This window comes from Delphinus delphis, chromosome 11 (assembly GCF_949987515.2).
Source record: "Delphinus delphis chromosome 11, mDelDel1.2, whole genome shotgun sequence".
Taxonomy (NCBI): Eukaryota; Metazoa; Chordata; class Mammalia; order Artiodactyla; family Delphinidae; genus Delphinus; species Delphinus delphis.
Window position 1 is genome coordinate 43,169,374 of NC_082693.1, and position 63,629 is coordinate 43,233,002.

The 63,629-nt window shown below is 56.0% G+C and overlaps 3 protein-coding genes across 6 annotated transcripts; all 3 read right to left on the reverse strand.

The window, feature by feature from the left end:
• Positions 1–763: 763 nt before the first annotated feature.
• GPR84 (G protein-coupled receptor 84) lies at positions 764–2,759 on the reverse strand. The gene is made up of 2 exons (XM_060026258.1): positions 2,621–2,759; positions 764–1,966 (listed from the first exon to the last, which is right to left on the reverse strand). The coding sequence occupies exon 2, from the start codon at positions 1,956–1,958 to the stop codon at positions 768–770; it is 1,191 nt and encodes a 396-aa protein (XP_059882241.1). The 5' UTR covers positions 1,959–1,966; positions 2,621–2,759; the 3' UTR covers positions 764–767.
• Positions 2,760–6,450: 3,691 nt separating this feature from the next.
• Positions 6,451–26,796, reverse strand: ZNF385A (zinc finger protein 385A). 4 transcript variants are annotated; one of them, XM_060026259.1, is made up of 8 exons: positions 26,707–26,796; positions 20,172–20,308; positions 12,745–12,855; positions 10,917–11,079; positions 8,768–9,016; positions 8,230–8,399; positions 7,926–8,021; positions 6,451–7,781 (listed from the first exon to the last, which is right to left on the reverse strand). In XM_060026259.1, the coding sequence occupies exons 1-8, from the start codon at positions 26,714–26,716 to the stop codon at positions 7,551–7,553; spliced, it is 1,167 nt and encodes a 388-aa protein (XP_059882242.1). In that variant the 5' UTR covers positions 26,717–26,796; the 3' UTR covers positions 6,451–7,550. The 4 variants fall into 4 exon arrangements, with proteins under 4 accessions (XP_059882242.1, XP_059882243.1, XP_059882245.1 ...); XM_060026260.1 differs by lacking the exon at positions 26,707–26,796 and adding an exon at positions 21,374–21,462; XM_060026262.1 differs by lacking the exon at positions 26,707–26,796 and having other exon boundaries at positions 12,745–12,868; positions 20,172–20,284.
• A 2,932-nt stretch (positions 26,797–29,728) lies between these two features.
• ITGA5 (integrin subunit alpha 5) lies at positions 29,729–51,343 on the reverse strand. Its single transcript, XM_060024914.1, has 30 exons — positions 51,034–51,343; positions 44,472–44,602; positions 42,992–43,107; positions 42,736–42,856; positions 42,467–42,528; positions 42,332–42,377; positions 41,941–42,066; positions 41,659–41,703; positions 41,473–41,516; positions 39,683–39,739; positions 39,437–39,489; positions 38,951–39,159; positions 38,478–38,669; positions 38,211–38,256; positions 37,938–38,039; positions 37,686–37,741; positions 37,396–37,550; positions 36,956–37,093; positions 36,757–36,824; positions 36,259–36,409; positions 36,084–36,176; positions 35,859–35,938; positions 35,640–35,720; positions 35,422–35,527; positions 34,738–34,890; positions 33,741–33,827; positions 33,517–33,630; positions 32,819–32,920; positions 32,143–32,265; positions 29,729–31,506 (listed from the first exon to the last, which is right to left on the reverse strand). Exons 1-30 carry the CDS (start codon positions 51,252–51,254, stop codon positions 31,423–31,425), a joined length of 3,162 nt encoding a protein of 1,053 aa, XP_059880897.1. The 5' UTR covers positions 51,255–51,343; the 3' UTR covers positions 29,729–31,422.
• Positions 51,344–63,629: the final 12,286 nt, after the last annotated feature.

The following is a 63,629-nucleotide window of genomic DNA, read 5'->3' on the forward strand; positions in this document are numbered from 1 at the left end:
CCTCTTAACTAGAGTCTCTGTTCGGCTTTCGTAATCCAGGATGACAAGAGCAAGTCTGGGGGAAGGGAGGGGCCAGGACCCAGGTGAATTAGCTCCAACAAGTGTGACCTTGCTAGGGCGGCTAGCACACCCTTCTGCCATCGCCTCAGCTAAGCTCAACTCCATTTCCACAGAGCGAGGAGTTCTTCCCCGTGACCATTCTCTTTGGATAGGGCAAGGGCCAGGAGGCTGGACTCACTGGAGGGCCTATCAAAGCTGGATTTCAAAACATTTTTGAGCTGAAAAAACCTGTTTGCAGTGATGGGGGAGCCTGGCAGCAGTAGTTGGAGGTGGGGGCCATTTCTGGGAAGTTAAGCAAAAGGCAGGCCAATCCTCTTAAACCAACTCACATGTTTTATACCTGAAAACCCTTCAGCTGAAGGCTGTGTCCCAGGTCTTCTGCATCCTGCCCCTCCCTTCTCTGACCTAGGTCCCCCCAAACGCTTAACTATTAAGTTCCAGCTGCAAACCAACCCTGGCCTATTTCCTTCTTCCCCAAAGATCACACCCGAATGTGAAAAGGACAGGTTTTGTTTATTAATAATTAATAATGCACCTTGAGCAGCCCAGGGCTGAAATGTTGAGCGAGGGGTGGAGAGGCCTGGTTTGGGGCTTGGGGAGAGGTTGTCTGTGCAAATTCCCAAAGGTCTTTCATCTCCTCTCATACCAGCTGACCACCTTAGCTCTGGAGGAGACATCTCCAGATTCTGGTGACTGGGGACATAGTTCTAATGGAACCTACGAAAATTCTGGGGCCCTCGTTTTAGGAGGGAGCCATAGGCTTGGCGGAACTGGCGGTTCATGGCTGCATAGAGCACAGGGTTGATACAACCGTTGAGCCAGGTGAGGTTGGCAGCAAGCATGTGGACAACCCGGGGAGCCCGGACCTTGGCATCCAGGATGTTGAGCAGCAGGAAAGGGATGTAGCTCAGGGAGAAGCAGAGGAACACAGCAAAACACATCCGAGTCACCTTCCCAAACTCTGATGGAGAGTCCTGAGCTCTCTGGGCTCTTTTAGTTGTCCTGGCTTTGGCAGGCTCTCCTGGAGGACTTTTCTCTGCCATTTGCTTAGCTGCCTTGTTGTTGCTCTTGTCCCCCACTGCTGATGAGTCCCCTTCCAGGGTCTGGGTGGTGGCAGCACTGACTGGCTCAGATGAAATCCCCTCGCTGTGCCCTCCTGATGCCAGCCCACTGTCCAGCTCCCGGAAACGACCAGGCGTGGCCTCACCTGTCCCAGCCACGTTGTTGGAGTGGATGCTCGCCTGGCGCAGCTTGTACTGATCCAGCGCCTGTGCTGCTCGCTTCACCTGGCGGTGGATGAGGCAATAGAAGACGCCGACACTGCTGAGCCCAACCACAAAGTAGATGCCCATGAGGATGGTGGTATAGGGCCGGCCTCGAATGCGATCAAAGCTGCAGGTGCAGACTACGGGCACCAAGACATAGATTGGCCAGAGGGGAGCAAAGCTGGCCACACCCACCACCCAGGTGCTCACCAGGGCGAGCACGATGCCCTTGGCACTGAAAACATGGGGAAAGAGCTTCGGGTGGGCAATGAGGAGGTAGCGTCCCAGGGCGATGAGGCAGAGGGTGAGGATGGAGACAGAGTTGGACGCAAAAAGGAGGAGCCCAAAGACCCTGCAGAAGGTGGCACCAGTGCGCCAGTGCAGGTGGAGGTAGGTGTCCACAGAGAAGGGCTGGAGAAGGGTGCAGTAGAGCAGATCGGCCACTGTGAGGTTGGCGATGAGCAGGTTGAAGCGGGTACGGAGACTGGGCTGGATGGCCAAGGCCAGCAGGGTGAGCACGTTGCCCACAGTGCCTGTCACGGCCACCACCACGCCCCAGCTAACTGCCACATAACGATAGCCCAGCACCGACTCATGGTAGCAGGAGAAGTTGGCATCAGAGGTGTTCCACATGATGGAGGCTGAAAGGGGTGGGGTGGGGGGAAGAGGGAGTCAGAACCTGACCTTGAACTTAGATCGTTCTCTTTTTTGAACGAAATTTTATTTATTTATTTATTTATTTGGCTGCTCTGGGTCTTAGCTGCAGCACGCAGGAAACTTTGTTGTGGCGTGTGGGATCTTTAGTTGCGGCCTGCGAAATCTTAGTCTCAGCATGTGGGATCTAGTTCCCTGACCAGGGATTGAACCCGGGCCCGCTGCATTGGGAGCGTGGAGTCTTAGCCACTGGACCACCAGGGAAGTCCCTAGATCCCTTGAATAACTCTGGGCTCCTGAACATCTGAACCACTCCAGGATCTCACCAGCCTCCTGAGCCATTCACAGGCCTCTTCATCCCAAGATCCCCAACCCCTTCCTTTCCCATTTTCAAAGATTTTCCCAAAGTTTTATCTAACTTTAATTTCTGTCCACTCCGAGCTCCCAACCTTTTCAATATCCATCCAGATACTCTCAGTAACCCCAGCACCCTCCGACCTTTCTAACTCTTCCCCTGTCCCTTAAGACCACCCAGGAGTCCCCTCTCCTCTGTATTCAGGAGAATAGTACCCTCTGTCTGTAGTCCCAGGCCTCAGGTTTTTTTTTGTTTTTTTTTTTTTTGCAGTACGCGGGCCTCTCACCATTGCGGCCTCTCTCGCCGCGGAGCACAGGATCCGGACGCGCAGCCCCAGCGGCCACGGCTCATGGGCCCAGCCGCTCCGCGGCATGCGGGATCCCTCTGGACCGGGGCACGAACCCGTGTCCCCCGCATCAGCAGGCGGACTCCCAACCACTGCGCCACCGGGGAAGCCCCCAGGCCTCAGTTTTTTTCTGTTTTTACCACCTGGGAGATGAGGAGACAGAGAACGTAAAAGTACACCCACCACCAAAGTACTCACCTGAGTCTCCCAGCCTTCAAATCGCTCTCCGGTGGAAGATGTCCAACTCATTCAAAGAGCAGTCCTTTCTGGTGGGCAGTCAGGCTTCAGACAGGAGGCGCTCTGCTCTCCTGTCTCCTATTATACTAGACGGAGAGAACAAGTAACTCCCCAGTTACACAACCTCAGCCACTTCCTCCCTTGCTTCCTTCCTTGCCTCTCTGGTCCTACTCACTTTGCCTTAGCTAGTGAAATCTGGGCTTTTCTGTTGAAATTTCCCTGTTACTCACCCCAAAGCCTTATCACTCCTTCAGTTCTCCTTCCTGAAACCCAAGCTCTGTTTCCTTCCTCTCTTTGCACGGCAGGACACCTATAAGATCATTGCTGAGAATTGCTGGGACAGGGAGACAGAGCATCAGAGTATCTGGGCCACTTCTCAAGGGGTCAAAGGACAAGACCAAGTTCTAGGAGCAACTCTAGGCACCCCAGAAGTCTTGAGTTTGTTTTGGGAGAACACTGCCTTCCCTCTCTCCAGAACTTGGAGATAGTTCACATCTGACAAAGGATTCAGATGAAGAAAGGTGGGAAATGGAGCATCTAGGATGCTGGCTTCCCGCCCCACAGGGCCTCAGGCTCCCAATCATTGGTTCATTCATCCATTCACTCACCAAAAACGTATCGAGTGTCTACTATGCATTGGACTCTGAGCTAGACCCTGGGATGGTGCATGGCCTTGTGAGTAGTCTAGGGGAGGAGACAGATATGTAAATATATAAAGGCCTAATTGGTCCTCTGAAGCAGCTGTCAGCAAAGTTTGGCCTTTGGGCTAAATCTGGCCCACTATCTATTTTCATATGGGCCATGGGCCAAGAATGTTTTCTTTCATTTTAAAATGGTTACCCGGGGCTTCCCTGGTGGCGCAGTGGTTGGGAGTCCGCCTGCCGATGCAGCGGACAAGGGTTCATGCCCTGGACCGGGAAGATCCCACATGCCGCGGAACAGCTGGGCCCGTGAGCCATGGCCGCTGAGCCTGCGTGTCTGGAGCCTGTGTTCCGCAACAGGAGAGGCCACAACAGTGAGAGGCCCGCGTACCGCAAAAAAAAAAAAAAAAAAAAGGTTACCTATGTAGGTACCTACATAATACCCTCAATTTTACCTCTTGGCCAATACAACCTGAAACATTTGCTATCTGGCCCTTTAAGAAAAAGTTTGCCGACCCTCTGTGAAGTACATCAGAGACTTGGAGAAAAGAAGCGAACTGCCAAGGAGGGGATCAGGAAAGGGTTCACAGAGAGACACCTGAACTGGATTGTGAGTGATGAACAGGAGTTTTTTGGGCGGATAAGTAGAAGGACATTCTAGATAAAGGGAACAGGATGCACAGAGTCACGGAGGTTTAGGTAGAGGTGAACAAAGGATGTGAAGGAGGGGCCAAGAGGGAAGATCCTGGAGAGGTGAGTGGGGTCAGAATCAAGGAAGGCCTTGTGCGCCATGCTGAGGAGCTGGGGTTATATCCTGGAGGAGATTTACGCTTGGAGAGCTGTGAGTAAGGAGTGAAAGCCTGCAGGCCAAAGGGAGAGAGACCAGTAAGGAGGCACCAGTTCAGACAAGGGGTGGGCAGGGCCTGAGTTAGGGCCAGGGCTGGTTTGGTGGGCATGCTACCTGCGCGTGTAATCGCACAGGGCCTTGTGCTGAGAAGGGTCCAGTGCTTGAGTTAATGCTCTGCAGTCAGCCTTGAGATCATTTTTGAACACTTTGCTTTTTCGTTTTGCACTGGGCCCCACAAATGATGTAGCCGGTCCTGGTTAGAGCGGCGGTTGTGGGAATAGAGAACAATGATCGGGATCCGTAGGTCCTTAAGAGGTCAAATAGGGTTTATTATTTATTTATTTATTTTTTTTGCGGTACGCGGGCCTCTCACTGTCGTGGCTTCTCCCGTTGCGGCGCACAGGCTCCAGACGCGCAGACTCAGCGGCCATGGCTCATGGGCCCAGCCGCTCCGCAGCATGTGGGATCTTCCCAGACCGGGGTACGAACCCCTGTCCCCTGCATCGGCAGGAGGACTCTCAACCACTGCGCCACCAGGGAAGCCCAAATAGGATTTATTTAATGACTCATTAGATAAAGGGTTAGGAAGAGGGAAGGCTAGGAAGACTCCCAGTTTTCCAGGTGGATGGTGGTTCTCTTAATCAATGAGATAGGGAATGTGGGAAGCATAGCAGGCTTACGGAAGGAGGTAAATAATGAATTCAGTTTTATACCAGATTTGAAGTACCTGTGGGACATGCTAATATCTCAGCCCCTCTAACCCCGATTTCTTCCAGCCCCCCCACCCCACATGTGATCGAGCCCCGGCTTTTCTCATTCCACTCTCCTATTCAGCCACTCCTGCCCCTCAGACTTCTAGATCTCCAGTGTCTTTTTTTGAGCTAGATCGACCTGAAACAAAACAAAACACACACACACAAAAACCCCCCAAACTCCTTGTTGGGTTCCATTTCTGAGCCTACAGCAAACTCCCCCCAACAACTTCATAATTGACTAGCTCAGGAGGCCCCTCTTCCCCCTCTCCTTCCTCTTTGACAGTCGTCATGTCATCCCATCTTCCCTCCCCCTTTCTTCAGCAAGACTGAGAAGTGGGTAGAGAGGTGGAAGTGAGCAAAGAGAATGCAACTCAGGATGGGCCCATGTAGAGACTGGTCTGGCCTTTCTTGTTGAACTTCTGCTGCCCAGCTGGACTAGAGCAAGGGGGGGGTCACAGAATCACTGGCTGCTCTTGTGAGTGTGTGGTCGAGTCGAATTCTGAAGACAGAGAAGAGACCCCTTCCCCCAGCATCACGTGGGAGGCAGTGAGCGATGTGTGCTCTCTTGTCCCATAGACCATTTAGGGAACCAGTTGAGAAGGCACTCTAGCATATCTGTAAATGGCACGGTCCCAACACTTTAGTCATGGATCCATCCATGAAGTCTCAATGAACTTTTAAGAGACCCAAACCTGCTTATTTTGCAGATGGGGAAGTTGAGGTCTCGAGAGGGTAAGGACTAACCCTAAGGTCACTGTTTACATGGGGGCCGAGCAGAGCCTACAGCTCAGATTCCCAAGTCCCTGCCCCTACTTATTCCCATGCCTTGAGGGTTGCTGGCGTGCGTTTCCCACCAGAGGTACAAAAACCTGGATTCTTCCTTTGTCTGAGACCGGGTCTAGACCTGTCTGCCTAGAATCTAGAGACACGCACTGGAGCCTAGCGGTCTCCTTTTCCATGTCGTTGGCGCCGCCTGGTGGAGTTGCGGCGAATTCTCAACAGCCGTGGCTGCAATCCGAGACCTGGACTCGAAATGATTCCCCAGGGCCAAGTTGACACTTGAGCTGGGCCGGAGTAGGCGTGAGTGGGATGGGGAGCTCTGCTCACTTTGCGCAAGCCTCGGATCTTGCCTCCTCCCAGCCCCGTTTTCCCGTCCCCCTCCTTCTTCTGGCCCTCTTTCCTGTGTGCCCGCCCCCCCCCCCCCCGCCCCCCGTCACCATACACATACACTTCTGATGGAATTGCTCCCATCTCAGCGGGCAAAGATAGAGTCTGAGTCTGAGGGACGGAGGGCAACGAATCCAGATTTTATTGTCAGGGAGGGGGAAAAGGGAAAGACGTGGGCTGGGGGCCGGGATTGCTACATCGTCAAGCATTAAGAGTTGATGGGGAGGGGAAGGCCAGTGGGGGCCTGTCCCCCTCCCGGGTCTGTGCTGGAAGGACTGACGATACGGAAACCACAAGGTGGGGTGGGGAGGTCACGACCCCGCCCGAGTTGTGCAGTGGAGGTGTCTGGTGGGAGGGGACAGCCATGAGGTCTAGGAGCTGGGATGGGGTAGGCTACAGACTGCAAATCCTGCGGAAAGGGGCGGGGCGGGGGCGAGGCTTCTATTGCTTTTTGCTCACAGTTTTGCGGAAGGCGAGGCGGGGGTGGGCTTGGACTGGACACCCCTTGCCCCCCTTGGTACCCCTTGGGCGATGGGTGCTGGTGAAAAGAATGGAATCCGGACTGGGAAGGAAGAAGGTGAGGGAAGGGTCTATAGGGGCATCTACTTGGTCCCACCCAAGTGCCAGAGATGCCACCAAGTGCTGCCCGTGGGCCCGGCTAGACCTGGGCTGGGGCGTGATGCGGGGCGGGCACAGTGAGGTTGCAGGCGGTAAAACCAAAGTGCTTATGAGGGACCCAGGATCCCGCCTGCTCCCCTCCCCCTGCGGAGGACGGGGGTGTTCACGGAAGCGCTTCAGTTTGGGGGTAGGGGGCCGGAGTCCCAGAGTCCGCTTATTGCCAAGAAAATCCATTTCTGCCCCCTGGACCCCGATCATGGCTTGTGAACCCCGTTTTGTGCTAGGTTTGGGGGGAAGGGCTGGATGCACATGGCTTTTGGGAGGGGGTGTCTCCAAGGGGGCCCGGGGGTGAGACAGCCCCCCCTTTTCTAGGGGAGAGGGAAGGGCAGGGGGCGGGGTTCCCTGAGATCTGGGGTGTTCCCCCCCTTCTGAAGCCCCCCTCCCCCGCTACCCCTCCCCTTTCCTGGAACCCCGTACCTCGGGGTGGGGGGGGAAGGAGAGAGATCATTCAGGGAGTGCCGGGAGGAGGGACGGACTGGGAGCCCGGAGGCCTGGGTCCCGGCTGGAGGTGGGGGGTTTGAATGGGAGGGGGTTCAGGGTTCAGGTCAGTAGGGGGAGAAGAGGATGGGTCCGTGCGCAGTTCGGATGGGCCCGGGGGCCGGGTGGAGCAGGGGGTGGGTGATCGGCGGTCCCTGGAGAAGAGGTGCGGCGGGAGCCGGGCGCAGAGACAGCGGGGAGCCTGCTGCCGCTGCCATCACCGCAGCCACCGCGAGGGGGCTGGGGAGCAGGCCTCCGGCCAAGGACTTGGGCAGCTCCTTGGAGAAAGTCAGAGTGCCCTGCAGGGGGGAGAGGGGCGGGGAGAGGGAAAAGTCCTTCTGTGGCCCCGCAAACTCCACCTCTCCCAGGGCCGGCCGGCATCCCCTCTCCTCCCCGCTCCGGTCCCCGCCCCTAGGACGAATTCTCCATCGCCCAGGCCTCACCGCCAGCTCCCCGGCGCCCCTGGGCTTCTTGTGACGGCTCAGTAGGGGGTTGGGCTTCCCGGCCACGCCATCTCGGTGCCGCCGGCTGGAAATGTGCTGCAGGGACCAGTGGGTGGGGGGCTGTGAACCACGGGGAAAGGAGCAACCGCCAGGGAGCGGAGTGATCGCACCTCAGCACCTGGCCCCGCCCCTTCTGTGGCACCAAAGGACGAGCCTGAAGAAGAGTCTCACCCAAGCTCCCTGTCCCCCCTCCTCCCTCAGCAGGTGCGCTCTCCAGAGTCCTCGGAAAGGGCCTTGGACCCACCTGTTTCAGTTGGACCTCCGAGTTGACCTTGACATTGCAGATCTCACAGTGGAAGGTTCGGTCCTGGGCAGGGGCCTCTGGTTCCCCGGGAGTGGGAGGCCCCAGCCGAGGGTAAGCTTTGATGGGGCCCAGTCCACTTCGGGCCTCCAGAATCGTCTTGTGCTTAGTACCTGGAGCCCCCAGAGGGCGGGAGGTAAGAGGTGGAAAAAAATTCTCCAGGCTTACTACGCCTCAAATATCCACATTTCCAATTACTATATTGGGGGGGGGGGCATCAAGCGTGGGGGCTTTCCAAGGCCCTTGGGACCCTTCCAGACACAAGGTGGGTCAGGGGAGAGTCACAGTTACCAGAAATAGGGCGGGGGCGGGGAGGGAACCGAGAAGGTCAGGGGCTAAGGAATGAGGGAGATGATTAGGGAGGGAGATAGGCTGGTGAGTCTTCGAGGGTCCAGGGATGCTGGAAGCCAGGAGGGTTAGGACATAGCGAGCAGGAGGGGATGGGGACAGGGGAGTGGGCGTGGGGGAGGGGAGCCCATACCTTTGTTATGTGCCTCAAGCTGGGACAGGGAGTTCACTGCCACCTTGCACAGAGCACAGTAGAGCAGCCGCTTGGCCTTCTCCTCCTCTTCCTTGCTTCCCCCAGGCAGGGAAGCTGGGGCTGGAGTCCCCCCTTCACCCTTGGTCACACCCTGACCAGTCTCCGGAACACTGGGAGGGGATGGGGAGCCAGGCTGTTTCTCTGGGGATCCTGGGGCTGGACCCAGTCCATTTTCCATGGAAACTGTCACTGGGGGAGAAACATAGGGATCATCCCAGATGGCTTTCGGAGAAGATTCTTTATGTGGAGGAGACCTAGCCCCGTTTCCCGGAGGGCAAGGGCCCAGGAGTCCCCACCCTGTGACAGCACGCATGCTCTCATGCCCTGGACCAGAGCCAGATGTGGTCCAGCTGCCGCGGGCTGGGTGTGAGCCTCCAGTGCCCGGCTCATTCTCCATGAGCTGGGAATGGCCGAGGGGTCCAGCCCCACCAGCCTCCCCTCAGCCAGGGTGAAGCTGGCAGCCAGCCTGGTGAGGGGGAGAGGGGCACGGAACAAGGAACCTCCCCTCCGAGGCCTGCCAGCCAGCCTGGGCTTCCCGCCCGGCCAGCCCCTTCTCAAGAGGCCTGCCCAGTCCCCAGGGAGGCATGCCAAAGAACTCTAGGAAGGGGCAGAAGCGAGGTGAGGAGAGGTTGGGAGAGACAGGCACAGACATGGCAAAAGGGAAACAGAAACAGCAGAACCAGAGAGGGAAGAAACAGGGATGTGGGCTGCTCTATAATTCATGGCTTGATTAAAGATGCACAGGCCCCAGGCCTCAGCGCTGGGTTCTGGCCTCTGCACAGGGGAAACTCTAGCGCTCCCATTCTTGCTCCAGCAGCTGATCCAGTTTCCGGGTCAGGGGGAGGCCGGGGGTGGGGCTGGGGAGCTGGTGGGAGGGGACCTCCTGAGCCCTGCCAGTGTCCATTTTGCTGGTCCATCCTGTGATCTTTCCTTTTCTTTTCTCTTCCTCATTCCTGACATCACTTATCTCCATCCCAACCCAGACAGCACACTCACATCTCTATCTGGACGGAAGCTCCTGGCTTCCAAAAGCAGGGCAGGTCTCCTTACCTCCTTAGGGAGATACCCTAGGAACTAAGTGAGGTAATATGTATCGAGCACCTAGAACAGGGCTAGACAGAAAAGGCTAGCTACACCGCCACCATCATCATCCCCCTTTGACAGAGACATTACCAAGTTAACCTGAGATGTTCAGGCTGAGAAGCAGCCAGAACACAGAACTCAGCTCACCCACTCGCCCTGTCTGTGCATCCCCGAGGGACGGTGTGTGTGTTTGTGTGTGTACGTGTGGTGAGAGTGGGGCCTGCTTCCCAAGCTGGTGGTGCAGCTCCTTGGTTTTCTTTCTCCTTAGGGTAGGGCAGGAAGGACAGGCAAGGACAAGGAGGACATGGGGAAGTCAGGTCTCTCTGGAGTTGCCATGACTGACATCTGATGTAATCCCAGGATGGGGGTGGCTCGGATCGTCCGTCTTGATGTTCCTTCTTTCCAGTTTCTTGGCTGGGAGTTAAGGTTGAGGATGGCCACCAGCCACGAGGGAGAAAGAATCTCAGAGTTGCTTTCTGTAAACCCGGAAAAGACCTCACAGATCTTCAAGTCTCACTCCCTCATTTCCGAGGGACAAAAAACTCTGGCCCAGAGAGGTCGAAAGATCTACCCAAGATCACCCAGGGAGTTGCCTGGGTGTCCTGGGCCCAGTCCTCCCTGGGGGGAGCCCCCATGGGCAGGCCCTCAGATATCCTGATTCTCTCCCCTGCCCCTCTCCCCAAGATGAAATGGTCTCTCCCTGGATTTGGTGGTTCCCTCTTTCTTGAGGAAGTTTGCCAGGTAGCCTCACCCTAGCCCCTGTCTGAGTCACTGGGAGGTGGGGAGGACAGACGGTGGGGACTCTGCTGAGAGGAGCTGGGGCAGCAGTGGGGGTGACAGGATGGAAATTTTGCGTCACTGGCTTTGGCTGCAGGACTCACCTTGGGTGGGGCTGGGGTGGGAGCTGAGGAAGAGAGAGATGAAAGCAGAGGAGAGTTCTGGGAACTGGGGACAGAATGGAGGAGACAAGTTCAGTTGAAGGATGCTGCGGGGGAGTCAGACATACCTGGACGGGGGGCTACACCCTCTCCACTTGGGGGCGTGCCGCCTGGGGGAGCTGGATCTCCTGCTTCCCGGACGCTGGGCTCCCTGCCTCGAGTCTTGGCAGCCTCGATGCCTTTGACTCTTCGGGCATGGCGATTACCCTTGTAGTGGGCCTCAGCCTGGCTCTATAGGGAGGGAGGAAGAAAAGGGAATCTGAGATCGTCTTTCATCTAAACGTTCTCCCCATGGAGCTCCTTCAGGTGCTGGGGTGGCCTCAGCAGGCTGCACTTAACCTCTCCCTACACCAGGGAGAGGTAAAACCCCATGTCGAGGACCCTGGTTACTCAGTCGCTGGGAACCTGGATCCCCACCTAGCCCAGGCTCTACCCCACCACCACACCCAGGGCCTGCCTGCTGACTCAGGCTTCCCACCTTGTCCAGGGGTGAGGGAAGGGGACCCCACAACTATAGGAGAACCCTAAATGGGAGGGGCCGAGCAATCTAGCCAGTCCGCATCCTCTTCGACCCCCGGCCTTCTATGCCTGTGTCCCCTGGCCCCAGGATCCAGCCTTTGCTGCTCCTGGGACTCCCACCCTCACGCTGGGAGTCCCAGGAGCTCTGCAGCCTGGGCTGTACCCTGACTACTCCCCTCTGGGTCTCATTTTCCCTGAAGCCTCTGCGGACACCCTGGAGGACCCTGGCCCCAAGCCCAGCTCTGGAGACAGAGAGAGCAGCAGAGACAGCTGTCAAAACAGAGGCGCTTGGTGGGGGAGGGGAGGGGAGGGCAAAAAGAGGAGAGGGCTCTTTACTATTGGCCCCTGGCCCCTCTAGTCTCCCACCCTCCAGCAGTGAGCAGAGCCAGGGTTGGGAAAGGGGATGCCTGGGGTCGAGGTCAAGGGGAGGTCTAAATCTGGGTTGGTCCTGGCTCCACCCCACACTGTGTGCACCCCCTGCTAAGAACACACAATCCTGGAACCACAAGGTCACCCAGACAGGCAGTAAAGTAGAAATAAAAGGTGTGGATAGGCAGGAAAAGACTGACAGCCCAGGGGTGGGCCAGGGGTGTGCAGAGCCTGGAGGCATGGTGTGGCACGTGTGTGTGTGTGTGTGTGTGTGTGTGTGTGTGTGTGTGTGTGTGTGTACTGGGTAGAGAAACAGAACATGCTTTCTTTTTCCTACTCAGCAGAATGAGGCTCTGCTGTTTTTCTCCAAAACTTCTCAGAACCTGCACGCCACAAAGCCCCCTCTAGACCCACACAAAAGTCCCAAGGGAGCCTCCGAGGGAGAAAACCTGGGAGGCCAGACACCAAGGTTCTGAGTTTGGGGTGGCTTCTCCCATGGGAGAGGCTTTCCCTTGGGAGAGCAGTGGGGGCCAGGCCTTGTGTGTAATTTGGAGGGAGGATGGCGGAGAGAGGAGGAAGCCAGGAGGTTAGAGGGAAATGGGTGAGCCGGGGAGGAGTTTAGCAGAGGCCAAGGAGGGCACAGGCTCTGCAGGGAGCCAATGACGTAACTCAGCCCTGTACCCAAGACCAGAGGACCAGAGGCCACACTCCCACCCAGACACAGATGGCCACCTGTGTTCCAAGAAGTTCGGAGCCAGGGATGCCTCAGTCCCCAAGGGAGGGAGGGGTCAGCCTTAGAGGACTGGGCTATATACTTCATGTCAAAATATACAGCCATCTCTTGTCCCTCCCGAGTGCTTTCCATCAGCCCTGCCTCTCCTGCAGTATCCCCTCATATCCCCTTAATCCCTGCCCCTCGCCCAGAGCTCCCAGACCCTGCCCTCCCCTAAGATGCCCCTGGTCGTCCCTGCCCCAGCCAGTGGATGGGTGAGCAGCTGGGTTTCTTACCTGAGAATTGAAGCGGATCTGACAGACATTACAGGAAATGATGGGCCGCTTGGTCTTGAGTAAGGGTCCCCCAAACGTGTGGGACAGTACAGCCTTCTGCACAGGGTCCATCTGTGGAGGCAGGCTGGGGTGAGCCAGGAACCCCAGCACAAGCTCATGTCCATCACAACCCCACTGGCAGCAGCTGGGTTGAACCAAAGTCCCCAGAGCCTCCTCCCAATCCCCCAGCATGCCAGAGGGCTCCGAGCCTCAGCTCCCTGATTCCCTCCCAGCCCAATCTTCATAGCACTGGAAGGGACCTGAGAGATCCCCTGGCCCAGTGCTCCCATTTGACAGAAAGTAGAAGTGGTTTGCCCAAGGTCAGAGCATGACTTAATAGCAGAGCTGGGACTCGAACCTGGACTCGTCTCCATCCGTTATACCATGAAGATCAAGCTCTGTCACCTTGACCTTTCTCCTGGGCTGATCCACCAGAGGCCCACTCAGGAAGTCTCAAAGCATCCCAGACCCTAGGGCTCTCAGCTGAAGCCTTTTTCGGCCTCCTCTCTGGGACAAGACCATCAACCGAGCCAAGCTTCTGGTCCCAGGAGGCAGATATTCCTAGCTTCCCACCTCTGCGCCCCAGGTTGCCCTGACACACTCATTCCCTGGACCTCTTAAAAGCAGTAGCTTCTAGAGGGAGCAAAAGAACCCGGGAGAGAGTAGGTGGCTCCAGCGGGAGTCAGTCGGAGAACGTAAGAAGCTGGGCTGGCCTGAGGCAGCCCCGGGGATCTTCTGAACTCCCTCCCCTTGGTCACAGGGCTACGGGGCTGGGAGGGATCAGGAACGGCCTCTGCCCCCACCCTGGGTCAGCAGATGTCTTTGCAGTCTCCTGCCAAGAGTTCACATGAGGCGGGAAGAGGATGGGAATTTCTGTCTGAGGCTTTCTGCGATGAGGATGAAGCCAGGGGCCTAGAGGCATGAAAACTGCCTCCCTGCCCCGTCCTCCTCCCTTCTGGCCCCCAGGCGGCCAGGGAGAGGCGAGCCTGGAATGCAGCTGAGGCTGAGAAGAACTGGGTGGTGGCTGGGATCTCTCATAAGCATGGAACCAGATTAGAGCTGAAACCTTATCTTCTAGGTGGAAGGATCAAGTGAAAAAAAAGTTGCTGGGGGTACCCAGCTCCTCAGCTGAGGCCCTCCCTGCGCCCAGGTCTTCATGACTCCCCAGGAGACACTGGTGAGAGACAGGAACACGGAGCAGGGGGAAGAAGGTGGTCTGGAAAGGGGCTTTAGCATCCCTGTGAAATGCGCCATCCCATTTGGCAGTGACAGAGGCAGGAGCCAGGTTCAGATAACCAGTCTGACAGACCAGTGTCAATTTCCTGGCCTGCCGTTGGCTGGAAGCAGCCCCTCTCCGTGGCTTACTCTTCACCTCCTGGAAGCCCAGGTCCCTTTCAGGGAAAAGCCAAACAGGGGAAGACTGGGTGTGTCTGTGTGTGTCTAGGCAGTCTATGATCAATCTGTGCAGGGGTGGAGTGTGAAGGCGTGTCACGTGCTGTGTGTACATCATTTCTGTATCAACAGTTCTGTGTCAGGGGCTCTGCCGAAGCCATGAATGGTCAGGTTGTGCAGTCTTCAGCTGTGTGTTTATCGGTGTGAATGTATGATGTGTCTGGCAGGAAGACAGACCGAGTTGGAGACAGGCTTTAATCAGAAAGGGGAGACAGAGGTTGCACTCAGCTCCCAGCCTCCGGGCGACAGTCCTCCCTAACCAGGGACCCCCCCCAACTCTGCCCCAGGGTTCTCCATAGCCCCTGGATGTCCTCACATGCTGGGTGGGGAATGGAATTCAGCCCAAACAGAAACCCAATCTGGGCCAGGAAACCTAAGTCGATGAAAATGGTAGGGAGAGAGGAGTGGGATGGAGAGGGGAAAGCAGAGGTCCCTGGCTCTGTCTGTGCCCCACCCCAGGACCCCAGCCTGCTCCCCAGAGTGGCTGAGGATCCAGTGCCCTGAGGATGACCTGTGAGCTGACTGTCCCAACATCCATCCCCTGCAAATTGGTCCCTGTCCCGCTTGGGTCCTTCCTCCAGGTGAGAGCCTTTTCCTTTGCACAGCCCTCTCCTCAGGCTTAAGTCCATAAACACCAACTAGGGGTGGGAGGTGGGCAGAGAGGAGGGCGGCAACCCAGTCAGGTAGGTCCTTCCCACCCTCTCCTCCGGGAACTGAGGAGACACCAGGCTGAAGGTGAGGGTTCCTGGGCCCAATCCCTGCGCAGGTGGAATATGAGCCACTGAAGTGCTGCTCCAGGCCAAGGTCAAGAGGCCCTGGTGACCTAGATGAGGGCTCTCTGGGGAGGGGTGAAGGCCAGCATCTCCCAGAGCCCTCTCACTCCAGAGCCCCTTCCCTAGGATTTTGGCCTAGACACTGTCTGGAAAGGTCCACAAAACAGTCTCCTCCCACCTGCCCTCCAATAGCAGACATGAAAGGGAATCGCTCTCCTAAGCTGGGGCAAAATGAATCAGGAAGGGCAAGGGGGAGGGAAGGGGGAAACCAGATCAGGAACACCAGGAGGGGCTATGATTATATTTCCTTCCATTGCCCTTTATCTGATGGCTCCGCTGCCCCTGTCTGACCACCACACCACCTCCCCGCCCCAAATAAAGGCAAAAAGGGAAGGGGGATGGAATCTCAGGGATGGGAAGACCTGAGGGACAGGAAGGATTGAAACAGGAAAGAGAGGGAGCTAGAGAGTGTCTAAAGAGCAGGTGGAAGCTGGTGGGGGAGGGATGCTAGGAAGGGGACTAAGGCTGAGATGGGGTCAGGGCTGCATAAGGGATCTGACCGGCGGCGTGGCAATTTGAGGGTAGGTGCAGGACCTGATGGGAAGTCTGAAAATTTGGGGGACTTCAAGGATCTGAGAAGCAGAGGCCGGGGTATCCAGTATGGTGGCAGCAGTCTGGGGGGCGCCAGATGGGATCCGGAGATTGGTTGGGGCCGCGCCGGTCGTGGGGGATGGGCCGGATAACCCGAGGACCAGGCGAAGGGAGAGGTAGGGAGCCGGGCAGGGGCGGGCGGGGATGGGGTGGGGGGGCGCTGCGGCAGCGGCGGGAGCCAGGGAGAGAGGAGGGGCCGGGTGGCTTACCCTGCGGGACCCCGGGGGACGCGGTTCCATGGCCCGGGGTGGCGGACCCGGGAGGGGAGGCCGAGCCTGGCAGGGCCGGGCAGGCCGGGGACGCGGCGCTCGTTGCCCGGGTGGCTCGGGGCTGTGCGGCCGGGCCGGCCCGGAGAAGGGGAGGCGGCGCCGGCCCGGCCCGGAGCCCGCCCCAGAGGCGGGGCCGAGGACGGGGGCGGGGATAGGGAGCTCGGGAGGCTTGAAGGGGCGCTAGGGCGAAAAGAAGAGAGGACGGGGTGTCCATGTCCAGACACTCGTTCCAGAAAGACCTGGTCCTGGCGAAGGGCCCCTCGGCCTGGCGACGGGGCATTGACCAGATGCTCCACTGGGCTTCCTCCAATGGGGACCCTTGCTGGGTCCAGTATCCCTACCAGTGGCCGACCCTGTTTCTCTAGCTTGGACCTTTCTCCTTTCTTTCACCCCTTCCACCCTCGCTCTTCTGCTGACAGCTTCTCTTTCGAGTCCGCAGACGACCCTTTCCCTGCTCCCTCTGCACACGACCCCTGTGCTCCTTATACATGTTACTTCCCCTACTAGGGATGCAAGACCGAGCCCAGGTACCCAGGTGTCAGGCACTGCTCTCTTAGTGACTCCTCTGAACGGTGGAGCTGGGGTCGCCCAGGGCAGAAGCGACCTCAAACTGGGGACATCATCCCTAACCTCTTCCCACCTCCTCCTCTCGCCCGCCACCTGCTGGAGAACCAGGTTCCCGAAGGGCTTATGCTTCGTGCACTTGCTGCCCTCTGGCGGTAGAGTGGGGGCAGCACTGGGGGACGAGGGACAGGAGGGCAGAACAGCCCACTGCCCCAGACACTTCCTTATCCTCTCTGGATAGGTCCTAGGATTCCGGCTCTCTCATCTCCGGATCTCATCCCCTCCGTTCCACCTAGGGCCGAGAGATGAGCGAAGCAGGGGCCTGGATGTAGAGAGAGGCTGTCTTTGGGAGACAGTGAGGGATGTCCAAGGGCAGAGGGACGCATAGTTCAGGGAGGGGTCTAAGGGATAGGAATTACCCGAGTAGGAGACATCTGGAAGTATTAGTGCAGGGAAGGAGAGACTCTTCCGTGAATAATAATACCATCACCACCACCTAATGTTGACTGAGCCCTTGGAATGTGCCAGCGTCTGGACTGAGCTCTTTGCGTGGATTATCTAATTTAATCTTTACAACCACTATTATAATAGTAAATACTATTATTATCTTCATTTTATAGATGAGGGAACTGAGGTTTAGAGAGGCTAAATAATTTGTCCAAGGTCATAAGCTAGTAAGTGGCTGAACTGGGATTTGAATTTAAACCCGGGCGTTCTGACTCCAAAGCCCTGTACTTAACTGCTGCACAGTACTGCCAGGGCATGTCTGCAGCTTTTCTGCAGTCCTCATTCCCCTGCAGAATTTGGCACTATTGATGCAGCCTGCCACACTCTCTCCCTTGGCTTCTCCAACTCTATAGGAACTTGGTTCTGTCCCCACCCCGTCCTGTGGCTCCTTCATTGCCTTTGCAGGGGCCTGCCTCCTCCTGTTCCTACTGCCTAATTCTGCTTATTACCCAAGGCTTGGGCCTTGGAAACTACCTTTCTCTCTCTGATCCTCTATTAAATAAAACAATGAAATAACGTAATAATCATAGCAGCTTACACTGATTGAAAACTTACTTTGTGCTAGGTGCTAGGCATTATGATTATGTAATACGATTCTCACAACAACCTTGCGAGTTGCTATTACTGTCTTCTTTTACAGCTGATAAAATTGAGGTTCAGAGTGGTTAAGTAATTTGCCTAAAGTCACACAGCCAGTACTTTTGGAAAATCAATTCAAATCCTGCCAGTCTGATGCCAAAGCTGGTATCACTCAACACCTGGCCACACTCTCTCCAAGCTTATCCACTCTCATGGCTTTAAATAGCTCCTCCCCACTAGAGGCCGTGGAGCCATGAACCTGGGGAGTCAGAAACTTGGGATTATCCACGTGAATCAACTAAGTAGCTTTGTGATCTTGGGAAAGTCACTTAACCTCTCTGGGTCAGTGTTTCCTCATCTGTAAAATGGGTACAAAGATAGGAGACCCAAGGTTAAGTGTAAATCAGGTATGTAGACTAGGGGGAAACTATTCCCAGCACCTTCTGCTCCAGTCACACCCAGTCAACTGCAGTTTCTCAAGTGCTCTTTTTTAGCCCTTGTTTCAGTCTGCAGTGTTCTCTGAAATCCCTTTTAAAATCCTACTAATAGTTCTTCAAAGCCCAAATCATAACGTCATCTGCTCCAGCTTCAATCCCTTTTTCCTCTGCTGTTTCTTTTTTTTTTTCCTGCTCAGCTCTGGTTGGTCCCTCACCACATCCAATAAGTCTTTCCTGACACCCCCTTGGGCTCCCCTACAAGCTACCTGCCTCCAGCACAGCTCTTCTCACACTATAGGGTAAATGCTAAGTTACTGTCTTTCCTACTACACCGTGAGCTCTCCAAGCACAGACTGAGTCCTGTGTCCCTGATACCAGTGCCTAGCACATAGTAGGTGCTCAAAATTTTTTTTGTTCAATTGAATTTTTGTTAGTGTCTCTGTCACAATATTTATAACCCTTCCTCTGTTTTGCATTGTAGATCACTGCATACACATCTATACTTCTTTCCTGAATATAGCGCCTTTAGCATGGGAGAATGTCATATTTACCCTCATGTCTCCCTTTTATCTAGGACAGCGCCTTCCTGATCGTCATTACTCAATTTTCTCGTCTGTAAAACGAGGATAAAATGACAGCTACCCCACAGAGTTGCTATAAAAACTGAGATATGAAAAATGCTTTGTAAACCTCAAAGCGCATTGCAAATGTTGGTTTGGATTCTCTGGGAGGAGTTTGGAGGAAGCAGCAGGTATAAAGAGAACTGTATTTGGAGTCAGATGCTCTGGGTTCAAGTCATACCTTAGGCACGTACTGCGTCCACTTAGATAAATCCCTAAACCCTCTGGGCTTTAGTTTCTGTCTTCCAGTATGTCAAACTGGAATAATAATGTCTACTTTGTTGGGTTGTGGTGAGGATTAAATGAGATCAAGTATAGAAACATCTACTGCAGGGAATTCCCTGGCAGTCCAGTGATTAGGACCCCACATTTTCACTGCTGAGGGTCTAGGTTCAATTTCCTGGTTGGGGAACTAAGATCCCACAAGTCACACAGTGTAGGCAAACAAACAAACAAACAAAAACCACACACACACACAAAAACACATCTGCTGCAGTGCCTGGTGCGTAGTTGATGCTCAGTACGTGTTTGTAACTGAATATGGTTTGATGGTGGGTTACTTGAATTGAATAAAGCTGACTTCCCCCAAACCTTTAGCTCCAGCCCACTCTCCAGGACCCAGATTCCAACTGTCTGCTGGACATTTTTGGCTCAACGTCCCACTGGCCCACCAACTCGCCATGTCCTAAAGTGCGTTCAGCAGCCTCACCCCAGGCCAGCCTCCTCCTCTAACCCCCTGTCCCTGGCAAGGTGAGTTCTTTCTCCCGGTCACAGAGGCCTGAACCCCGGAGTCATCCTTGACTCATCTTCTCTCCCCTACCCCCAAATCCTGGTTGGTCATCGTGGCCTGTCAAGATTTCCTTGGAAAAACCTCACCCACCCCGCTTCCTTCACGCACTCTTCCGATGCCGCGGGCCCAGTCTGGCTCTCCAGGTTCCCCTGCAGGCCCTTATTGCTGGGACAGCCTCCTAACTGGCCACCATCCTCCAGTCTCTGCTCCCTTCCATCCAGATGCCCCACTCACCTGCCTTAAACACTGCCCCTTCCCACTCACTCTCCTGCTCAAGAATGGATAATGCCTCCCTACTTCATAGTGATTAAATCTAGACGACTTTGCCAGCCCTCCAAGCCCTACCCCACTGACCCTACCCTATCCACCCAACGGTGGGCTCCAGAGAGCTGCAGCTTACAAACAGCCTGCTTGTGCCCTTGAAGAGTCTCTCTTTCCACCTCCCTGTACTCACTACCACCAGTCTAGGTCTTGTGACTTCTCTCGATGGTGGACTGAATGAGATGATTCATATAAAACACCTAGCACAGTGTCTGGCCCATAGCCGGATTTCAGCAAATATTAGTTATTATTGTTATTGTTGTCAACAGTACACCAGAGAGCCAACAACACTTGTAACTGACTAGAAGTAAAGGAGATGGGGCCCTAAGAAGACATAAGGAATTAGATACAAGAGGAGAAGAGGGCAGGGACGGAAGCAGCGGGGGTGGCAGAAGGGTGGGGAAGGCAGGCAGGCTGCTACTCACAGTGCTGTAGTTGCTGAAGAGGCCCAGGGTGGGTGCCGGCTCCAGTGGGAAGGGCAGGATCTGCTTGAGGTCCAGTGGGGGCTGCATGATGGGGGGCTGCCGTAGCAGAGGGAGGGGCCCTGCCCGGCTCAAGCTGCCTAAAGACCAGAGAAAACATCATGTGGGGCAGGAAGGCTGAAGCTCAGGAGCCCAACCCAAGCCTGGCAGTCCCACTTCCCAGCTGGGGGCCCACACTCAGAAGCGTGACCCCCACCACACACACTTCCCCTGCTGGCTGGCTCCGGAGCAATGGAGCACGGTGCCCTGTGGGCCTGGGGGAGGGCGCAGACCTGTTGTTCTTCCCTTCTGGGTGATTTTCACTTCCCCCTTCTCCAGCCTCCCTCCCCCAAGACCTTTAGGCATTTTACAGACCCAGGAAAATCACAGGCCTTCTCTGCAGGCCGCCTGCTGGACCACAAGGACTCGGGAGTCCCACGCCCCTGGCTACTCCCTTCCTCTGGTTTTGCTTTCCCCCAGGGAATCCCAGAGGCTAAGTCTTACCCCAGGGAGAACTGGCAGGTGACTGATTCATCCCACTGCTTAAAGAGGAATATTGAGGCCTGTATTTGGAGGAGGGCTGCTGGATCTCTCATAACTTTGGCTCCCCAAAGTTATGATTTTGTCCCAGTCGTAATTCTTAATTAACTGTCGATGTCTCGGGGTAGGAAAGTGGCATTCGATCTGGGAGGTGGACTGCCTGTGGCCATTCTCAGAGCCCCTTCTCCCCACCTTCCTGTCCTCCCCAGGTCCCTCTGTCAGCCGCGGGAATGTTCAGCTCAGGCTCTGCGGGAGGAACTGCGACCAGTCCCTGGGAGGGGAATGCCTGGGTCTGACCCCAAGGGGAACTGAAACTCCACTACCGTCCCTGAAAGCTTCTCCTCCTGCCCCAGAGCCGTGGGAGGAGCCCTGCCAGGCTCCGCACGGCTGGCCCCTCTGGGCTTCTGCTGGCCCAGCTCCCTTCTGCGACTTCTCTGTCCACCAGTCAGGGAACTCTGGCTGCCCTTCATGGCTCTGGCAACCCCCTGCCAGCAACAGGGGTCCCCAGGAACAAAGGCAAACCCAGGAGGCTGCAAGCTTAGCCCCGTCCTCCCATGACCTTACTGGGGCAGAGGGTCCCCCTGGGATCCTTTCCTACTCCCTCCAGAGACGGCCCCTTTTCATACCTTCAGTGTCTGGTGCCTGCTGCCCCCAGGCAGTGGCCTGGCCCTGGCCCCCCAGGGGCCTGGGCCTGACAGCGTCCCCTTCCCTTGGTTCTGCCCCCTGCCCCCTCCCTTGCCAGCCTCCCCCCCAGTCCAGTCAGTAGAATCAGCCAATCAGAGTCCTGGAAAAGTGGGGCAGAGGGGAGGGCGGGGGAGCAGGGATTAGGGGAATCGGATGCGAGAGGGTGGGGGTGGGGAGGGCTCAGGCACAGCTGGGGGCAGGGAGCTGGTCCAGGAAGGTCTGGAGGGGTCTGTCTTTTCCACCCACTGCTCCGACTGGGCAGCTAGGGTGCCTGAGGCAGAGAGGGGTCAAGGCTGCTGGGAGCTTGGGCTGCAGACATCTAAGGGTTGAAGGAGAAGGCCAGGATGCTTGGCTTTGGCCCTTGGACAGCTGGGGGTCTGTGTGTCATGTCCGTTCCCTCCTCTGCCACCTCGGGGTTGAGATGGGGTAGGGGGAGAGGAGAGAGAGAGACAGACAGACAAAAGTGAGTGAGATAGAATGGGAAAGACTGACAGAAGCAGGAACAGGCGACTGAGAAAAGGGACATAGACACTGAGAGAGAAGAGGACAGGGGACGATGGAGAGATGAAGAGAGTGAAATGAGAGAGAAACAGAGACACCGCTGAGAAGCTGGACACAGAGCTAGAGACGAGGGCAGAAAGACCAGAGAACAGAGAACGAGAGAGGGAGAGAGGAGAGAGTGGGACCGACAGACTGATGGGGCAGGGCGACCATCTCCCCTTCCCCTCTGTCCACCCATGGCTTCTCCCCTCTGTGCCCGCCTCCTCCTGTCTGGCACACAAGGCCAGGGCAGCCTTAACGAGCCCCAGGCGGCATCAGGAATGGTGAGAGAAACCTGAGCACTCCCAGAGCCCCAGGCACCCAGCACCCACCCCAGGCAGCTGGCCCGGGGCTCGTGCTTGCTCCGGCCCCAGAGAGGGAGGCAGCTCAGCTCCTTGACCCTTTCCTGGCTCTGAACTCTCCAGGCCCCCACCCCTCAAACAACCACCTCAGAGGAGAGAGGTGAGTTCCACAAAAGGCAACAGAAGAAAAGAATGTTTTCAGGTAAAGCACTCTGAGTAGTAGCACATGTAACCTCTGAGGTAACTATTCTATGGGGTAGCTGCTGCTAGTTTTTAACCATCTGACACTCGAAGAAACTGAGGCTCAGAGAACTGAAAAAGACTCGGCTGACGTTACACAGCCTGTAAGTATCAGAGCTGGGATTTCCATCGAGGTCTGCCACCCTCTTTCTCTGCTACGCAACCCCAAAGGGCTCCCATTTAACCCTGAATTCAGCAGAGATCTGAGAAAGGCTTCCATCTTGTCCAAGGAGAGGACAGGGAGAACAAGTTCCATGTACTTCCTGGGGTTGGAGGAAAACAGGTAGCAGCCCGTGAGTTCCCTCTAGCCAGCAACTCATCTTTTCCACTGACAGGAGCCCTGGGGTCGGGGGAGGGAAGGGGAAGTGGGAGGAAGGAAGGAAGGATGCAGTGAGGCAAGGAAGCAAAGTGGGCAACTGGAGATTTATGTGTCTCTTTCCCAGATTCCTGGGTCCACTCCACTGAGATCAGAGGTGGGAGGGGGCAGATGGCAACTTACGGGCCATGTGGGGAGAAACTGGGCCCTTGGTGTCAGGTAGCCCACGCCTCAGTCCCCTCTCGGCCATCCTGAGAATAATAAGGGCCCACTGTATGCCAGGCGCTTTACATATATGCCCCCCTGCGGACGGCTCTACTGCTCACTAGCTGGGTGACTAGCTCGTTTCCGAAGCCCCTCTGTCTCATTTCTCCTTTGTCAAATGAGAGCAACGGTACCTGCGTTGTGGAGTTGTTGAAAGGATTGAACAAATCCATGTAAAGTGCTGGCCTGCCACAAAGAAAGCTCAATAAATGTTTGCTAAATAAACGAATCCTCATCTTATAGATGACTGTCAGCTCAGAGAGGGGGAGTTAATTGAGCAAAGTCACACAGCTAGTGAGGGATTTGAACCTGTCTGGCTGGCTCCAGACAGGGCTTTCAGGCACCACACTTTCCTAGCGATGGAGGGGGAAAAAGGCAGGAATATAATAAGGGCTGTGAAGGAGGAAATCCAGGGCTTCATATGGCTAGGTGAGGGCTTCAGGTGGGTTTGGAGGAGGAGGTGGAGAGCAAACTGGAGTGTGTGTGTGTGTGTGTGTGTGTGCGCGTGCGTGCGCGCACGCGTGCGGGTCTGCACACCATGTCAGGTGTGACAGGGAGGAGCTGAGGCCTGGCTGGGACAGGCCACTCCAGAGGGAAGCTCATTAGCTCCAGCAGATAGAGCCCCACCCAGCTCCGTGGGGAGCTGCCAAATGCTTTATTAAAGACAGTTCCCAACCACTCTGGGGGAGGTGAAGTCTCAGTCCCTTGGATGGATGGCTGTCTGTTCATTTCTGCACCCCACCTGGACCTAGGCACTTTGATCCTGCTCCGGTATCCCCCCAGCACCAGGCCACAACCAAGCCAGGTCTGACTCCTTACTCCTTCCATCCCACTCAGAGCTCGTCTTTTCCTTCCTCTCTTCCCCAGAAATTCTGGCCAGGTGGGAGTCCCAGTCCCTTGGCTGTCTCCGGTCGGGCCTAGGGCCTGAAGCCCCTGTGGCAAAGAATGGGAGTGTCTGCCAGTGAGCTGGCTCTGGGAGCAGCAGCGTCAGGGTAGGAACAGGAGCCAGGAAGGATGTGAGGGTAAGGCTGCAGGTTAGCGTTCGTCTGGAGATTGGGCCGCGATGAGATTCAGATCCCAGAGAGGTATCGGGGATAAGGTTGCACGTAGCGTTAGGGCCCAAGGTGGTGAAAAACATGGGGTCAGCACTGGGTTAAAATGGGAATTACGCTCTGGGGCCAAAGGAGAAACGAGATTTGCGTCTGGACTGGAATCTCATCTCTAATCCATCCCCTTTTCACTTTGGGCCTTTTGGCCTCTTCTAACCCCAGAAATGCCTAAAACTGGGGGATTAAGGGGAGAGCCTGGAACCCCTAGATCTTGCCTTCTTGACCAAGTCTCAGGTATTTGAGGTATTTGTCCCCTTCTGCTGCAATTTCCCCCTTCTTGGCAGGAGGCCGGCTGAGTGCTGGAAAGGCTTTGAAGTCAAAGATGAAAGCAACAAGGGGATGATTATGAACAACTACTCAAAACATCATCCCTAATAACCCCGGGGGAGATGTGGGCGGGGGCAGGGCCTAAAGGGGGGAGGTGGCCAGGAAAGGCAGAAGGAAGACCCCTGGGGAATTTTCCCCGGCCTGATGGGAAAAGCCTCCCTCAATGCCCCCGCCCCACACACCACACCAAGGGCCCAGTTGGAGAGGAGGGTAAGCAAAGTTCAGAACGGTGAACCTGAGTCCAGAGCCACCACCTTAAACCTGGGCCCACAGTCTAGCTCTTGGGCAGGCAGGCTGGGCCTCACCTGCCGGGCAGAGCACCTGCACACAGATTCAGTGGACCTCAGCGTTCAGAACCTGAAAACCTTAGAATGGGCCTCAGGCCTGGCCGGGAGCTGCCTCCCTCTCGCCTTCCTTCGTCAAAGAGGGTTAAGGTATGTGGCCCGCCAGGCTTCCCACCCCTCTGTGGGCTGGGCACAAGGAGGGAGTTAATCGCAGTGTCCTCAGGGAGGTGTGGTGGGCGTCCAGTTGGTGGCCCCTGGCATTCCTCCTGTGGTGGGATCTTGGGCTGGTTCGAGCAGGTTCCCGAGGTCCTCTCCAAGGCCTACTGACCAGGAGAAGCACGACTCAAACTGGCCTGTCCTGGACAAGCATGATGTTGCCTCTGGGGCCCGTGCCCAGGCTGGGGCCAGGGTGCAGGGATTGCACAGGTTGGAGGAATGTGGAGCCTGTGCTCTGGGAACCTGAGTCCAAGTGTGGTGGTGGGGGTCACGCCAGGGTCGGGACAGTCTTCATAGATGGGCCTGGAGTCTCTTTCCTGCTAGAGACACTCTTGGGAAGAAGGCAGGCAACCAGTCATTCGTGCCTCTGTTGGCTCATTCATTTAATGGATTTGATGGGATGCCAGGTGGAGAGGGGCAGATGTAGAGGGGTAAGAGCAAGGAGCTACAGGAGTGGGGGGGGCGAGAAAGGGGTGGAGGAAGGAGGGCAGAAGGGGAGAGAGCCACCTAGTGGGAGTCAATAGGGGTCAAAGGAAAGAAGAAAAGCAAGAGTCAAGGGGGCCCCAGCAGAGGGCTGAGGTGGGAGCCAGGCGAGCCCTGGGGTGCCAGCATGCAGCCAGGTGTCCCCGGTGGGGGGCAGGGAGACCACAGGTGTCTGGGCCTGGTGGGGGGGTCTCCCACCACAAACAGGGCCCAGGAACCGGCCTAGCCAGGACAGAGGGCAGAGGTCAGAGGTCAGAGGACAGAACAGGCCTGTGGACTATCGTGGAGGCAGGGGCCTGGAGCCCGACTGATGAGGAGTCCTTTCCTCCCCCTCCCGGGGCTCCCTTCCCATGTAGGTCATGAGGCTGGGGTGGCTGTGGCTGAAGGGATGTCAGAGCCCCGCGGGAGTCTCCCTCCGCCATCCTTGTACTCCCCGGGGCCCCTTCCTCTGCTGGTGCCCCCGGCCCAAGGCAGGGGTGGGGGTGGGGTGGGGGAGGAAGGAAGAAGAAGGCAGCCGGGAAGGAAGGGCCCAGGCAGCCAGAGCACGGAGACAGAGGGGCAGGTCCCGGCGTGTTGGGGCAGGATGGCTGCGGAGACAGGATCCGAGCCGCAGGGGCCCTGGGATGGACAGTTTCCCACCCCTTTTTCTCCCCAGACCCCTTATCTTCAGCCCTCAGGTTCCCACCTCCCACCACACACCTCGAAGCTACACCCACCATCTTCTCCCCCCGCCCGCCCCTCACTTCCTCCTTTCCCTCTTATCCTGGGCCCAGAAGGATGTCGGAGTGTTTGAGCTAAGGGTGGGGGAAGGCCCCGGGGCGGGGCGGGGGGGGGGGAGGGGGGGACGGGTCAGAACCTTTCGCTCAACTCCGCCAGGCCAGGACCAGCCCCTCCCCCAGCCTCTCGTAGACTGTCATATAATATTCATGAGCCTCATGAATACGCAATGTTCTCATTACGGGGCGGGGGTCTTACTCGGCTCTGTCTCCCCCTTTACCACTCCCTGGATCACCGGGAGAAGTGGCAGTTTGGGGAAGAGGGAAAGAGGGGGCCCCAGATGTGGAGCCAGATGAAGGGGGAGGGGGAACCGGTGGCTGACGGGCGGCCGCAGTCACCGCGGTGCGGGAGGTTGGGGGGTGACCTACTGAGAGGGACCCAGGAGCCTGGAGCCGCGGAGCCGCAGAGCCCACTCACCGAGGATCATGCTGGGGACCCAGGCGTCCGCGGTTCCGCGTCGCTCTGTCCCGGGGGCCGTTCTGGCCGGGCTGGGGGTACGGGGGGTGGAGTCGGGGGAGGAGCAGAGGCCGACCGAGGCGGAGCGGGGGCGGAGCCCGCAGCAGGTGAAGACGGGAGGAGGGGGGACCCGGGCACCCAGGGCTCCAGGAGAGGGCGTCCTGGCGGCTCCTTGTTTCCTCCCGCTTTCTCTTCTACTTGCTGCCCTGGGTCTTCTGGATTTACGGTGTCACTGCAGCCAGGGCTGGGGGAACAAGACATCTAGAGGACGGTGTGTGTTGATACAGGAAGCTGGAAACTAAGATGCCTGGGATCCCGGGAAGGGCTGAGTCTGAGGGCGGGAAGTCTGGTCACAGGCTGATATGGGGTGGGGAATGCCTAAGTACTCTGGCGAGGGATGGGGCCTGGCTGGATGGGACACCTGAGTCCTCTCCAGAGTGATGGGCTGGGCAGGAGCAGAGGGTGGGGCAGAGAACGTTTAGGTACTAGTTTGTTTCCCTGGCTCTGGAGCAGGATGCCTGGGGGCTGGGTCTCAGAGGTGAAACGTGGGGTTGAAGATGGACCCCGGGTTGATCTCTGGCTGGGGTCCGAATGCCTAGGTCCTTAGGGAAGGTCTGAGGGAAGAGATTGCAATCAGTGGACCCAAAGAGGTGGAAATAGAAGCTTGCAACTGAGCTCATTAGGGCAACCAGAGATGACAGAAGATCAAGAACTGAGGCTGAGCCTGGTAGAGATGACCTGGATTGGTGGGGATGGGAGCATCTATCCAGGGCATTCCCCATTAAGGTGAACTTGGACTGAAGAGGCCTGGTAGGGGGTCTTTGATGAGGTGGAGGGGAGGATGGAGGATAGGACAGAATGTATGGGCTGGGGAGAACGTCAGAGGAGAGGCGGAGTACAGGACACCGGATGTATTTTGAGGACCAACAGGATGTATTCCAAGGCAAGCAACTGGGACCGCGGCATGAGGCTGGAGTCTGGGAGTCTACGAGGTGTCTGGGGAAGATGCAGCTGCTGCAGCCTGGACCTGTCTGTACCTGCCCCAAGAGGGAGGGCAGCAGGAGGATTTCCCAGAATGCCAAGCAGCCAGCTTCAGGCCAACCCCAGCCAGAGGGAAAGGAGGTGTGAGTAGGAACTAGAACACTTGGGATTTAGGGACAGTGGAGGCAGGGAGGAAGAGGTCGGTAGAAGGGCGGGGGGACTGGAGTCTTGGAACAGTCTAGGAAAGAGCAAGGGGACTGAAGACTGGCATTCCTGGGTTCTGCAGGGAATTTAGGACCATAGGGCTAATTAAGGTACAGGAAGTTCAAGTTCCTGTTTCTGGGCCCCAGCAGTCTCTTGTCCTCACTCCACTGATCTGGTTTGAAAAAAAGATCTGTTTCTGCACCTGCCAAGATGCTCCAGCTCAAGGGCAAGTGAATCCTGGGGGTGCTAATGCCTTGGCATTGTTCTGATCCAGAGACCCAGAGATCTCAGGGGACTGTGGCCTTGCTGCCCGAATCTGGCCTTGGGGGGAGAAGGTAGGGTCTCCGAGCCCATCAGAGGAGGTCCTCTTGCTCCAGAACCGACCTACCACCATGCTGTTCGAGCCTAGTATCACAAAGCCTGCTTCTCCCACACCTTGTTACCTACCCCCCCTTGCCTCTTCCCACTCTTTCTCCTGGGTGGACTCAGAGGACAAACCAGAGTCAGCATCAGGCCTGGCTGATCAGTGATAGAGACCCCTTTGCCCTCAACCTCGTCCATCCTCCCACTCTACCCCCAGGGACTCTGAGTTAGGGAGGTCTTAGAAGAGGGGTTCCTTAGCTCACCAAGGGGAGGCAGCTGGCTGGAGGGCGGGGTGACCTTGCAGGCAGCTGGAGGGGGACAATGTGTGGGATGAATTCATTATTGATGAGCCCTGCACCCTGGGCTACTAATGAGCCCAGGCCGGCTGCTCTAATTGATGTCAAGAAACTTGAGACCCCCAGATCAGCTTCCCGCCTGCCAGCTGCCTCTCCTGAGCCCCCTCCCCCTTCTGTGCCCCCAGCTGCTCTGTTCCCTTCCCAGGGCCTCCTTTCCATCTCCACTGACACAGACGAGGCTAGGACTCAGGACTTCCCCTTCCCCTCTTGTCCCTTTGCATCACTCAAGTCTCAAGATGGGAGGCACACAGGCTCTGGAGGGGCTGGGAGATTGGGAAGGGGAAACAGACCAGAGCCTGAGAATTACAGTTCAGGGACAGAGAGGCTGGTGCTGGGTTACATCTGCAGCATTGCTGAGCCCAAGGAATTCTCATCTTGTTTTGTGCATCCTCGGGAGAGACCTTGTCACTCTCTGAGACTCAGAGGTACAGGCGCTATACAGACACACCCATGATACTAGCCCAGTACTCACAGCCCACTTCCCCTCCTCATTTCCTCCTCATAATCGTATAAGAAATCTCAGATTTGGCCCCTGGAGTTCGGCTGATGCCATTCCCACCCATCCCCCGAGAGGGCGAGTATGGGATTTCCTTCCTGGAGAATTCCCAGTGCTTTGTTATGCCACAGCTGTCATCCTCGGAAATACTGCGTGTCTCTTTGCCTCGTCAGGTCTCACCCTGCCTGTCAGTCCCTCTTCATTTATGGGTTCTGGGAAGAAGTTCCCAAGTTACAGAATTATCAAGACGTCACAGATTGGAGTGTGGAGCGGGCTTGGCCTCCTAGGAGAGATATTTTTGAGATCACGTGGGTACTGATAGGCAGGAGCCTAAGTTAATAAGAATAGCCCTGTTGATGGGGGAAGAAAGGTGAGGAGGACCTCATTTCCTCCCCTCCCCAAATTCCCATGAATTTGTGGCTATGCTGCCCTCTGGTGGCTGAACTGTGGTTTAGCAGGACATGAACATCTTTGCCTCTAACGATCCCGCTAGCATTTCAGCACCCCTCTCTGTCCTCTTCCTGGATATTAGGACAGTTCTAGAGAAGACAGGGGATCCTGAGGGGTTCCCTCACTCTGGTTTCTCTTCAAAGACCTCAAGGCCATGTTGGTTAAGCATGAGGGCTTTCACAGTCAGGCAAGGCTGAATTTGAGTCTGTGACCTTGGGCAAGTTACATAACTTCTCTGGACCTCAATTTCCCCTTGTGTAAATGGGGTTAATTGTACCTACTTCACACATTTAATTTCCATCAAATTAAATGAGATACTGTATGTAAACTATTTAACACTCCCTCTATGCACCAGAATACAATGGGCAATGAAAACAAAACAAAAACCCAGCTGGCTTTCTTCTGATTTAGTTCTGCGGCCTTTTCTCGAAACCCATTTCATTATTTTGATTTAGGAAAGCCCAGGTGAGTCTCTGGACCATGGTCCCCCACCTTCAACTTGGACCTCCCCCTTTGTATTCTTCCCTAACCCTCAAACCCAAAGAGAAGGGATTCCGCTCCCTTCTCTCCTGGAGGTGCTGGGGCCAGATCTGGCGGGGGCTGGGTGATGAGCAGAAGAGTCAAGCCTTTCTTTCACCCCTTCCATCATCTCTTTCACTTAAGAAAAGGGAACCCCCAAACTAGTTCCACAGTTGCTGGGGGTCATACTCTTGGCTCCCAGTGGAAAGAAGCTGCAAGAAACACAAACATTTCCTACCCACCAAGCGGTCTGGTTCCAGGAAAGTTCTGGAAAGAGTGGGGATAGGACAGATTCCAGCTCTGGTCAGTGGGGGCACCGGGCCGGGTTTATTGCACTTGCAACAGAGTTTAAATAAGTCCCGGGTGTCCGGAGCCAAGGTGAAGGGAGGGTTGGGCAGGGAGAGGAGGGGCAGCGTCAGTGCAGCTGGCGGGCAGAACCCAGATCCTGCAGGCTGGGGGCAGCGGGCTCCCCCTTTCTCCAGGGGACTAGTAGGGCCTGTGTCCGGCCAGTGTTAAGGTTCCAGATCTGTTGCCATCGTGGCCCCTTCAGGGTCCTGGGCAATTCCTGACTTCTCCTGAGTCAGAGGTGGATTGGGCCTCCAGGCCCAGGTCTGGAGCAGGCTCAAATGTAGTCCTGGATCTGCCTAGTTACGTCACCAATGTCTGAGTCTGGGTCCCAGATCAACCCCAGGCCCCAGGTTCGATCTGGCCCTGTTAGAGTTCTGATTCCCCTTGCAGCTGGTTCTGGGCCAGCGTGGATCCTGGTGTGGGATCTGTCCTGAGCGGGGCCTGGGGCACCATCCATGGTTATTGTTCCTTGTTGGCCCACCGGGGTGGGGACTGTCCAGAGCTGCCATGTCTCGCTCCCCAGGTTCCAGGTTCTTAGCTGGGGGCTTCTGGCAGGGCTGAGGACAGATCTTTGCAGGCTGGAGCTGGACAGGAAGTCCTGGTGGCACGTCTGAGCCGGAGAACTGGGATTGGATCCCCCAGTTCTGGTTCCAAGTTGTTTTCAGGAAACTCTCCAAAATGCAAAGGCTGCAGGGAGGCTGGGGCCTCTGTCCCTGGATCTGAGTTCCCCCATCCATGAGGAGGGCATGTGTAAACGAGGGTCCTTCACAGTGCATGGGGGGAGGGGATCCCCAGCTCCACACCTCCCGGCTCTGGCCCTTCAAGTATGTCTCTGGGCTGGGGAGAGGAGCTTCTCCCTGGCCCTCAGCACCTTCAGGAAGCACCCAGTCCCCTCCCCGTCAGTAGACTGAGGGTGGGGGGACTGGACCTTCAGGATTGGGAGTCTGGGATCGGGAGAAGTCAGGCATCAGAGGTGGCTGGAGGCTTGAGCTGAGCTTTTTCCATGGCGGTGCCGTATGGGAGGGAGCGTTTGAAGAATCCGAGCTAATGAGGGGAAAAGGAGGGAGAGTTGAGTTACTCTGGTTCCCCTTTCTCCGCAGATCTTACCCCAAGGCGGGATGAAGATGACTCTAGTGCTTCCAATCTCCCCATCTTGCAAAAGTGGCCCAAATTCAGGCTGTTAAGACCACCTCTCCAAGAGGTCCAGTGGGTTAAGAGGGCTAAGGTTGGGGGTGCTTTGGTGCCATAAGAATGCCCCCAGTTCAGCCAGAGACGGCACATAGGTGTGAAGTCAAGTTCTAAGTCTCATTGCCTAGGAGTGGCTGCCTCTCGAGAAGGGTTCTGAGGCTACTTCTAGGGCATGAACGATCAGTGACGGCTGCCATGGCTTTCTGGAGGAAGTGACAGCACAAATGCCACATACTGGCCACTTGGGAGTAACACTGATTTTGAAAGTAGAAATAAACTTATCAGCTTGAGTCAAGAGAACTTTTTCTAAGCTAGGGGCTGTAGAATGAAGGAAAGGATCCCATAGGCAGTGTCCAGACGGGATGCCTGTGGCCAGGGAGAGGTGGGGACATGTGGCTGGAGAACTGGTCTGGAGGCAGACGCTTGGGACTGTGCTGCCTCAAGGGCAGAACCTGGTGAGAGAGAGGCCAGGTCAGGTAGGATGTGGCTGACCTTGTAGAGGATATAGATGAGCAGACCTAGGAGCAGGAGGCCAACGAGGACGGCTAGGATAATGATCCAGAGCGGGACGCTGTGGCTGCCTTCCGCCTTGATCCACTGCACGGCTGTGGCCACCTGGGGAGCAGGTCAGGAGAGGTCGCTGAAAAGCCGTTAGTCCTTCCCACCCTACACTTGGCTCCCACTTGCCACTGGACCTAGACCCACCTTTCCCCTTCCGTCTTGGGCTAACAGAATTCTGATCTTCAAAATTCAAATTCCTACAATGTGCATTATTGTCTCTTACTTTTGGGCTTTCACACCTGCTCGTTCCCTCTCCCCAGAGAACATTCCTTTCCTGGCTGGTTAGCCCGGTAGATCCTATTTATCCTTCAGGTTTTGCTTAAACATCACTTCTTCCAGGAAGCCTTCCCTGACTCTGCAAGCCTGTGTTCGAGTGTCCCTATGATGTGTTCCCATAAACATGCTGGCACTTGTCACACTGTCTTCTCACTGCCCTGTCCATCTTGCTTATCACTGTATTCCCAGGACCTAGCACAGTGCCTGGCACACAGTAGATGCTCAATCAATATTTGTCACCATAATCAGACCAGCCCCCGTCGCATCCCAGTGCTAGCGCCAGGCCCAGCACTTCATCTTCCTTGGCCCAGACCTCTGGCCCGGGACTCACCTGCAGTTCCTTTCGGGGAAGCTGCCGAGGCAGGATTCGGTAGGGCATCTTCAGGGCTTCATACACAGCCTCACACTGCAGACTAAATGGCTGGTGTTCCCTCTGTGGGTGGTGGAAAGGTGTTCAGGGTGGCCTCTTATGGTATCTAGGAGGTCACTGGGCTCCCCATGGTCTGGCTCTGGTTATGATCTTTCCCTATTTTGGAATCATTCTCTTCTGAATCTCTCTCTGTGTTCCTTATATGAGATAATAAATGTGTAACTGAAGAGTTACAATTAGATGACAGCATGTTCAATAGAAAAAGCATTGTTTTGGAATCATGAATATGGGTGAAGCACCCAGGATGACGCCTGGCCTATAGGATGCACTCAATAAATGACTGCTCTCTACTGTTCCTACATCTGCTTGCCTCTCTGTGATGGATATGTCTTCCGTCCCTGTTTTCTATCATTCTCTGCCACTGGTCTCCCTCCCGCCCTCCCTCCTCTGAATGGGCCGGGAAAGGGAAGCTGTCGGTCCCAATGTGGCCACTAGGTGGCGCCAAGGACACACAGCCCTGTCCAAACAAGGGTGAGGGAGGGGAGCGCGGCTGCCTGGGTCCCAGTCACCAAAGCGGGTGGCTAGGGCAGTGGGGAAAGGAGCGTCAGTCCAGGCAGGCCCGAAGGTCGGAGGTCAGGACTGAGGTGAGGCTCCCTCACCTGGAGGAAGGTCTTGGCCCAGACGCGGAAATGGAGTAGCAGACTTCGGCTCTCTTGCCGGTGCAGTGGCCCCAGCTCGCAGCGCAGCCGGAAACACTCGGCCTCCGGGCATTTCTGGGAAGAAAGCGGAGGCTTGAATGCGGCGTTCCGCCCTGCTGGTGGCTCTGAGGATGCAAACAGATACTCAACGCTTCGACCCAGACCTCATTTCCAGGAGGACTTACCAGGATCTGAGGCCCTGAGGAGGCAGGGCTCCGGCCTGGAGCATCCCGTCTTTGCAGCCGGTGGTGCTGGGAACCCTCGGGATCCAACTGGAAGAGGAAAGGGACCATTAGCTGCCTCTCTCACCTCATTACAGCCTCTAAGTCAGCCTGCCTCTGGGGTCCAGAGCAGCTTCGACCTGGTCTTCCACCCATACAACTGACCACCTCCTGTGGCAAGGCACCGACCTCAGCACTGAAATACCGAAACGGGTGAGACTTGATCCTTGGAGTTTACAAGGAGGAGATGTCAATAGATAATTAGGGCCCCGTGCCTGCCTTGGGGCCTTTGCCCCGGCTGTCCCCTCTGCTTGGAATGCTTTCTCGAGTCTTCACACACAGGTTCACCCTTGCCTTTCATGCCTCAATTCACCTGTTCTCTCCTCAAGAGGTTTTCCCTGATGACTCAAACAGGCTCCCAGCCGGGCCCTGCCCTGCCCCAGCATTTTAGCACTGCACTCTCAACACTTCTCAATACCTGTTTCTCTCTCTCTCTCTCTCTTTTTAATTTTTATTGTCTCCTACCCTCCACTAAAACATAAACCCCATGAGAGTGGGGGCCTTGTGAGTTTTGTTTGGTGCGATCTTTCCTGAGCCTGTAACATGGCTCAGTGCATTGTTGTTTATGTGTAAACGAGCTTTAAAACAGGCACTGGGGCCCAGGCGAGCGGCTCTGAGGAAGGCTTTCCGGAGGTGGTGGTGCCGAGCTGGGCCCTAGGAGTACGCCAGGGCAAGACGTCAGGGAAGGATACTTCAGGCAGAAAGACAGAAGGGCAGTGCATAAAACAGTCTTTTCCCCTCCCAGGGTCTCAAGGTGTCTGTGGGCCTTCGGACCCCCTTCCAGTGGCCTAAGTCCTAGCTCCAGGCACACCCTACTTGGCTCTTCTAGTTTCCCGGCGACCTTCCCCAACCACCCTCGACTTGGTCCCCTCACCCCCAGGCCAGTCCCCAGGCCCCTCACCTCTAGGCCCTGTGGGTTGGGGGGGTGACTGGTGGTGCAGTTGCTGAGTCCTGTGACCCTGGTCACGTAGAGGAGCTGCTCACCTTCCAGAGCCTGGGGACAGCTGAGCTCCAGCACGCCCCGGCTAATGGAGCTGGGGCCCAGGTTGATGAGCTGAGGAGAGGAGGGCACGGTGATCATGGGAAGGGAGGCAGTGATTCTGCCCTGTTGCAACCCAGGTCCTGGTGGCCCGCTCATGCCTGCTGCGAGTCTCCCATCTCAGGAGCGAGGGAGGAAATCAACGGGCAGAGGCGAAATCCTCCCCAGCCAAGCCTCCTGGAGGAGGCGGCTCCATCCTTCCCCCACCCCTTTTTTTTTCTTTTTTTGCAGGAACTTAGCTCCCCAACTAGGGATTGAACCCGTGCCGCCTGCAGTGGAAGCGTGGAGTCCTAATCACCGGACCACCAGGTAAGTCCCCATCCTTCCCTTCTAAGTTGCTCAGCTGGCCAGTCTCTCACACTGATCCTGCCCAGGACTTTCTCTCTCACTCCCCACTCCCCCTCTCTTGCTCTCAATCCCTCAGGCTGGTCCCAGCCATCTGTCACTCATACAGCTCTTCCTTCCCTGTCATTCATTCTAGTCCGGCCCTCCACTCCCAGTAGCACACCTGGGGACCAGGGCCTCCCTGCCTCTGTCCCTCCTCACCTCATACACATGGTGGACAGCAGGGCCCACGTCCCCCTCCTCCTGCGGCTGGTCTCGGGGATGCCAGTCGGTCACAGGGAATAACACTGCCTCGGGCTTGGAGACACTAAAGAGGAGGGTGGTTTAGAGGACAGTGGAAGGTACCCCATCCCATATGCATCCTTTCCTAGAAGTCCATCTTGCCTCCCAGAGAGCCCCATTTTGCCCGGAGAACTGACCCGTTAAGGGAGACCTGGGCCTGAGCTTCCACAGAGAGCTGGAAGGAAACCACTTCGCTTTGAGAGTTGTTGAGATTCTTGCTGTGGGATGGAGGAGAGACTCAGGTGGTGCTGGAGCCCAGCCAGGAAGAATTTCACCTGCACCAGACTCCGCCCCTGCCCCACCCTCCTCGGCCCCGCCCCCAACTCAGCCTCAGCCTGGCCCCACCCACTCCCTACCTGAGGATCTGGAAGTCAAACTGGATGGTTTTCTTCATGTCCCTGAGGTGCGGGACTGTGAACCGAAGGCCACCCCAGAGCTGGAGGACAGGGAGGGAGGACAAGGGGGCTGTTAGACTGGGCGTCTGCCAAATCCCAATTGCAGCCCTCCTTCCCTATCCCACAGCTCTTCTCAGGATGAGCCGGTCACTTTCCCTTGGGTCCTCTCTCCTGTCCCAGACTTACACTGGCTCCCGCCTTCATGGGGTTGCCCAGGTCACACACCAGCAGGCGGCTCTGGTTCACAGCAAAGTAGTCACAGCTCAGGCTGGAGAAGTTCTGGAGGTGGGGTGGGTGCAGGTAAGGCTCTGGTGTCCCTGTGGCAGGATCTCCCAAGCCCTGCCTAAGAGTCCCCTCTCACCCCTGGGTGTCTGACGAGTCCTGAGTACTCAGCCTCCGGAGGGGCCGTGACGCGAAGCTCTGCCTCGTAGGCGCCGCCCTCACCCACATTCTGGGCATGGAAAGTGAGGTTCAGAGAGTTCTTGTCGCCCAGGTACACGTGGTTCTGCTCCCTGGAGGGGACACACAGGGTCAGGGACACTGGGGAATTAATCCGCAAACCAAGACAATGGGCCATAACAATAATAGACACCGTTTACTGAGTTCTAACTCTATGGCAGGCACTAGGCTAGATGCTTTATGTAGATTAGTTCATTTAATCCTTCCCCAAAGCCAGAGAAATAGATGCTCTTATTCTCACTATACAGATGAGGAAGTTGCATAATTTCCCAGGGTCACACAGCCAGCTAATACGTTCCTATTCTACTTTTTCACATGCCAGGTGCTTCCAAGCTCCATGTGTTCTGCTAGGAGACCTTGGCATCTGGAACCCCCCAGCTTGACGTCAGCCTTCACTTACCCAAACACTTCCAGCTGTAGGTCTGGCACACAGATATTGTCTTCTCCACAGTCCAGCAAGATCTGAGCCTGGGGAGCAGGGCAGCCTTGAGAGGGGGAGTTGCGACCCCCTCCTAAGCTGTCGGCTCCCCCCTCCAGGGCCCCACCCCTAGCGGCCCAGGCTCCTTTCCTCCCGGCCCGTCTCCCCACCCTGCCCTCACCTTGTCCTCTATGCGGCTCTTGCTCTGGTAGTGTAGGACTGGCCGAAGGCCGTGGCTGTCCACAGGGGCTTGGGGGTCCAGGGAGAAGTTGAGGGCGATGTGAATCGGGGAGAGTTTGTCTCGAAACTCTGACTCGTTCTGGGGCCGGGGGAGAGGGTTCACAGATTCAGGGGACACAGGGGACTTGGTCCTCATCCTCTCACATCTCCCTCTGTCCACTCAGGACCCTCCAGAATTCAGGTGTCCAAACTTGACCATGCTCATTGCTTCAGAGGCAGCCTGGTTCCCAGTTCCTCCAACAGAAGGGCCCCCTTCCCCAGCCTCCCAAAGTCCCAGGCCCTTCACTGGAATCTCCCTGTCTCTTTCCCTTCATGAGGGGAACCCAGTTCTACGTGGCCACTCTTCCCAGGCCAGTCCCGACCCTGCCCCCGGGCCCATACCCTGAGGTAGATCTTCATCTCTCTGCAATCCTCCCGAGCCCCGTTCTGGATGAGCAGGGTCTGGGTCAGGGTGGCCTGTCGGGAGGCCAGGAACAGTGCCCGCCGCGCTCCACCCTTCTGCTTCTGCCAGTCCAACTGGAGCTCCACCGTGAAGCCTGCAGCCGGGCACATACGTTAATGAGCATCTGCCCCTCCCTTCTAATCTATCCAGAGAGATAAGAGGTCCCCGAGTCCCCAGCCCCTCCATCCCCATCCCAGTGCCTGAAAGGTTCAGGCAGTCTCTCCCTCACCGATGGAGTCAGGAACGTGTTTTCCAGAAGCATTGAGGCAGAAGCTGAGATTGATGCTGGAGGAAGACCAAAGGGAAAGCTGGTGTATCCAACTGGAACAGGCATCCTATTCCCTACCTGCCTCCCAGACAGACCCAGGCTAGGACAGTCCCATTTGTCCACTTTCAAAGACCTGGTCTCCCTCCCCACTTCCAGGCACAGATGAAACACCCCCAGACTCCATCCCCGCAGTCTCCTGGGCACCCCACTCACCAAGATGCAGGGTTCCCCCCCAAGCTGCAGCTATGCTCCTCTGGGTTGAACATGGCGGGAAAGATGGTGAGGGAGGCACTGGCAGACACGATGGGGCGACCCCTGCCAAGAGTGGGTGTGGGGTCAAAGAACTAAGACTGCTCAGGAACCTGGGCACAGGAAGCTGACGCCCAAGCCCCAGGATCCCAGTCTGTGCACTTCCCCAAACTCGGCCCTGTTGAGAAATCCCCCAGTTCCCACGTCTCCCAGGCTGCCCCCTGCCCAAGTTCATACCTGTACACCACAGCCTTGTCTACACCAAAGGACCCCACAATCAGATCTGCAAGAAGTCAAGAAACTACCCCTTACAGCAAGCCCCAAATCAGAATCCTTCCCAACCCCTTCCAGTTGCATTGTTCAAGGAGGCCGAAGTGAGGGGACACCGCCATCTGGTGGCACCATCCTAGAACTGCACCCAGGAGCTTAGGAAAGTGCATTAGAGGGGCTAGGGTTCTGAGACCAGGGAATTCTAAGGTGAAAGGGGCCGCTGGCACAACTCACCAGGGTATCCGTTGCCATCCAGGTCTCGGCCTCCTCGAAGGGCAGAGCCAAAGAAGTCCGGCGTGTGGCCAGCTGCCCACAGGGGCAGCAGGACCTGGGAAGGCTTAGAGGCCAGGCCCCCTGGGCCCCCAGGGAATACAAACACCACTCCCTGCTGGTTCTCCCCACCAAAGGCAGCCCCAACGGCTACATCTGCAAGACACACAACACACAGCAGTCAGCAGGCCAGGAATCCAGGAGTTCAAATCTCTACCATCGGACCCCAGGACCCGGGATCCTATTTTCCCCATCTGTCATTCCCAGTATTCTAACCTCTTCAAGCCCCAAGATCCAGACATTGGGATTAAAATCCACACACCTCCTGGAGGAGTCACTGGGGGTCTTGGGTATCTTATCTGACAGCCATCTCTCCCCAAATCCCTTCTGACTCAGGCCCCCACTCCTCCTCAGCAACTTGAGCCCACGGTGCTTACCATTGTAGCCATCCTGGTCCAGGTCCCCCAGGGGGGTCAGGGAACTGCCGAATCGACCAAACTCATCGTGGCCAGTGAGGGTAAGGGTGGGCACAGGCTCCATGCCGGCCGGCCGCTGCAGGTAGACGTAGACCCTGCCCACCTCCTGCGGCCGCCCGTCGGCTGTCCGCTCCATGAGCAGGGGCGCCCCCACCAGCAAGTCGTCCAGCCTGAGGGTATGGGAAACCCAGTCATCCTGAGGCCCTGCCTTGCCATGCCCCCTCCTCAATCCCAGAGCCAGGAAATCCCAGGCATCTTGGATCCGGGCTCCTTCCCACCCAAGTGAGAGACCTGAGGTCTTCTGGTCTTTGGTTCTCAGCTCTCTCTTTGCCCCTGAGCCTAGGGAATGCAGGCAGGAGGAGGAGAATGCAGAGGAAAACTCTCCTTGCATTTTTCTGTCCCGTCCCTACTCCTCGTCCTGTGCTGTGCCCCTTTCCCACTACTCACCCGTCCCCATTGATGTCTGTGGCAGCCACTGCATAGCCAAAGTAGGAGGCCATCTGGGAGGGACAGAAGGGCAGCAGTGGGTCAGAACTAGGGGGTCAATCAACAAGGGCTATGAGGGGAAATCAGGGACTCCAGGGAGCCTGAGAAGCTGGGCTGAGCTTATGGGCTCAGGGCAGGGGCTTGGTTGGCAAAGGGCCAAGCTGGGTTGTGTGTGTGTGTGTGGTGGTGGGGGGAAGGTGTCCTCACCTGTTCCCCTGAGAAGTTGTAGAGGGACCGGATGTCTGAGCCATTAAGGATGGTGACCTGGGGACGAGGAGATATACCCATTGGTCCCAGACTCCCAGACCATCCCATGGGTACAGGATACCCAGGGGCAGGCATTCCTTGGAGACATAGATCACTTGTCTCCTAGTTCCCTCCTTTGCTTTGCCTCACATTCCCATCTCTATATTGGGTAGCTCCATCCCAGGGAGACTTCATTATTTTCCTCCATGTCACTTATCAACTACTACTGACAGATTTCGTACTTATCTGTCTGTTGTGCCTGTCTACCTACTAGAGTGTCAGATAAGTGAGGGCAGGAGCCTTGTTTTGTTTTTTGCTTTCTCCTCAGAGCCTAAAGTAGTGCTTGGTGAGCAGCTGACACTCCATAATTATTAGCTGAAGGACATCCACCAGCCCTCCCAAGTCACAAACACTCATGGCTCCCCCGACGTGCCCCCCTTAGTGATGGGCCCTTCCGGTCCCCTGAGGCTCTCGACTCCCTCTTCTCTTCCCCAGTCTTGCAGCTGTTCCTCTGGTGTGAGCCCTCCCCCAGGACTGCTGGAGAGCCCCCTGGCCTCCCCCTGCCTCGGGCTCTCCCTTCCCCTCAGCACCCTTCCTCCATGGCAGCGGGACCGATCGCCCTAGAGCCGGTCTAGGAGGGATACGGCTGGCTTGGAAATCCGTGGTGGTTCCCTGAAGCCACGGCCCAGTCTCAGCTTCTTGGCTGGTCCTCTGACGCCCTGGAGAATCTGGCCCCAACCTATCTGTTTCTGCCCAACCTCTCTTTAGTCTCCTCATGCCCAATCTGCCCATGCTGAACTGGCTTGCAGTTTTTTCCTTTCCTTCCCTGCCTCTTCTCACGCTCCCGCCCAGATGCTCTCTTTCCTCATCTCCACTGGTCTTTCATAGGACATTTTCTGTCCATCCCTGCCCTAGAAAAGAGGTTATTCTTCCCTCTAAACTGCTATATCATCTTGACCACTTTTCTGAAATTTATTCTAGTGCAGAAAGAATGCTGACTTTGGAATAAGACAGGTCTGGTTTTAAATCTCTATCCAGCCACTTACTAACTGGGTGATCTTAAACAACTTACTTGGTCTCTTTGAGCCTCAGCTTTCTCATGTGTAAAATGTGAATGGTAATATCTCCCCTGATAAGCTTGTTGCGAAGAATAGAACTCATGAGTGGACAGTGCCCGACGCACTGAGGGGTTCGTGAATAGGAGCTGCACCTTCGATTACAATCACTTGTGTGTCTTATCTTACATACTTGATTAGAAGCGCCTTACAAGATGGGGTATGATGTCTTATTCATCTTCTTATCTCTTACCTTGCCCTCATAAATGTTGGTAATTGAATGGACTCCTATAGCGTTCTTATCTATATCCTTTTTAAAGCACTCGCCATGGTCTAATAATAACAGCTACAGTTGTACACTGCCGCACAGTTCGCTAAGTACTTTCACGTGCATTATCTCGCTTCATCCTTACAAGAGCCTTGTGAGGTCAGAACTATTATTATACCATTATAAAGAGAAGAATGAGGCTCGGAGAGGTTAAGCAGACTCAAGGTTTTTATGGAATGAAGTGGGATAGGAATAAATCACAGATTGATTCATCCAGAGTGAGTACCAGAACTCAAACACTGGTCTGACCCAAGAGCCCGTGTTCTGATCCACTTTTTTCACCCCCCCAAACTGCCATGCATGGTTCTCTGTGATTAGCCAGGGGACGGGAGAGCAGAGGAGGGAGGGAGAGTCAGGCTGGGCCTTACGTAACCATAGGTGAGGTTCCCTTTGGGCACGCCAGCAATGAAGTCTGTAGAGGGAAGAGAAAGTTGTAGGCTAAGGGCAGGGAAAGGGGAGTCAGGCAAAAATGGTAAGTGTCTCAGTCCCTGTGGCTCCGGGTCCTGGGTCTCCATCTGCCCCCTCCCTTGGCCCCAGCCTGGGGACACACTCACCTTCTGTGTCATCGCCACTGAATTCACCTACAGCCACAGAGTATCCTAGGAGACAGGGTGGGCGGATATTAGGATTCCTGCTTTGGGGACCCCTCTGTCCTGGCCCATCCTCAATCCCTTCCCCACCCCTACTGGGCCTTCATAGTCAGCCTCCACATGACACATAGGGCAGGAGGCTGGGGATGCCTGGGTGGGAGAAGGGAGGCGGGGTGGGGGGGGTGAGCGAGGACAGGGGCCCCTGAGGTGCTCCCCCTGCAGCTCCCACCCTGTTTGCTCCCTCACCCAGGTAGCTGTCATCGTAAATGGAACTGGCCTGGCGAGTCTGCAGCTGCCCCCGAACTGGGTTGATCAGGTACCCGGGGTAATAGGATTCTGCAATCTGCTCCTGGGTGGCGGACAGGATCTGGCCTGGGGAAGGGGATAAGGAGGGGATGGCTGGAGGAGGAGGTGGCAGGGATGGGGGCACTGGGGGCTGACTGGGTAGGATTTCAGAAGTCTGGTTCAAGGAGGGGAAGCTTGTGGAGGGTGGTGGGAGAGGATGGGTAAGTCTCAGGAAAGGGAGAGGAGAATTGGGACGGGGGCAGAGGAGGGAAGGATGGTGATCTCGGGCTGGGAGAGGGATAAGAGGCCAGGTGCGGGAGACAGACGCAGGGAAAGAGGATGAAGGGCTTACCTTGCCAGAAATAGCTCCCTGGTCCGCCCAGGACCACACGCCCAGTCTGTGGGGGGAAGGAGGTGAGTCCACATCTGGTCCTGATTCCCCTGCATCCAGCACCCACAGCCACTCTCCTCCCAGATCCCTCCTCACCTTGGTGAACTCGGCACTGAAGCCCCCTTGGCAGTAACCCTGCCCTGCTGCCCGGCTGAAATCTGCAAGGGGAGAAGGTGGTGGGAAGGAGCTCCACACAGATGGGTCAGGCAGGAAAGAGCAGGAAGCTTGGGGAAGGAGAGGGGAGAGGGGGCCAGAGAAAGGACCTCTCTGGACCAGACAGTGAGCATCAAGGCTGATGGGGGGCGGGGGACCGTGGGGATTCACAGAGAAGGCAGACTCAGGGCTCGTGCCCCCTCTTGCCCTACCTGAGCGGCACGGCGCATACTCCAGAATCCGGGTGAAGTTGTCTGTGGAGAGGTAGCAGGTGCCCACGGGATCGCTCAGCGGCTCCTTCTCGGTGCGCCAGCTGTAGAGGGGAGCACAGGCCTGGGAGGGCCCAGGAGGAGGGGGGTCCAGGTTTAGTCCAACAGGACCTCTCTTCCCCGCCTCCCCCACTGTGCTCTGCTAACTGCAACCATTGCCCCTCCTGCCCACCACGCCACTCAGCCTGCTGGCCCTCACCAAGATGGAAGAGCCATGGGCTCGCACCGTCGCTCCGAACCACTGCAGGGACTTGTACTCCACAGGCTCCTCTCCCTCGAGGCTGGACGGTGGCGAGGACTCCAGGATCCGAGAGCCTTGGGGGAGTGAGAAAGGGGAGTCATGCCAGCTGTGGGCAGCTGAGCCCTAGAGCAGCCCGTGCCCTCAGCCTGGGGGCACCCAAGCACTTGCAAGCCCTGAGCCCATGACTCAAGGGAGGGGGAGTGGGGAAGGTCCTTACAGTCTGCCTGTTGTAGCCTGACTCAGCTTCCCCTGCACGCGTGCACACAAGCCCATGTGCACACATGTGCACATGCACACGCACACAGAACCTGGGGTTTCTAGAGGTGCATTCCCCTGGTCCGCCTGCCTCCTCACCCAGCTGGGACAAGGATGCTTGTGGTGAGGTGGGGAAGGACAGCTAGTTCCTGAGAGGGCTACCCTCTGGCTGCGCTTCTCTGTCTGTACCTGGGCCTGTGTCTCTAGCAGCACGTGTTCTATGTCCTTGACCTTTCTCACGTCACTGAATCTCTGCCCCTCGTGTCTGCGTGTGTGCGTGTGCGCATCTGTCTGTCTGGCTGTCTCTCTCCTTCCAAACCCTCTCTGCCTCTATGGGGCAGCCTTTTTTATTCCTCCGCTTCTCATCCGTCTTCCAGGTTTTAAAAAGAAATCGGTCGCTTTTGTGCTCTTACGCCACCCCTCCCCCACCGTCTCCATCTTTTGATGCTCTCCTCTTTTGTCCCCTCACCCCAGTTTATCTCTGGAGCCACACTGCTCAAGTTCATGTCCTCGCTCCACCTTCTACTAGCCGTGTGACCTTAGTCAAGTTACTTAACCCGTTTCCTCACCTATAAAATGGGGATAATAACACCTCGAGCCATCGTTGAAAGGATTAAGTGCGTTAATATATGTAAAGTGCTTACAACAGTGCCCAGTATATAGCAAGTGCTCTTGAAGCGTTAGCTGCTGTTATTATTCTTTCTCAGCCTGTTTCCTTCCATCCCTCTCTGCATCTACTCCGGACCTTAAGCTCCTTGAGGGCGGGGCCTTAATCATGTTTCAATCCCCTGCAGTACCAGCACAGAGCCTGGCACGCATTATCACTTAGTCAGTGCTTAGTTAAATGAATCGAATAGGCTCTGTGATTCTCCCTGTCTTTGTCTGTGTTACTGCCCTGGCCTCCCTGAGTTGTGGGTGATTCAAGGAAAATGAGAGCCACATGTTTCTGAATCATGCCCGCCCTCCTTGGGCTGGGCTGGGCTGGATTGGGAACGTGGTGTGAGTGCCACGGGGAGCCGCTGCACCGCTGCACGGAGCTGGAGCCCCAGAGCCTCAGAGCACGTGGCCGGGGAACTGGTCAGGCTCCGCCCCTCGCTCCAGACCCCGCCCGGGCCCCGCCCCCTAGCCTCAGCCCCACCCCTTAGTCCCTCCCTGAACCTCCCCGACCTACGAAGAGGGTTACCTTTGCTGTCAAATTCAATGGGGGTGCACTGTGCTGGGCTGGTGCCCCAGGGGCAGAGGTAGACGGCACCGCCCTGCAGCACTCCCGGCTGGCTGGTGTTAGCCTTGGGCGCTCCCACCAGCACGCTGACCCTGCGGAGGGGAAAGGAGAGGCAGCTCAGGGGGGCTCCTAGCTCTTCTCCAGTCTCCCCAGGCGGGAAGGACCCAGGCCTCTGGGCCAGGGTCTGGGTGGGCGTGGCACAGATGCCCCCCGGGTTGTATTTATATCTCAGAAGATGCCACAGATGCCAGAGGCCCAGGCCGGAGTCAGGCGGTCCCCATGTGCCGCTGTCACTAACACAGCCTCTCTCCTCCCCCCACTCTCTCCCCTCCTACCTTCCCCTGTCATTAGAAGGAGGAACCAGAGTCAGTTCTGGCAAGAGGCCGGGGCCAGAGCTTCTCTATCTCCTCTATGGACCTGCCAAGACTGGAGTTGCAGCCCCTAGAACCCCAGGGTCCTCTTACCTAGCCTATACCCTCTCCTCCCAAGCCAAAGCCCTTCTCTGGGCAAAACCCAGGCGTCCAGCTGCCCAGCCCTGGGGCATGTCAGAGGAAAATGTGAGTCTTGGAAACCAGGCAGAAGTGGAGAGAGGAACTGGAGAATGGTGAAAGCAAATTGTTCCCCTGGGCCTGGGCGTGGACCTGCCCTCACCCTGGGCTCTGGTGGGACTTCCCCATCCTGGCTGGGTCTCTGTCTCAGCCTCTGAACCCCTATCCCATACACCATTGGTCAGAGTCTGAACTCAGATCCGGGTCTTCTTGGGTCTTAGTTTTGGACACAGTGCCTCGTTCCCCCTGAGACGACGAGGAGAAGTTTGCCTTTGCTGGGGGTCCTATGTAATGGGGTGGTGACAGCTAAGGTCCTGGATAATTTTGCTGCCTCTGGCTCTGCCTCTATCATTCCTGGGTCCCTTGCCTCCAAGACCTCTGTGCAGTAGTCAGCCTTCTGGGCTTTCTCCTCCAGAGTCTCCCATGAGGCTGCATCTGGCAGCCGGGGCAACTGAACCAGTGTCCCTGCCAGCCGCCAGCCTTGGCCTCTGCTCTCCTCCCATAACTGGCTCTGGCACTGCTTCTCCATCTGTCCCTCTGCCCCTAGGACTGCTTGCTCTCTTGGTTTTGGTTTTAGGAACCCCCGTCTCTCTCTCATCTCAGATCTTGGGCTTCTCCATCTCTGTTGGTTTCTGGCCCCTTTCAGCTTTCAGCACTCCCAACACCCACCCTTTTCCCGCTATTTGGATCCCTTCATTAGCCTTTCTTACCAGGAGTCCCCAAGTCAGGGATTACGGTAGAGGTCACAAAAGCGGGTGTGTGTGTGACGGGATGGGAGACAAGAGATACATCAAGTAGGGGTGGGGTGGGGGGTCCAAGAGGAATAGGAATGGGAACACCAGAGAGAGCAGCTCCAAGGGGCTGAAGCAGTGAGGGTGGTCTAGCAGGGCCAGAGGGTGAGGATGGGAGAAGAAAGGGTCCAGAGGGATAGGAGGGAGGCCTGGAGTGAGCGTTCCTGGAGTGGTGGGGGGTGGGGTGCCAGCCTCGGTTACCCTGGGGACAGGAAATGTTTACTGCCTGCGGCTTCCTGTCTGTTTCCAACCTCTCACTTCGCCGTTTGTCTCCCACCCGGCCGCCTGCTGGGCCCCACCCCTCTCACTCAGGCAGTACATTCAGTAGGGGGGTGGGAGCTGGCTACTCGGAGGCACAGTGACCTGGTTGGCTGCCAGGCCTAGTAGGTGAGGTTGGTGGTGGGGAGAGATTGCATTGCCCCCGGGCTGGGGGAGGAGAGAGGGGTGCAAGCCTCTGTAGCAGAGGCAGCCGCAGAAAACAGCAGTGGTGCAGGGGTTCTGGGTCAGGCACTAGCTCAGTGTGGACTTGGGAATACCCTCTCCCTCTTCCTCTGGGTGAAGAGGTTGAACAGGTTATCTCAAAGTCTTCCGGAGCTCCCATACTCTTCCAGGAGAGCGTAGGGGCTTGGCCAAGGGACCCTGCTCCCACCCCCAATTTTCCCACCACTCCGTGGAGGGGGGCTGAGCCTGGGTGCTCCTGGGATGGCCTGAGGAAGAAGCTTGGAGTTTGGCAGGGCGGGCAGGTGAGAGAGAGGCCTTACAAGGCTTAGAAAGCCCACAGACTTGTGGGCCAGGGGCATATGCCATGGCTGCGTGAAGGTTCAGGAGATCTGGGGTACAGGCAAGGGACACAGATCCCGACCCAGACTTGCCCCGTGCCGCCCATGGCTTATACCTGAGGATGCAGTGGCCCTTCCTTCCCAGCTCCTCCAAGTCAGTCCAGTAGCTAGTGCCCTCCCCTACGTGCCAAGAGAGGCGCCCAGTGTCAGGGGTGGCACGTCACATACCTTATCCTTATTCTCCCACTCCTGGTTCCTGCCTCCTAAATCCTACAGCAGTTGGGTCCTACTAGGGGTCCAAGAAGGTAACGATGGAGGGTCCTTGGGCTCTTTTCAATATTTCAGAGAGCCTAACGGAAATCATGCATTTACCTGACAAGGCAGCCCAGGCTAATTAAAACCTCAAGTGTATTTGCTTTGGGCCGGAATTATATCAACTCCTGTGGGGAACCTAGTTATCTCATATTGGTCAGAAGCTCTGATTGGCAGCTATAGACGTCTTCTTGTTCTAATTTTCGGTGGATAAAAAAAAAAACAGGAAAAAGGAATGAATTATTCCTTCCTAAATGCAGCTTGGCAGATAAACTCTTCCAAAATATAGAGACCAAGGGAAGAAATAAATTGCCGTAATTTATTTTGAAGCCTCGGAACTCTGATGTTCTAGAGCTGCTTCTTGGAGACCCAGGCTGCCTCAGCACCGTGGTTTGAAGACTTTCTTGTCGATGCCTCAGGGCTGCCACATGGAGTGAGCAGAGGCCAGTTCGGTCCTGACACTCCTCTCCATCTTCTTTCAGAGCAACCTCTTTTCTCTGTTTTTTTTTTTTCTTTTTTGTGGTACGCAGGCCTCTCACCGTTGTGGCCTCTCCCGTTGCGGAGCACAGGCTCCGGACGCGCAGGCTCAGCGGCCATGGCGCACGGGCCCAGCCGCTCCGCGGCATGCGGGATCCTCCCGGACCGGGGCACGAACCCGTGTCCCCTGCATCGGCAGGCGGACTCTCAACCACTGCGCCACCAGGGAAGCCCTTTTCTCTGTTTTATATAGAATGCCCTGATAAGATATCATTTGAATTGAAAGAAAGAAAGGAAGGAAGGAAGGAAGGAAGGAAGGAAGGAAGGAAGAAGGAAAGGAAGAAGGGAAGGAAGAAAATAAAAAACTGTAACAAAAAATACTGCTGACCTAGTCCCATGTCCTCATTGTACCGATGGGGAAACTAAGTCCCAGAGAAATTAAGTCACATGTCCTGGGGTCACTTAGAATCCTTCTCAACCTAAGAACAGAAGCCAGGAATCCTGATACCTAGGCCACTGTTCTGGTCTACCCCGTTGCCAATTTGTTCCCTCCTCTCCTCGCCACTATCTCCCCAGCCAGGCTTCTGATTAACCAAGTTCCTGTTCAATACATGGTTACTGTTTGACTCTATTGGCCTGACAAGGTCGGGGGTGGAGAGTAGCAAGTGGACTGGACCCAGCTCCTGCAGGTCCTACGGCAGCCCTGGCCAGGCCAGAGGAAACACCTGGTTCTGGGTCCCCCAGTGTAGTCTCGAGGGAAATGCCTGGCTGGCTGGGAAGGAAGAGTTGCCTCCACTTGTGGCAGCTCCACATGGCGAAGGAGCTGGGCTAAGGCTGGTGCACCTTTCGAGCGCAGGTCTTGGGTCAAGTCACTTGCCCTCTCCAAGACTTGAATTCTCTACCCATAAAATGATGGGTTGCCCTTGAATGGTCCCTAAACAAACTTCTAGTTCTAAACTTCTATGATTCCTGAAGCTTCAGTTCATAGACACGCATAAAATGGGAGCCGTAATGCTTCGTCTGTCTAAGGCAAGGATTTTTGTAATGATCCGACAGAAAAATTGATATGAAAGTGCTAAGGAATGTGAGGCACTATTATGACTATCTCTGCCATAAGCAAATATTAAAAGTGAGTAAGAAATAGTGAAAATCTGAGACAAAGAACTAGGTGGTGTCCAGGGAAGAGAGAACCAGAAACAGAAAATAGCTACCTCATAAAAGTCCTACCTCCACATACCGATCACCCTCCACGGACCAGGCGATTTTTATATATATTGTCTCGTTTAGTCCTCAGAACAGCCTCATAAGTTAGGTGTCTGATTTTCATGAGAAGACCAGGCTCCAGTATTTAAGTCTTAAGTAACTCAGCCCAGGTCACACAAAGAACAAGTAAGTGGTGAGGCCTGGACGCACACCCAGCTTGGCCTGACTTAAAGCCTGCCCCTTTCCTACTGTGTAACCTCTCTAGTGCTTACCCTGCCCTCTGATGCTGTTTCGGTTTCCACAGTGAGAGGTGATAAAGGGGGCCAAGAACACTGAGGCCCTCCCTCTCCAGAAAAGGCCCCAGGTGAGGGGCTACATTTGTCCCCCACAGGTAGGAGGGGTTGAAAGTCCCAGATGTGGTGGGGAGGGAGGTCATTGGGGAGGTGGAATGTTCCGAGTCCTATTCTAAGAGTGCTTTGTAGAGAGAAAATGAGAGGGGGAGGTGCACAAGCTGGACACCTGGGTTCTCTTGGGAGAAGAGATGAGCAGAGGGGAGGGGGAGGGGAAGAGACTGCTGGGTCCTGCTTTAGAAAAGGGCTTTTGGGACTTTAGGATCAGGCCAGGGGCCAGACAGACACCTAGGGAACCAAATGGGAGTGTGTGAAAGTCCAGATGTTTCAGAGGAGTGTTTTAAAAGGGAGATGACACTCTTGTTAGGTGGGAGTGGGGGTGGGATAAGAGGAAGGTTAAGATACAGATAACTGGATACCCTATTGTGGGGGAGGATCCCTTCCCCTCCCTCCCTCCCCCTTCTCTACCCCGTTAGGTTTGTGGTAAGGAGTTGCAAGGGGCCTGGGGGAGGCCGGGCCTGGCAGAAGCTCCAGGCCAGGGTGATGCAATGGGGTTTGGGCAGGAGGCCAGGGGGGTGGGGTGGGGGCTGGGTGGGGACCTTGAATAGCCCAGAACCAACAGCTGGGGCCTAACCATCCTCCAGACAAAGGAGAAATATGCCCCATACCCCAAGTGAATTACCTAGATTAACCCCTTTTCTCCAAAAATTAAAGGAAATGAGTAGAGCTCAGTTAACTGTATCATGTGTAGGAACAGCTCACCTCTGACAGAGGTCCTATCAAAGCTGGATACCAGGGGTGGTCGTGCTGGTGGCGATGGTGGGGAGCAGTGGCAATCTCAGAGCCCAGAGATGCAGAAAGAGGATTATTCCAGACATCGTGGAGGATCAGGCATCTGGCACCGGGGAGTCCCCGTCCCACCCCAGGAGCAGCTTCCTTCCCCTCTTACTCCCCCCCCACATTTAAACAAACACCCTTGTTCTAATGTTGCCTAGCTCGTTTCCCCAAGCCCGTGGGCTCCCCATTTTCCTGGCACACAGGGTCCGCTCTGCTTGTCACCCTGCTGAGCTGGGAATGGGGATCCTCCTTTGAGACTTCCCCGGTCTCTGAGGTCCTGTGTTCTGACGCTCTTGGGCCCTGCGAGCCCGCGTCTCCCCAGCTTCCGACCCCAGCCCCAGAAGTCCCGGTCTCAGCTCAGCTCCAGCCGACAAGCTACAGGAAATCAGTTTTTCTCTTCCTCCCAAGAGCTAGAGGAAGAGGGAAACCGCCCACCCCCCTTCACGGGCGCACACACACCCCTCCCGACACATCCGAGCCCCCGCCCTTGGCTGAGACAGCCCCCAGCCCCGGCGCCCCCCAGGACCAGGGTCCCGGGACTCTCCCCAACTTCCCGGATCCCCTCTTCTGAACAGAGATTGGGGGTGGCGGGCGGAGTAGGAGACCGAGGAGAGAGGGGAGGGAGCCGCCGTTCCCCTCCCGAGTCTTTCCCAGTCTGAGTTGAGGGGGGAGGGGAGGGCTGGCCCCCATTTAACCTCCGGACCCCTTCAGCCTCCGACTCCCTTCTTACTACACACAGCTCATTCTGCTTCGACCCGTTCTCTCTCCGCACAATGGCCCTCAGGGGTCCCGGGGTTCCCCAGTGCTCCAAAATGCCCACCCTGGCCTCCGCGCCCCCTCTCCGTCCCCATCCGCCTCCGGTCCCGGCAGCTCTCGGATCTCAGCCAGAGACCCTCTGCTCTCCATTCCCGCGCCCTCCTCTCTCTTGGCCCCAAGACCCCGGCCCAGACTCCTCCAGCTTGCAGCTTCGTGTCCTCTCCCCACCCCACACGTCTCCCTGCTGATCGCTCTCAAACTCCTGGCCACCCTCCACGCCGGCCACTGTCCCCTCCCTACTCCAGCGCGGGCCCCCAACTCCGGCGAGGGCCCCCAACTCCAACCCTAGACCTTCCAAACTCCGCCTCCCAAACTCAAGCCTTGGTCCCCTCCAGACTCCAGCCGCGCCCCCTGTCTCCAGGCGCGCACCCCCGACCCCGCCAGCCCGCCGCCAACCCTCCTCAACTCACCCGTCTGTCCCCGGCCGGTAAAACTCCACCGAGAAGCCGAAGAAGGAGCCCGGGGGCCCGGAGAGCACTGCTGGGCCCTCCGCGTCTAAGTTGAAGCCCCCGACCCTGGGCGGCGGCGGCAGCAGCAGCAGCAGCAGCAGCGGCAGCAGCCGGGATCGGCGCCGGGGGCCCCAGCGCAGCTGCACGGCGAGGAGAGGGGACCCTGGCGTCCGGCTCCCCATAGCACCCGCTCTTCCCTGTCCTGGGGCCACCGACCCGGAGCCGCTTCCTAAACCTCCCAGAGGCGAATGACTCAACGCGGGGAGGAGTTTGCCAAACTCCCGGCTGAGCCCTCCCCCCGCCTGCCGGGGGGGCGGGCGGGGGGGCATTCCTGGGTCCCTGGAACGCTGAGCCCGCGCCCCCCACCCCGAAGGGGAGTGGGGGGGGACGCACCTCTCCACTTCCCTCGCCCCAGCCCCAGCTGGAGGCCGGTTGTCTGGACTGGGTCAGACTGGGCTGCTTTGGGCTCTTCCCCCTCCTTCTCGCTGCTTCCCCCTACTTCCTCCCGCCTCCTTTCCAGATGTACAACGTAAACGCTCGGAAAAGGAGTCGGAAAAAGGGAGCGGAGAATTTCCTAATGAGGAAAGGAATCACCTCCGGAGGGCGGAGGGAGTCTGAATATGTGTGTGGGGTCTCCCTCACCAATTCAGGGAGGAGGCTTTGGGGTCTAAAGGCAGAGGAGACACCTCTGGCATCTGGCCAACTGGGATTCCCCCTTTGCCTTCCGGGGCCATGGGGTGCCTGGGTTCCAGCCAGCTGGATTTGGGACTCAGGAGTTGAGGTACAGGGTGCTCCCAGTCAGGCCGATCCGATGGAGGACCTACACTGGCTCTCGGCTCCCTGCCCCCTCCCCCCGCCCAAGTTGCTAGAATTGAAAACCCAGGAGTCCAGAAATTTGGGGTTACTTCACCAGGAGGATTCCGGTCCAGGCCTCCCCCTTTCTCGGTTGCAGGATATGGAAACCTCTGCTGAGTCCCTTCCTAGAACCTGGCAGTTGACCAAGAGCCTGGTAGTGGGAGGGGGAAAGGGTTGCTTTGGCCCTTCAGTGTCTTCTTGATCAAACTGGCCTGATTCCTACAGACCTGGAGAATTGTAGGATGGGGTGGGGTGGTGTCCTGCAAAGGGGCCCAACCTTTAGCTTCTATTGTCTTTAGGCTCTGGGAGCTGGAACCCAGGACCCCATTCTCCCAAGATGCCCTGTGGATGTAGAGGAAGGGACTGTAGCAGGAGAAGGCAGTGACCCCCTGCCCATCCCTTCCCCCAGCCCTGGCTCTGTGTGATGAGATCACCTTTCAGGATTCTAGTCTTTATCTTAGTCTGGGGGAGGGGGACCAAGGGGCCTAGATCCTCTCCTAACCTCCTCTCCTTTCCAGCCCTCCTCCTGTCTTTTTCCTCCAGGACTCCTCCCCTTCCAGAATAATAATCCCCCGAATCGGACCCCTGCCCCTTCTCTTCTCCAGTCCCCTGCCCCACTCTGGCTTGGGGGACTCAGAATCAATGCTCTTTCCTTCGCCACGAGTCTCCTCCTCATTCTACTACTCTACTTCCTGTCCCAAATCGCCCAGCTGTTTTTTTAAAAGCCCCTCTCCAGAGCCAGCTGCAGCCCAAGGGAGAAGGCAGCTGGTCAGACGGTGGAGTGGTGCTGGCTCCCATCCCACTCTCACATCTGCAGGTCCTGACCCCCTCTTAGGCGAGGAACCCAAAGAATCTCTGGGTCAGGATCTTAAGCACAGCACTGCCGCGAAGGTAACCTCTAGGTGAAAACTACTCAAGCCAAGGGCTGAGACCCTCTCTGGGAGGAAAGAGGTTGCAGGCTGACTGCTGTATAACCCAGCAGAGCATGTGTGTGTGAACCCAAATCTCTCCTGTTTCAGCCCAGGCACAAGCTCTTTAGATTTTCCCAGGATTTGGGAGCTTGGGGTGGGGGTGGGGAGGGATACAGGGAGGGAGGTGTGTGATTCAGCTCCTCCCAGGAGCCTTGGTGAGGGACAAGGGACATAGCGTCCTGCCCCAGTTCTCCTCCCCACTCCACCCCCCCCAACCCCGCTTGGCCAAGTCAAACAGGCCCCCTCCCTGTCCATTCCCCGCTCCTGTTTGCACCGGGAGCCCCTTAGTCATTCTCTGGCTGGCTTTTCTACTCTCCCCAATATCCCTCCTCTCTTGGCTCTCTCTGCCCTTATAAGTCCTCTCCCAGTGGCCCCAACACCTCCTGCCTTCCATCTCACCATGCCTGCCTCTGCCTGGCCCTCCCTTCCTCTGCTCCGGGTCAGGCCTGCACTTGGGGTTCCCTCCCAGATGGAGCTGCTTCAGGCAGCCCTCCAGGCCTGGAAGCTGGCCTAGAAAGGTCAGCCAGGAGAGGGTTCCTAGGGATCATCAGCCCAACCCTCTCCTTCAGAAGAGGAAATGGGTGTAGAGAAGTGAATTGACTTGTCCAAGGTCACATGGCTGCTCGTTAGTGGTGAGCCTGGAACCTAAGTGTTTTGACTCTAAACCCAATACCCTCTCCTCTCAGCCCACTGCCCACTAAATGCTCTGTCTCCTGTCAGCTTTTTCTCTGTGTATCTCTCAGCTTGTCTCTGGCCAGTCTGTGTGTCTCCAAGTGTCTCTGTTTTCTCTCTCGGCTCTGACCTCTCTGCTACCCTCTGTCCCTTCATTGCTCAGTAAGAATTATTTGCTGTGATGACTGATTATTATTAATCACGGTCTGCTTGACAGAGGGGCAGAAGGGGTGAAGGGCAAGGGCAGGACACTCACCAGACTCCTGCTGTCACCAGCCTGCCTGCCCTGAAGGCTGGAGCTTAGAACTAGGAGACTGAATTTCCGCAGAGGAGTTCAGGGTAGAGGTGCAAGTTGTAAAGCCAGGAGCCACGCTGAGTGTCAGTGGCATGGGAGAGGGGTGAGGAATATTAATAATAGTTCATTTAGCACATGCTATATGCCTGGCCTTGGGCTTGACCATTAACCTGCCTTTATCCCATTTCACCTTCCAAATATCTCCAGCACTGCAGGTATTATGATTCTCATTTTACTGTCAGGAAACTGAGGCCCAGAGAGTGAAGTGACTAAGACAAGATCACACAAAGAAAGGGGCAGAGGTAGAATCCAAATTTCATCCCAACTGATCCCGAAGTCCTTGCTTTTCCCACTGCACTGTTAGTTTAGTCCTCTAAACTGGGCTGGGTTTCTACAGGGGGAAGATTCTGGAGCAGAGATATTTAACATAGGACCATTGTTCCTAGGGTGGGGGTGGGGAAGATTGGGTGCACAATTCATTAATCCTCAGAAACAGGATGGAAGTGTGTGCGTGTGTGTGTGTGTGTGTGTGTGTGTGTGTGTGTGTGTGTGTGTGTGTGATTTCTCTGGGGTTGCTTCTTCCAGATTCTCAAATGCCTGGAAACTCTGAGAGCACTGAGGCTGGATATCCTGATTTCGGGGAATAGACTTGAGACTTGTGGGGCCTGTAAGAAGCCTGGTGGGGTGGCATAGGCTGGGTGAGGTCTTCCTGAAATAACACTTCCCAACTGGTGTGTGTTCACACACACAGATGGGCTGTGGGTGTGCTGAGGCAGGTATCAATCCCCTCAACCTTCGCAGCCTGGTAAGACCTGGGAGCACCAGAGACCCCAGGCTAGTGGCTTCTGGCCAGAGCGACTTCTCTCACTACCTCTGGGGATGGTCCAAATCTAACGTTCTCAATGTGATATGATGCAAAAAAGAGTGGGAAGCCTTCGCTGGACAAAGGCATCAGAGGAGCTTATTGGTTTGCGGCTCCTGGGACCCCCTCCTCCTGCCCTGTGGTGGGGTGATGAGTGGGAGTTCGGTCTCCCAGAGGGAAGGACGGAGGGATAGGTATACAGATTATGGAGCTGCAAGGGTTGGGGGGGAGGATTCTGGAAGTAGAGTAAGATCCTGGTTATCCCAGGAGTCTGGGTCTGGAACCTGCTAAAGTTGGAGCATTGAAATGTATGTGTGTCCAAGAGAGAGAAATCGGAAAGTACAGGAGTGGGCCATATGAACCCTAAACCTCTTTCGCCACCCTGACTCAGGTCTCTGCTTAGGGGAACTGACGGTTCCATCATCTGTGACTCACCCACCACCATCCCCACTCCCTGTCTGACCCGGGGGGGGGGGGAAATCCCTCCCCCATGTCCTGACCTAAAATAAACGCAGACTCCCCTCCCCTTTCTACCCCCACTTTGCTCACAGCACAGGAGGGGTGGATGAAGGATGTTTGCTAGACATCATGGGGACAAGACCAGTCCTGGGAGATGAGATGCTTTGGTTCTCTTGTTCTAGGGCTCTGAACCTAAGGCTTGAGACCATGCTCAGGTATCTCTGTAGGGACAAAACTGGGACTTTTTCCAGGCTGGACTAGGTTTGGGAGGGGCAGAGGGACAGGGATTAGGGGAGGGGCACTGGTGGGAGAGGGGCAGGGCTAAGGGAACACTGGGGTAAAAAAATACAAGGCCCAGGGGTCCAGAGCAATCAGATTAATGGGAAGGAATTTCCACCATCCAAGCTAGTGTCTTCTTTTCCAAAGCCTCTTCAGTTTTCCTATTCTACTTTTTGGCATTTTTTTGAGGCAACAGAATTCTGCAGGAAAATGTAACAACTTCACATAGGAAGTTAAAAGGGAAATAAGATTCTCTGGGGTGTCCTAAGCATTGACCTCATTTTATTTGCTCACCCACCCCACCCCCATTGCTGTCCATCCTTTTTCTCTCCTTTGTTGCCATGTACCTACCTCTAGAGAAGAAAGGAGTGCCTGAAGCTTCTGGGCTCAAGGGCCTGGAAGCTGAAGGAGAGATCCATCCGGGGTGGGAGCGTGTGGGCGGGAGCGTCGTTTCCTGGGATGGCCTTTCCAGATGTAAGCACATCTGGAGCCCATCAGGGAGGGACCTGAAGCACCAGGATTCCCAGTGCACACCCAGCTGGGGCTGTGAGGAGCTGAGGAGGAGCCAGGCGTTCCCTCCCACCCCCACGACGCTTGCCATTTCTAGCCTGCTCTTGGGAAAATATTACCAATGCCAGACAGAAAGTTAGGGCATTGGAAGGGGCCGGGAGGAGGGCAAGAGGGCCAGAGATTGCACCCAAAACACAGACATACTATTTCACTAGCTTCAGCTTTTTCTGGCTCTATAAAGAGGACAGCGGGAATTCCCTGGTGGTCCAGTGGTTAGGACTCCTCGCTTTCACTGCTGAGAGCCCGTGTTGGGGAGCTAAGATCCCACAGGCCATGTGGTGTAGCCAAAAAAAAAAAAAAAAAAGACAGCATCTCTGATCGGTTTGGAATCAGGATGTGCGTGTGCGTGTGCGCGCATGCATGCACGCGTGTGTGTGTACAGCACAGGTATGCCATCTGTCCTTACACACACAATAAATTGGCTTCGGCATCAGGTTGGGGATGGGGGCTAGCACGTGCCCCTTCTTGCTTTTCATGAAAAGGTGTAGGTCTTCCCACGAGCTCTCTGGACTTCTAGCACTTCTCACCCCTCCACCCCCAAACAAACACACTCCTTCCTTGGCTGCCAATTCCTTCCTGTCCATCGTCACCTCATAATGAGCACACTTGTTTGCCCGGCATCATGTACAAGGCTAAGAATAGGTCCCTCCCCTTGCCCTTCCCTTCAGGGAGATATAACATGTTGGGGTAATGAATTAGGGGGTAAATGGGGGTATACCGTGATCCCTGCAAGGGATCCAGGTGTTCCCCGCAGCCAACCCCAAGGGTAAAATGAGAAGTCTCTGGGGCCGAGATTCAGGAGCGCAGTGAGAGGGAGAGCTCCTCTGCACAGCCCTCTCTTCCGTAGCTATAGCTGGAGGGGGAACCAAGCCCTAAAAGATTTTTAAACAACCTCTGGACTTCAAGCCTGTGGCTTTACTGAGTTGAGATATTAATATAATAGAAGGTAGTGGTGGATACAATTTACAAGTCTGATGTATAAAAATATCTTGGGCTTCCTGTCTTACCTGCAGCAAGGTCGAATGGACTATGCCCTCTCAGCCTCCATCTCTTCTCACCTCTGGCCTCAACCCTAGATTGGACTTCAGAGCCCCAGGGGAGAAGCCGAGGAGCGGAGCTCCCTGACCTTCTGGCTTAGATCCCTTTCAATAGCTGTCCAGCAGTTCAGAGCCTGGGCACTGGGACACCTCTCTGATCTAGGTTTGACTAGAGTGTCCCAGATGACGGAATTGTGGGGTTAGGGGCAGGGCTAGGGCCTTCAGGTCTCAAAGATAGAGGAGGGGTGTGTGGTAGAGATTGATAGGGGAAGAAGGAAAGTTTGGGGTTTGGGTAGAGAGCTGAGTGGCTGGGGGAGGGGAAGGTGGGATGGAGCTCTAAGTTTTCACCTCCTGGAGATCAGCCCTTCCTTTAGGCCACACCCTCCACAGCTGGCTGGGAAGAGCTCTCAACCCTACCCCCCCCCACAAGCCGATTGCTTACAGATGTTCTAGGAAAGGGGGGGTTGAGAGAAGGGAGGGTGGAAAGGGGGTGCAGAGAAGGAAAACTGAAGGAAGGAGAGGGAGATCCATGGAAGGGAGAGAGGGAGAAGCTGCGGTCAGGTGGGGAAGCCTGTGAGGATGAGGAAGAGCCAGAGGGAAACAGCTGGAGGGGGAGAGAAAGGACGTGAAAAAGGGTCTCGTCTCCCCACAACTCGCCCTACTCATTGCAGGCAGACAAATTAATCTTCTTCACCAAGGCTCTAAGGATGTTCCTTGTCAGCTCAAAACCTTCCCTGGCTTCAACTTTTTAATCAGTAAAGATCTGTCTACTCTAAAGTGTCTAGAACTGGGGCTTCCCTGGTGGCGCAGTGGTTGAGAATCCGCCTGCCAATGCAGGGGACACGGGTTCGAGCCCTGGTCCATGAAGACCCCACATGCTGCGGAGCAACTAAGCTCGTGCGCCACAACTACTGAGCCTGTGCTCTAGAGCCCACGAGCCACAACCACTGAGCCTGTGAGCCACAACTACTGAGCCCGCACACCTAGAGTCCATGCTCCACAACAAGAAAAGCCACTGCAATGAGAAGGCTGTGCACCACAACAAAGTAGCCCCCGCTCGCTGCAACTAGAGAAAGCCAGCGCGCAGCAACAAAGACCCAATGCAGCCAAAAATAAATAAATAAAAGAAATAAATTTATAAAAAAGAAAATAAAGTGTCTAGAACTGTGCAAGTCGCATAGTAAGAGTAGTGATCCAATTCAATATACATCTTTGGGTGCTAATTATGTACAAAGCTCAGGGGCCCATGCTGGGAGGCATGAAGAGGGGGAAGAAGAGGGGGAATTGGGCTGAGGTAGAGACACAAATAAGAGCAAAGAGGTAGAGAGAGGCTTCCAAAGAGACAAAAGGCAGAGTGACCAAGGAGCGCGAGCCACGAGTGATGAGTGGGGAGTGAAATGAAGGTGGTGGAGGAAGTAGGAAGGAGGGCCCCCGAAAGATGGTAGGAGGGAGGGAAGGGGAAAGGAAAGGAGAAGGAAAGAGGAGGGAGGGGAATGGAGGGAGAGGACCGGCAGAGAGAGAGAGGCCTGGTGCGGAGCCATGGGGAGTGGGAGATGGGTAGAAAGGGGGAACACTCCCCTCTGGCCTCTTGTCGGCAGTTTCGATGGTCAGACAGCCCGCAGGCCACCTGTCTGCTCCCCACCCCCTTCCCATTTAGGACTTTCTATGTCCTTTGGGGGTCCTTGAATTGACTCTTCCTCCTCTGGTTCCCTTTCCTCCCCACCCTCATCTCTTGGGCACAGATTTCTGAAGTCAGCATCCTTCCCACTCATCACATTGCGGGGCAGTCTCCCGTGGCCCTTTTTTCTGGGTTTCTGTCTTTGAAATGGGTAGGCAGGGATGAAACAGACCAGAGGTGCATCCAGGTCTGGCCTAGTCTGCACTCAGTGGTCCCCCTCCTTCTCCAAACCAGTGCAGGGCTGAGAATGTGTATCAGAAGTCCCTCTGGCCCCCTTCCTGCTCCAGAGTCCCTGGGGTGGTATTTGCGGGTGGGGGGAGGGGAAACGTCTGAGGTGGAAAGTCTGACGCTGAGTCCAGACCCCCAGCCCCACTCAGACTGGCTGAGCTCATCTCTCCAGGCAACCACAGCTGGACATTTTCCATGTGATCACCTCAGGGAGGGGGGCTGGGTTCCAGAAACCCAGACAGTGCTGACCGAGTCTCACAAGCGGGCTTGGGGATGGGGCAGCCTCAGGTGGCCCCAACGCACCTCTGCTGTGCTCAGCGGGGAAAGCCCCGGGGGAGGAGCAAGGAGAAACTGGCCTTGAGAAGTGCCAAGGCTAGGATAGATTTTGGGCCCACGTTGGCCCAGGTTTTTTTATCCCTACACGTGAATGTTGACCATTTGCACTGGCAGGACTGGGAAGATGCTGTGTGATGTGAATGTTTATGTGAGGTGAAAACCTGTGTGTGCGTGCGCGTGCGTGTGTGAGACCACCCTGCTCCCTTCCCAGTGCAGTGGGAGGTGAGACAGCTGCCTGCCCTCCCCGTCACCCCATCCCTTCCCTAACCCAGGGCCTTCTCTTTCAACCACAGACAACGGGAAGGCTAGAGAAAGTAAGCCAGGGAACAGAGAGAGGAATGGGTCACTCTCGTCCCCAGTGGAAGAAACTGGGGCAAGGGGTTTCCGAGCTGGCTGGGGGACGATGATCACCCAGCAGCGGGTGCAGGGGCTGCTGTGAGAGTAGCCCCTGGCGCCCTGCCTTGAAGGCTATGGAGCTGGAAGCATTACTGGGTGTCCGGTGTGGGTCTCTGCACCCCTCTTCTCCCTCTCCCCAGCCCCAAGATGCTGGGATGGGCTGAAGGAGGCTGGTGGGGTGTGTGAGGGGGAGGCAGGGATGAGGGGCAGGAAGCCTTTGGCTCTTTGTTCCCTCTCTTTCCTGACTCCTCGGTGGCGGCAGACTGGCTTCCTTCCTCCCCACGGCACCTTGGCTCCCAGCTCATTTCCGCTCTTATGCCCTTAGCGCAGCCCTCGACCTGGCACCGTAGAGCTTTTCCAAGCTGGATTTCTGGGCATCGGGACCCCTAGATGAGTGGGAATGGGGGCTGAGGAATGCAAATGAGATGCCAGTGAGCCCCTCCCTCAACCCATTCAAGGTCTGTAAGCTGACTTGAGCGATCTCGGGAGGGGCTCATTGGCCAGCAAGTGGGAAGCTCTCTGAGCAAAGCAGGGGCCCAGGTGTTTGGTTACCTGGGGCCTGCCTCTCCTTCAGCCTGGGGTGCGCAGAGATCAGGGCTGGAGAGACACCCCACCCCCACCCCAGCCTGGCTTCCATCTCTGTGTCCCTACTTGGCTGTCCTTGCCTCAGTCTGCCCCTGCCCCACCTCCCACCTCCATCCACTGCCCTACAAGTCAAGGAATGTAAGTTTCCTCCCTCACTCTCCCATTGATTAGTCATGGGCGCCCCGATCCCCACGGGAACTGTTACTCACCCTTGAGCCCCCCCTCACCGGCAGTCGTCTCCCCAGAACTGGCTGAATTCCTGTAGGAGGAGCTCCGGTGTTGGACGTGGAGGGGAGGTAGCAGTAGCAGGGGTTGTGTCTGGTGGGCAGTGTCCCAGAGAAAGCCAAAGCAGGAGCCCCCTGCTTCCAACACACACACACACACACACACACACACACACACACACACACACACACACACACACACACACACACACACACGGAGGTGGTACTCCTGAGTCCAGCCATCTTAAGGGCCACGAAGGTTTAGGCAGAAGGGGTGGGGTTGGCCTAGGGGACAGTGCTGTGACTGCAGAGAAGGGCCCAAAGCAACCGAGCATCTAGTCCCTTCACCGGTGCTGCCTTCGGGGCCAGGATGAGGGCCTGGGGCCCGCTCTTTGCACTTGGCTGACTGCCCAGACCTGGCCTCTGTCTCACAGAATCAGACAGGGGCCTTTCCCAATAAGGAGCCTCGAACTCCGGGTCCACTCCCCTAACTCCCTCTCCCCTTGAACAGCTCCTCTGCCCTAAAATGGCCACGTTTTCCCTCCTTTCCTCCTTCCCTCCCCAACACCCCGGTTTGGGCCCCAGGGGAGAGAAGGGGGCTGGGTAAGGGTAAGACTGCACAGGGGCCAGATGGGCAGGTTTGGAGAAGGGTAACGGGATCCCGGGAAGAAAGGGGAACTGGGCCGCATGACCCAGGTATGTATGGGGGCGGGGGTGAGGGCACAGCTTCCCGGAGTTATTGTCTTTCCTACGCTATGTATTCTAAGAGCTTTACATGTATTCACTCATTTAATTGGCACTGCCGCTCTATGAGGGAGGTACCGTTGACCTATCTGGTAAGGTGAGGGTACCGAGGAACAGCGAGGTTAAGTAACTTGCCCAGAGTAAGTGGAAGAGCTGGGATTCAAACCCAAGCGATCAGGCTTCTCTTTAGGAGAAACCAACCCACTCGCTTTGCCTATGGAATCCTTGAGACTCACTGGCGGAGGCATAAAGATGCCCAAGTGGCTTGTGGGATGGCGATGCCTCACAGAAGCTGCCGGTCACAGGGGCCCTACTATGGCCCCTTGGGTGTTTGCATGGATTCAGAGTATATACTCCCAGTGAGCCACTGATGTATTAAAAAAATACCAAAAACTAAAACCAAAATCTATTATTAAGTGACAGGCCGAGGATATGCAGGTTAGCACAGAAGTTAAATAAGTGTGACTGGGGAGCAGGGAGGAGATGGGGGAGTGGGGGAATGCAAGAAGGGGTGAGAAGTGAGAGTTAGGGCCGAGCTGAGAGAATGAAGGAGAAGCCACAGGGAGTGTGTGGAGGGACTTCCTTGAGCCCTTCCCCAGCCTTTGCTTCTGTTCTAGGCAGTTAAAAATAGTGATTTATTCTCCCCACTGAGGGGGAGAAAGGAAGAAAGGGATGAGAATTCTAGCCCTGACAGCAGCCAGGAAGCCCCTGGGATAGATCCAGGTATTTGACTTGGAAGTACCAGTTTAAGCAAGACTCTCCCCTTTTCTGGCGCTCCATTTTGTCTTTCATAAGCCAACGGAATTGAACTAGATGATCCCTGAGGTTCCATCCCCAACACATTCAGATTCCTCTATGGGAACTCAGCGGGGAAAACCAGCGTGGAGGCTGGAGTCCTTGTGTGGGGCTACAACTAAACAAACATTTGGTAACTAGGATGAGCTCAGGGCTCTGGGGGAAAGGCTCTGCAGTGGGGGATGGGAAGGAAGCCAGGCCACGCAAGGCCAGACCCCAGAACAGTGAACGGAGGATGGACTCATTCATTCACTCAACTGTGTCCCTTCAGAAATTAAAACCTAGAGAGCTGAGCTTCCCACCTGAGGAGGCTGTACGAGAGTCTGAGCTCTAGATGTCTAGGAAGGGCAAACTCTCAGGTCCCTCCTCAATTTTTGAGGTATTGTGGGAAAAATTAGCGAATAGTTACCAAGTACCAGGTACACATCTAAGCATTTTACATGTATTACCTCATTTAACCCCCCCCCAAAAAAAATCCTGTGAGGCAGCATTTTATATCTTTCAAATCGATGTCCCTATTTCATCTTCCTAACAACCCTCTAAAGTTAACAAGGCCATTTGGTTAATGAGGGATCTGAAAAAGCCGGAAAAAGGGAAATTAGATTTCTAGTAGGATTTTCTAACTGGTAAAGGTGGGAGACCCTGGAGTTAGGGGACCCTCACTTCCCAGGAAGATCTTTGCTGGCTCTGGATTTCTAGATTGGTTTAGCTGGAGGGAGGGTGGGGTGTGCTTTCCAGCCCTTGACAAATAGGGCGATGAAGATACGCACCAAGGCCACATGACATGTTACTGAGTAGGAGGGGGAAAATGACACTGATATCTTGGAGAATGCTCCTTAGAAGTCTTCAGCGATAGAAACACCCCCATAGGGTTGGGGGTTACCTTAAATCTGCAAAAGGAGCTTGAGAAGCTAGAGGGAGAATTCTGAGTGAGGTAGTTGCTCTTTGTTTTCACTAACTACTGGGCCCAACAGCAGGAGAGAAGGCAATTAGATATATAGAGGGACTTCCCTATTGTTTGGGGCCGATAGGGGAATCTCGCCTCCTACGGTGATTGTAAAGTCAATGCATTCCTCCATTACCAGTCTGTGGGAGGTGGAGGGGTAGTGGTAGTGGTGGTAGAGAAGGGGGATGATGGAGAGGGGGATGGTAGTGGACACGTGGACACGGGGTGGTTCGCCCGCATGACCTCTGACCAGCTAGAAGAGCCTGAGATTTCTAGGAGGAGGAGGAGGAGGAAATTTGCCAGAAGGGTACTCGAGGGGAGGGTCCATGTGTTTGGGCTCCAGCCTGGGGTGAAGTCGGAGACACAAATCACACCATCACACCTCCCAAACTGCCCGTTTCTGCTTTGAGCTCAGTTCTCAGCCGAGAGCCAGCTCTCCTGCCAGAGGAGTGAGTGTGTCGATGGGGGAGGGACCAAGGAGCTGGAAGCCGGTGGCTGGGAATGGGAATCAGCTGCGACCGGGAATCTGGTCTCATCAGGGTCATGAAATGGGCTCAGGGTCAGGGCTGGTAGAACAGGGAGATCTTAACTGAGTAATGATGAGAAATGCCTGCGAGCGTTGTCG

Coding starts and splice junctions, on each gene's coding strand:
- GPR84 (XM_060026258.1), bottom strand. CDS start 1,958: ATGTGGAACACCTCTGATGCCAACTTCTCCTGCTACCATGAGTCGGTG.
- ZNF385A (XM_060026259.1), bottom strand. Junction 8,400..8,767: donor GCTTGAGGCACATAACAAAG/GTATGGGCTCCC, acceptor TGGGGGCTCCAG/GTACTAAGCACAAGACGATT. Junction 8,022..8,229: donor CGGAGGTCCAACTGAAACAG/GTGGGTCCAAGG, acceptor TGGTCCCTGCAG/CACATTTCCAGCCGGCGGCA.
- ITGA5 (XM_060024914.1), bottom strand. CDS start 51,254: ATGGGGAGCCGGACGCCAGGGTCCCCTCTCCTCGCCGTGCAGCTGCGC. Junction 38,670..38,950: donor GGACCAGGATGGCTACAATG/GTAAGCACCGTG, acceptor TGTGTCTTGCAG/ATGTAGCCGTTGGGGCTGCC. Junction 32,266..32,818: donor TTCCCCGAAAGGAACTGCAG/GTGAGTCCCGGG, acceptor CCTGCTCCCCAG/GTGGCCACAGCCGTGCAGTG.